Raw genomic sequence first — 70226 nt, forward strand, 5'->3', positions numbered from 1 at the left:
CCTGCCTTTAGATTTGCTCTTGGGCTGGAACTTAAACCATTGGCTTCTCTGGGCGTCCAGCTTGCTGAGATTTTGGAGCTACTCAGTCTTTGTAAACGCATGAGCCATTTCCTTGTAATAAACCGATCTTTCTGTCTCTCTGTTTCTCTTTCTTGCTCACTGTATAAGTAGCGCACACACACACCATATTTTATATATATATATATATATAGTATCTATCATTTATATATATATATATATCAAGGTTCTCTGGAGAACCCTGACTGATACAGCATTTATTCTTTGTTCTTTATTTCTTCTTTTATGATATCATCTTATTTCCTTTGTTGGCTTATTAGCTACAACTCTTTGTTTTGTTAATTTGGTTGTTGCTGTAGGGATTTATATATATGTATTTAACTGATCGCAGTCTACATAGACACTACACATATGACATAAGAACCTCACAATATTATACTTGCATTTCTCATTTCACTCCTTTGTGTTCTTTATGCTCACTTTAGTGAACGTATACACACACACACACACACTATTAATCTCATACTATATTTTTATTTTTGCCAGAACAATTATACTTCTAGGAGATTTAAATAATAGTTACCTATATAATTACATTTCCGTTGCTCTTTATTTCTTTGTGATATTTGTTTCCAGGTTTCTTTCCTTTTTTCTTTATTTTTCTTAAAAGTAAATTTATTGAAAGTTTTTTAATTGACAAAACTTTTGTATATTTATTGTGTACATGATGTCATTTTGAAATATGTGCACATTATGGACTGGCTAAATCTAGCTAATCAACATATGTACTACCCTCACATTTTTTTTGTCATGAGAACACTTAAAATTTATTCATTAGCAATTTTCAAGAACACAAAGCATTGTTATTAAATATAGTCTCCATGATATTCAATAGATATCTTGAACTTATTCCTCCTGTCTAATTGAAAGTTTAAATTTTTTGACTAACATCTCCCCAACTCCTCTGCTCCTAACCTCTGGTAACCAACATTCTACCCTCTACTTCTATGAGATCAACTTTTTTAGATTCCACATATAAGTGAGATCATTCTGTATTTTTCTTTCTATGTCTGTCTTATTTCACTTAATATAATGTCCTCTAGGTTTATCCACGTTGTCTCAAATGGCAGAATTTTCTTCTTTTTTAAGGTTGAAGAGTATTCCCTTGTGTATATGGACTACATTTTCTTTTTCCATTTATTCACTGGTACATGTTCCCCTTTCTCTGTTCCCATGTAATCTCGAACTTCTCCTTTGTAAAACTTGCAGCTGCCTGACAGAAAAACTAATTAGGATGTAGGCCATATCTTTTGCTCAACAATAGTGTTCTCAGGGCCAGGCACAGTATTGGAAGCATACTCAGAAGGTACTCAGTAAATATTTGTTGAATGAAGGAAGGAGAAGAGTTCCATGCTAGCATTGTAAACAGTAGGCAAAGTCTTGATGAAGGCTGACATTGCTGAGGTCCTGTACGGTGAGACTTGATAGTGTGTCATTCCTTCATGGAAAAAAAAAAAAAAGAGTAGGAATTAGTTACTTTTATCTCTTTCCTCGTGCTTCTAAATTCTTCAGATCGCTAGTCATGGTGCTTTTTGTCTGATCTTTCAATAGAACTTTTTGATATAAGATCTTTCTTAATCCTTGGGTTCCCGATTTGATAAAGAAAGATTTTCTTGTCCATTCATTTTTTCTTAATCTTCTCTGTCTGTTATTTTGATTTACCACCAGTGACACCTGAGCAGATGATTGTTAATCAGTGCTGCTTCCTCGGGCCTTCGCATATAAATGTGAGTATCAGAAAAGATAAAGAATTGCTCCTTCTTTTAGATAAGGGAGCGATCATTGTAAAAATCCATTTCAATGAATTTCTTTCCATACAGGAAGCAAAAATACTGTGCTTCAACTACCCTGAAATATTGGACATGTCACTTGAGCTGGAACGAATAACATATCTAGCTTTTTGTTAACCCCTGGGATATTAGCCTGTATCTATACTCCCTCAGTCCACAGTTTCAAAGGACTGCTCTGTGTTAGCTAGGCACAAACTTGAACTTACCTAAATCATTTTAAGCTCTAGGTAAGAATTACTCTGAATCTTACTGCCCCATAACAAATTATCTGATACATAAATTAGTCTGAACTTTAAGTTTTATCGTAGCTAACTATTTTGAAATTTTTACTATTTTTGCTCCTTTCTCTGCCTGGAAGTTTCATATCCCAAATATCTTTCACGCTTGCCCTTTCACTTTCCTTACATTCTGCTCCAATATCTCTTTTATAGTGAGTCCTCCCTGGCCACTTTTAATAAAACAATGACTCTCTACCATCAGCCCAGCCTCTGGCATTTTGTATTCTCTTCCTTGTGCTCTATTTTTCCCCATTATACTATGACCATTTTATTTTTTATATATTTATTTGTTCATTTGTTCATTCTGAGTGCCAGGTACATTGCAGGTGCTATTATGGTTTGAATGTTGAACTCCAGACTCATGTTGAAATGGAATTACCATTGTGACAGTATTAAGAGGTGGGGCCTTAAAGGGGTGATTAGGCTGTGAGAAGTATCATTGTGGAAATGGATTAGTTATCATGAAAGTTCGATTATCTCTTTTTCTCTGTCTTGCACGCTCTTGCCCTCTCTTGCCCTTCCTTGTTATGTGATACCTTCTGCCATGTAATGACAAAACAAGAAGGCCCTTTCCAGATGTGACTCCTTGATGTTCTACTTACTCGATTTGAGAACTGTGAGCCAAATACACTTCTATTGTTCAAAAATCACTCAGTCTGTAGTATTCTGTCATAGCAGCAGAAAAGGACTAAGAAAAGTGCTTAATAAATTTTGTTGAATGAATGCATGCATTAATAAATGGTTCACTTGATATACATTTAATAACATGACTCAACAATCATTAACGTGTTGCATGGTATTTAGACATAAATGATAAGTAGTTGCAAAAAAGTACAACAATTAGTATTACTTCTAAGTGGATGAATAAAACATCATGGGAGAGAGGCTAATGGAGGAGAGGGAGGCTGAATTTAGTGAAGCAATAACTGGCTTTGAAGCCTTTCTAAAGATACTTAGATCCTTAACAAGGAGGTTTCCTCATTCCCTGTGTTTGGACAGTCAGGGTAAGCACCCAGGACTAGAGTCTGGGGCTGGTGTGACTCACTGCAGGAAGTTTTGCACAGTTGGGTGAGATGTATTTCTCTTTTACTAAGGATGAGAAATGGAGCACCTAGCTCAGTCTCTGCAAGGAAAGCTGATGTGCAAAATAAATTAGGAGAATGACAAATCCTTTCCTTTTGCAGAAGAGATAACTGAGGGCCTTGGCCTATTGTCCATCTTTAAAATAGGGATTTGCTGCCACTACATTTGGAGACAGTTTTATTTTCTGTGAGTGGCTTATTGGTACATACTTTCCTTAATTGTAGCTAAATGAATTTTATGTTTGTCTTTTTACTGTTGTATCCTCAGCACCCAGCAGATTTTCTGGCTCATAGTGGATACGCTGATTTCTTTCCATTTTTTCTTTTTTTTTTTTTGAGACAGGATCTTGCTCTGTCACCCAGGCTTGAGTACAGTGGCAGGTGAACAGGGCTCACTGCAGACTTGACCTCCCAGGCTCAGGCAATCCTCCCACCTCAGCCTCCCAAGTAGCCAAGATTATAGGTGTGTGCCACTACACCAAGCTAATATATATATAAATTTGGTAGAGATGAGGTTTTGCCATGTTGCCCAGGATGTTCTTGAATTCCTGGGCTCAAGCCATCCACCGGTCTTGGCCTTCCAAAGTGCTGGGATTCCAGGCATAAGCCACCATGCTCGGCCTACTGATTTCTTTTAGGTAGATAATATAACCTTCTCAGTCATATGGACACCACTAAACTGCATTGAAGATGCCATATCTTCCAGACTGTTAGAGTCTCCCTTCTCAGAATCCCAGTGCTTGGGTCCCTGCTTGAACGTAACCCTGACTTTCTATGGCCATTAGTTTTCTTTTCATACAGATTGCAAGTGCCATGAAAGCAAAAATTTCCAGCACTTAAGATAATGTCCAGTTCAAGCTGAGGGCTCAAAAAGGTTTGTTGAGAAAGGGCCATATTATTTTGAATTGGCAATTGGTAACATCTATAAACTCTCTTTTCCCTTCCCACATCAAAGCTACCTCACAGATCTGGTTTCAGAACCAGATATTTCAGAAAAACATGTCTGGGATAGCCAGACAGTATTGTTGTCTAAATTTATGACAGAAACCTGTTTTGTAGAGACTCTGCTCCATAGAGTGTACGCTGAAATGTTGCAGGAGAGAAGTTGAAGGACTGAATTCTTGATATGGCTTGGATTTGTGTCCCCACCCAAATCTTATGTTGAATTGTAATCCCCAGTGTTTTCAGAGGGGCCTGGTAGGAGGCGACTGAATCATGGGGGCAGACATCCGCCTTGCTGTTCTCATGACAGTGAGTGATCTGGTTGTTTAAAAATGTGTGGCATTTCCCCCTTTGTCCTCTCTCTCCTGCTTTGCCATATGAAGATGTGCCTGCTTCCCCTTTCCCTTCTGCCATGTGTGTAAATTTCCTGAGGCCTTCCCAGCCATGCTTCCTGTAGAACTTTCAGAACTGTGAGTCAATTAAACTTCTTTTCTTTATGAATTATCCAGTCTCAGGTAGTTCTTTATAGCAATGTGAGAACAGACGAATACAATTCTCAAGCTGGGTTTTGCAGGGCAGGTCTAGCAAGAAATTAAGGATATCAGAAATTTGTGAAGCTTGTTGAGTGACTAATGCAATAGACTTTGAGGTTCTAAGATATTAATATATAAAGAGGGCAAGCAAATTGAAGATAAAACGAGGTGATCAATTAAGATACAATAGAGATTCAGGCATGAGAGCACTTGGGTGTCATGGAAGAATAGGACATTGTGGCCAGTGGGTGTGATAATTAGAATTTAGTGTTTCATAGGTGGAACAGTACAAGGTTATGTATAAGACTAGGGTATGACCATAGAAGTGAATTGTTGAAATAAAGTTCACTGGAGTTGAAAAGGTCAATGACCTTGGGGTAAAATTATTTACTTAGTAAGTAGTATAATTAATCCTGGCACTTGGGTCTGCTAAATCCACAGTCAGAGACAAAATTTTATGGCAAGCACACATTCATACACAGGCCTGGCTAGACATTAGTAGAGAATCCACATGCAAATTAAGGAAGGCAATGTTCTTTGCTCTATTTCGTCCTGACTCCATTCACTACCCCGATTATTTAAGCATCTTTTACTTTTCTCTTTTAAGCATCTTTTTTGGGAGAACAATTATTTTTGACCTTTTTTTTTAGAAAAGAAATCATATAACTATCAAGAAACATAAATCTGTTCTTCAGATTGAGGCTTTTGAAAGCACATTATCTTATTTCTATTATAGTTGGACAGTAAGTGAATGAATGGGAGATGAGCTGAGGTATGACCTATAGTGAGACTTTAAACTGTGGGATCATGTGATCTGAAAAGCACAATTCTACTGTTGGTGGGATAGGACATTTAAAACTGAGATTATATTGGAAAAGCTAGGAATATTTCTTGTGAGGGCTGTTCTGAAATAATCCTATCTTTTAGGAGGCTTTCCTAAAGTGATTGTGTTTATTGGCCCTTTACATTTTTTCTCTAACATACATATAATGTCTCCTCTTTTCTCCATGAAAAACATTATTTGAAGCAATGCTATGTGTTGGTTAAAGTCTTATTCATTGATGTAGTCAACAAATATATAATGAAACAGCACTAGGAGCTAAATAGCATGACCTTGTGCAAGCTAACTTAACCTCTCTAAATCTAATAGAAGTGTATATGCATTTCTGTTTGACAGTCAACCTCACCTGATCACTAGTTTTCTTTGTGGTTGCAAACATTTATAACACAAATAAATAATACGTGTTTGAGACGACAGATATGTTAATTTCCCTGATCTGATCACTCTACATTATATGTATTGAAACATCACTAAGTGCCCCTAGAAATGTACAATTATTAGGTGTCAGTTAAAAAACCGGCAATAATAACAGTAACTTTCTTCACAGCGTTATTGTTGTGAAGCTAAAATGAAACAATGCATGTGAAACCCTAAGCACAGTGCCAGTGACAAAGGTTCAATGTCATTCCCTGCTAGACATGACAGCGTGTGGCTTTGGCTTAATACCAAAGAACAAAAACCGCATTTTCAATCCTGACAAACCTTTAGGGTTGTAAACCAGGCTAGGACAAGTGTTAACTTTTATGTGTAAAAAATGATGTGTGAGTTTCCCTTTTTCTATTTGAGTTGTATTTCTTAAGCAGTTATATTAGGTAAGTAAAGATAGTATGTTTTGATTAAAAAATAGCTTAACACCAGAAATATATAATAAAGGTTTTAGAATTTAATTCTAAATTATTTAATGATTAATTTGAGACTTTTAAATCTGAAAAGAAAAAAATCAAGCATATAGTGTCTTACAGTACAGTCAGCGGACAGCATTATTCTTGTTTCTGATCAATATGAGGGCCAAATAGCTGCTGCTGGTTTTTTAATCACCGATAAGTGAAGCTTCCAAAAATTGCATCTCTCCTCATAATTCAATAAGATGAGATTGCTTTTTCCAAAGATACGATTGGTCCTTTTGCCAAAGGGGTGGAGAGAGCAAGGAAGTCTGGAAAATGAATACCTTTCACTATATTTTGTGAACATTATATATTCAAAATCAGCTGAAGCACAAAGTAACTAGAGTATTGCTCTGGAAGGAACCAATAGGAAGACATTGCAAGACCCAAGCAAACCCAGCCAGAAGCCCAGGGAAAGAAACTTCCCCTGGCAGGCTCTTAAATCGGTGAGTTTTAACAAGGGGCTAAACCAACTAAGAAACGAAAATTTCTAAGATTGCTTGTCTGGAAAATAGGACTTGGAATTGAATGGTCATTTACAAGGAATTATGAGGATAGCCTATGCATGATTCACGAGGCAAATGAACAATGATTCTTAATTCATTTTCAGGGAATTTATTCCTCTCTTTTTCTTTGCAGTTGTGAGAACTAAGAGCAAGTTAAAGCTATTCTGTCTGAGCCTTTATTCTGAAAACCACTGTAATTAATGAAGTTAATTGGATTTTTTTCCTTCCTGTTGGGTTTAGGCCCAATCTGTCAACTAACGCATATAAAAAACATCTCAGAAGCAGAGTTTCACGTCAGGAATAAAATAAAGAATGCACCCAGCAGTAAAATAGTGGGAATCTGTAAAATTGCAATTTCTGATCTTTTCTGAAGCAATCTGAGTTTCTCTGCCCAGGTGTTTAGCCAATTTGTTCCTCACAGTTTTTTTGTCAACTTGTATATTTCCTTTTGATGAGGAATAAACAGATCCTATTGCTGAAAATTCTGCATGTGTTTCATGTTGACTATTATTACTAAGGGCAACTTGATAATTGTAAATCATAGCTAACATGATCTGTATGTATATAGGAGATTGGAGCTGGAGTATTTGAATTTGAAATGTAAATTAAGGGATTTATAGCCCTTTTTTCAAAGTTATTATTATTATTGTCCAAGTTTCTTTTTACATTCTTGAGGGCTGAGGAGGAGATAAAATGTCTACAATAACTGCAGTGTCCAAAGATGCTTCCAGATTGAGAAGGATTTGCAGGTCTGGTATTCCTTGGTGACGCGGTGGGGAATTCTGTGGTTCTGGTTTCATCTCTGGGGTTTATGGTTTCCTGCATGTTCTCAGGCCAGTGTTTAGATCAGGTGGCCCCTTTCATTATCAGCAGATGATTCGGTTACTTGATTGCTTTGCTAAGACGGACTTTTGGATGTAGGCAAGGCCCCCTGGGAGATAAATAGAAGAATGGACACCATGCCAGGAGGTGGGCAACCTTGTCTAGTACTTGAGTAGGAAGCGCCTCTTGTTATGAGAAAGAGAAATATTGAGGCCTGGAAATTACAATAGTAATTGTTATATGAAATTTACACCTTATCCCTTTTGCTTTAGAAAAGTGGGTTGGAGAGAGTGTGGGCATAAACTAATTTGAAACTTACTATTCAGAAGCTGGATAAAATAGTAGTCATTACATGACAGTTGACACTTAAAATATTATCAATCTAAGAAAGTATTAGAGCAGGTCTGTCTATTTCTCATAATTCTCCTATTACCTTAGATTTGTCAATTTGTTTCAAGCTGAACTGGTTAGGAATAAATTGGCATGGAGGTTATTACTCTCAACAGACAACTCTGCCCGCTTTTTACATGGCTTAGAAAATATTGAATTGAATTGATTGCTCTTTTGCTGGCTTGGTTCTGTAGAGAAAAAGATTCTTGCCTTCCTACTTCCCTTCCTTTCTCCCACCCTTCTTTTCCATGTTTTCTGCCCTATTTTTAGTTAAGTTTCATGTGGAAAAAAATACTACTCTTTTATTTTCTTCTCTAGTATTGTATTGAACCATGGCAGAAAAAGCCCGAAAGGTGTATGCGCATTTCTGTTTGACAGAAAACCTCAGCTAATTACTAGTTTTCTTTGTGGCTGTGAACATTTCCCCTGTAGAGAAGGCAAGGATCTCATTAGCACTCGCTAATAGGTAAAGGTTACCCCTCTGGAGACCTGGATTGGGGTATTTGAGACCCCAAACTATTGATTTTATTTCTTGATTGCTATTTTGCATGCCAAGGTGCTTTCAGGTTTTTCTTTTCGTGTATAAAAGAAAAACACTCTATCCTTATATAGTAGATGCAAAAATAATCCAAATCTTTTCACTGGAATATAGAATTGATCTATGACATATCAGTATTGGTATCATTATGGCTTATTGCATGTTAAGCATGTGTAGATGCTGACACAGAAAAAAATAATTATGAAGAGCATGGCTTAAATATATTGAATTTATAGAACACTTCGTGAGCAAGAACAGACACAATTACTAGGAAGAAAATCCTTAAGCTGTGACCTCTGGCTGACAAACATCCAAGGCAGTGCTAGCACGTGCTTAGAGCACAGATGTGAGCTGCTTACCTATGTGGGGAGATTTCAGGGCTGTGAGTAGGTCTTTCGCAGAAAAACCTTCAATTTCAGCTTCTGTAAGCCATCTCATTAATGGCAAACTTCCAAGGGAAGTAATTTATAGAGTGAGTAGGGGCCTGCACATAATCTATGGTAAATAAATATATGAATGAATAAATGGATGGGTGTAGCAATTTCACTAATGTTATAATTTGTAATAAATCTTTATTAAAAATAAAGACAATATTGCAAAAGTAATATGCCATTTTTAAACAATTTCAAAAGTGCCTTTATTACCAAGTATCCTCACTCTCCAAATGAAAAGTAAAGAAAGAATTACTCCTAACATCATTATACATCATAACCATGCTAACACTATACATAATAAAAATATATTTTAACCCTTTGGCATATATATTTCTAGGTATCTTCCTCTATGGTTTTTCTCGCTTAAAAATGCTTCATAACTCTTTGATAATTAGTGCTTTTCCGCAAAGTGTATTATGAATATCGTACCATGTCAATGAGATTTATCAATTCCATTTTTTAAGAGAACAGTTTGATGGGAAAGGGAAGGTGAGATGCTTGAAACCACTGTGGTGCTCAAATGGGGAGGTCAAATCTTAAGGTCGATAGAGACAGAAGAGAGGCTAGCATGCAGAAGGAGTCAGAGGAAAACTGACTGGTCTTCAGTGTGGTCATCCCTGCACACAATCATGGCCCATGCCAGCTGACTCACTGGGGTTGAGTGAAAGAAGCTTAGTCCTCAATAGTTGGTCCTTATCATCAGACACCAGCCTAGGGGCTGGCGCAAATTTCTGAAGTTGGTATAAAAATGAATCTGACCACAAACTCTTTTTCCTGTAGGTTTATTGTGTGTAATCCTTTTAGACAGTAGTGGAAATGAACAATCACCCACTTGATAAAGACCTATGTAAACCAGCTAAAGCATTTCTCAATGTTTAGTAAATTATGTTTCCTTACTTACATTTTATCAGGCTTAACACTGAGCACATTTTACCTCTAGATACTGAATATTAACTGTTTATCTTTCTTGGACATCTTTTCTCTAGTTTGTGGTTGATTCTTTGTTAGCTTCCTGGACATTTCCTGGTCTTTGATGTTTGTTTCCAACTGACTCCTCTGCACCATCTCACACCTATTTTGAGGTCTGTTGGCTTCTACTAGGTTTCAAGTAACTAATGTCAGAAACTATGTTGAAGTTTTCATGGATTCTGGTGGGTTCAGATTTCATGTTCTCAGATTATATATCCCTAGAAAGAAATTTCTTGGTGATAATGCTTCAGGCAAAAAATGGCAAAAGTTTCAGAAGCCAGAGCAGACCAGCGGGGAAGACCATTTTGGGCAGGATGCTTTCAGATACTTTACATAAGTGGCTCTCCACACTGTCCATGCTTTTTGGTCTTGCCTGCATTAAACCAGGGAAAATTTAGCAGGTCAATGAGAAATTTGTTGCCAAATATTTTTTGAAGATAATTTTAAGACTAGATAGAGTCTAACAGAATTGGACTCTGTTTCTTGTATTTATTGGACAAACTTGTATTTATTTCCTGTTAGGAGGGGAACCTGTGCCATTCTCTTTTCCATATCTGCTTATACCTATTTTGTAAGTCCCTTCAGTTTGGACATGAGGACTTCTGGCTACATCTAAAGATATTCTTTAATTTTTTTATTGTGGAATAATAGAGGATTTTAAAAGGCTGATTCTAGTAACTCAAAAGATATGAAAAACTTTTATGGGTGATGAAGAGTGGGGATATTTTCAGCTTTTTCTGTAATAAGCTGTTATGAGAACAGTCTTAGGAAGCTTTATTCATGGTCCAAAAGACCATTGATTAGCAGATGTGAGAGCAGTGGAGTATATTTTATGGCTTAAAGGATTATGCTAACATGAATAATCACATACAACTTACTCCAAGAAATTTCATTTATATCTTTCACAGAATCGTAAATTCAGCAGAAATTTTGACAAGTCATTTAGTTTCTCCTCCACTTTTAAACAGGATACTTTCCTCCAACCCCCATATGTTGTTTCCCCAACAATAGTGCCATGAAATATTGTGCAAGAAAGGAAAGCTTCCATGGTTACAAAATTCGACAAACTGAGTACTATTTGATCCTCTTGGAAATGATATCATAGACTCTGGAAGTTGTACTCAGACTACAGTACCTAAAGAGTAGCTACAATACAAAATACAACAATAACAATATACAAAAAATAAAAAATAAGTACATAAGAGATTCAGATATGCAGCTGATTTGGAACCATTGCTTTGATCATAGGATGCCATCCCAGGGAACTGGGGGATGTGGTGTTGAGGGTCCTGACCACCTGGGAAGGCAGATAGGACAGCATCTATCTACTGAGAGCGGTAGGCAATCTTCAAATACAGGAGGTAAAAGAGGGAAGGAATTGACAAATGACTCTATTTTATTTACACAATGAGGTAATTCAGGCACATTCAATACAGATAAATGTAATTCAGGCACATTCAACACTGAGAAAGAAATTCTCTAAAACATATCTCTGAACAAATACAGTCATGACTATGTGTTGCATTTATTATTTTAAGTAGTACAGTTAGTGTTCTGCAAAAATATTTATGATGGCTACATTGCTATAGCCTGTTTTCAGCGAAAAGTGTAATTCTGTATCAATGATGAAATAGCTCCTCAACAAAATAATGATAATGATCCCATACTATGCACTGGTACTTCTAATTTCTTTTTTTTTTTTTTTTTTTTTTTGAGACGGAGTCTCGCTCTGTCGCCCAGGCTGGAGTGCAGTGGCCGGATCTCAGCTCACTGCAAGCTCCGCCTCCCGGGTTCCCGCCATTCTCCTGCCTCAGCCTCCCGAGTAGCTGGGACTACAGGCGCCCGCCACCTCGTGATCCGCCCGTCTCGGCCTCCCAAAGTGCTGGGATTACAGGCTTGAGCCACCGCGCCCGGCCTGGTACTTCTAATTTCTTTATGAACTGAAAGTTATTTTACTCATGTGTAGGTAAACCAGAGGAAGAATTAAGGAAATTAAGCAGGATTAATTTCTCCTAGTTGTATTTTAGTAGCGATTGAAGGAGCCAGTTTTATATTCTGAAGGATGTAGACTTTGGATAAAAGCTTGAAGGTCAAGTGGAATTTGGATAGACTGAGAAGAAAGGGAACACAAATTACATATAGGGGAAAATATGTGTAAAGTGTGAAGTTGCAAGTTGAGTTTGTAATGCACAAAGAAGAGTGGAAAAGAAAAGAATTCCCAAATAACCATGTATTTAGGATTCTCTGCCTCTCTCACTGTTCCTCAGGAAGAGTTGTGTCTAAGTTATGTCCTTGAAAAGAACTAGAAACACTCTCAAATACTATATTTCCAAACTTAAACAATAGCATTAATTTTGATCAGTGTCAGAAAAAAATAAGTCCACATATGATATGTCAAAAGCAACTCTTCTGCCAGGCAGGCAAGTTTCTACAGAGCAAGATCCCGATGGCTACCATTTCCCACCATCGTGAACTCTGTTCCCATGGAATGACTCTTCTTCCATCCCTCATACACTCTATGTTCATTTTTTCCTCCAAATCTTAGCTCATGTCATTTTCTTACTGAAAATATTCTCTACAGTTTTTGTTGCTTATTAAAGCCCCTTGGGGGCTCAAGTGAAGTTTTATGTTATCATTTTCATTATTAACATATCGAGTCTTAGGCTGTGCAAGGCCTGGATACTTTTAGATATAGGAAGGACAATTCTTGATATTATACACACAATCTAGTTAATTCCTCAGAAAACAGGATTATTTCCTTGCTTTAAAAATTATTGTCTAGGCCAGGTACAGTGGCTCATACTTGTAATCCCAGAACTTTGGGATGCCAAAGTGGGAGGAGCCCTTGAGCCCAGGACAGGAGTTTGAGAACAGCCTGGGCACCATAGAGAGATACCGTCTCTAAAACTAATAATAATAATAATAATAATAATAATAATCATCATCATCATCATCTAGGCGTTGTGGCATGCAACTGTGGTCCCAGCTAGTCGGGAGGCTAAGTTGGGAGGATCACCTGAGCCTAGGAGGTCGAGGATGTAGTGAGCACTGATCACATCACTGCACTCCAGCCTGGGCAACAGAGTGAGACCCTACCTCAAAAAAAATTGCCTAAAACCAAATAAAGCAGCATTTTATTGTTTTATGTTCTTGTATTATTATTATATTTTCTGACCACTGGTTGTATCTTTTCTCTGTCCAAAATGATAGATACCCTCCCTAAGTCTAGATAACATGGTAAGCCTCTGTTATCCTACCTCAAAATGCTGGGTTTATAGTAGATATTCAGTGAATACTTGGGTTAACACACAAGCACACATTGATTCGGCATGGGACCCTGAGGAAATCTGTTATACGAGAGCTATATCTTGATGGATGGGCAAGTTTGGGAACAGTAAGCATCTCAGCATATAATAAATAAACAGGACCCCCCATTCATAATGCGCTTTTGAATCCAATATCCTATTGCTCCTACAATAAGCCTGAGTGATGGGTAAGGAGACTGCCCATTTTACAGATGAAGTGGTTGCAGTTCAGAGAGTTTAAATAATTTGCTCAAGATCAGAGAGTGGGTATCAGAGTTGGACTCCAACCCTCCTCTTATGATTCTGAATCTAAGGTGGAGGACAGGACTGGACAGCCAGCTCGGCAGGGGGAATCTTTGGGGAGGAGAGAGTTTACCAGAAGAAGAGGCAGTCAAAGGGGAATCAGGAGTTTGAAAGGTAAAGACAAACTTTGACTTGGGGTAGGTCTTGGGATGTGGTGCAACTGGCAGCCAAAGATTTCTCCTATAGCTTTCTAACCATCTCAGGGAGAAAGATTTGGAATGAACATTAGCACATGACTGTCCTCAAATTGTGTGTAGGAGACAGTAGTTTTAGCTAACTGGCCACTGATAGGGTCACTAGCCTTCCTCTGTAAGCTGTAAATTGGCAGCTAGAAAGGGGTTAAATTCATGTCTTTTGCAAAGGTGAATAACATGGTTAGATATCTGCCGATCACCCTGTCACCACCTGTGAGGCACACAACTCTGTTCCACTTGCTGCCTGATATAACGCCCGAAATTGTTGCTTAGAGAGCTGAACAGTGACATCTACTGGTTCGATTTGAAATATGCAAGTTCAAAAGAGAAACAGCCACATTAGTATTTCTTCCCCTTTCAAAACAAATAGTAATAATCATGCCAAAGGAATGACTCTTCCAAAGGAGAAAATGAAGGTTTGGATAATCTGCCAACTGAATAATTGAGTAATGACATAATTGGATCATTGAAAAAAATGTTAACATTTTTACCAGTTATTAATTAGAGAATCATGCATGACCCTGGGGACTTGCTTTTTGTTTTAAAACAGGAGCCACGATTATGAAATGGTTCAAGCTGGCTTATTCATGTCTGTTGAGATCTCTTCTGGTCTGCTTTTCAGACTCCTCCTGGTTCGAGAACAGAATGGCGTTAAATCACACTGCCCTGCCTCAGGATGAGCGCCTGCCACATTACCTTCGAGATGGGGATCCCTTTGCTTCCAAACTTTCTTGGGAAGCGGATATAGTGGCTGGCTTTTACCTGACAATAATTGGTAAGCTTCCTTAATTCTTCTGTGCAAAGGCTGCATTTAGAAAATTCATGGGCTGATATGTTAATTTTGTCAAAGGATTCTGGTACTTAAGTGGATAGTTTAGAGGAGGCGAAGAGCGGGTAAGGGTAGAAGATGGAATGGCATTATGGCATTCAATAAATGTTTCCTAGAAATGACTCTTTATTATCATTATTACTGGGAATAAAATTCCATTGATAATCTGAGAACTCATAGCAAAATTATTTATCTTGAGATTGTATTTCATTTTGGTTACTTTGGGAGTAGATTTACTTTCTGAATACCACAATTAATGATAATGATATTTTATTTAAACAGAGTGCTTTTCTTTTATGTTTGTGATATAATCATAAGATTTTAGGTTGAGAATGGGCCTTAGAAATAATCTAGGTCAGTCTCCTGTTCTCACAACTGAGCAAACTCGATTGTGCTGTAGTAATGGTGGAAACACTGAGTTTACTTCACCTAAAAGTAAAGCTGCATCATGACAGCATAGCTAAGCCATTTTGGTGAGAGTTGAAAAATGTATTGGTGTTAAATGGAAGAAAGTCCAGGGTCAAAAGATTTTTGTGCATAATTGACGAAGGGGTGCACCTGCTTCTAGACCGCACAATCTCATTCATTCAGTAGCCACATGTGGCTTTTCCAAATTGAAAGGGACTGTAGTGTAAATACTTACCAGATACTGAAGGCTCAGTACAAGAAAGAGTGATATAAGATATCTCATTAATAATTTTTAAAAATTAAATACATGTTGAACCTACAACATTTTGGGTATGTTAAGCTCAGTAAAATACATTATTAAAATTAATTTACTGTAAATTTTTAATTTATAAATTAAATTTTTACTTGGTACATTTTTACTTTGTTTAATGTGGCTACCAGAAAATTTTAGTATCCATATGTGGCTCGCATTTCTGGCTTACATTGCATTTCTATTGGACAGCACTAGTCTAGACAATTAGGATTTAACCACCATACTGTTCTTAAATTTAAAATTGTTGTTTTAAATTTGGGTGACCAGTGTGAAGGTGGGTTATGTCTTTAGGTTTCTTTGCCTTTACTTTTTTCAGATGTTGGGTCAAACTTGCTCTCTTTCTCTTTTCTCTTTGTTTCTATCTTTTTCTTCCACCCTTCTTCCCTCCCTTCCTCCCTTTCTCTCTTTTTCTCCCTCTCTCATCTATTTATTACTGGCTAAGAATTTCATTTAACCTCCTGAAATTAGCAAAACTCATTAGAAAATACTTGATACCCCTCTATGGTCAGTGCTTGAGGCAAAAGGAACTCATGCGATTCAACCAAATTCTGCTGTAAAGTGATTCCCTGGATCCTTGTCTTTATTGTTGTTAGTGTTTTACTAGTTTACATTCTGTTTCTGATAAATGAGTCCCCATCTCTTTTCCACATAAATATATATTGAGCACCCACTCTTTGCCACTGTTTTAAGTTGCTGGGAATAGAGCAGCGAATAAAATGGGCAAACGTTCTGCTGGAACAGCGACTATCTTACCTCTGTAAAATCCACATTGCATTTTTATTAAACTTAAGTACTTTCAATTACCAGAAAAGGCAGAAAAATAAGCAACTTGATCGATTGAATTTAGCATAGCTCCATCACTTTCAAGGAATGAATTAAAAAGTAACATCAATAACCTGACAAATCTCTCCAGACAACACAAAATAGAGAGGCATGTCAGTCTATTCCCAATCTTTAGCAGGGAGGATTGCAGGAAAAGGCAACCGGGGTGGGGGAAAATCAGAAATTCCCACCTGACGCACATGGAGTTGGAAGGAAAATCCACAATCATATTCCAGTGGGTTTGCTGAGATGGAGCAAGAAAAACAGGTTCAAAAATAGTGCTTGGACATGGGGAGCTTCAGGAGGATCAGGGCACTGGGAGGTGCAGCCAATGGTATGTTAGAGAACAGTCATGCAGGGTGAGGAGAGGGGTCAGCTGGAGGGGTTTGGACTCACCTTAGATCCACTTCTTGGACTTGGCTGTGTGTCTGGTTTTCACTCTCCTAGAATAGGCTAGTGTAGATGTGAAAAGATTCCTTTTTTTTTTTTTTTCCGAGATAGAGTCTTACTCTGTCACCTAGGCTGGAGTGCAGTGGTACGATCTCAGCTCACTGTAACCCCCACCCCCCAAGTTCAAGTGATTCTCATGCCTCAGCCTCCTGAGTAGCTGGGGCTACAGGTGCGCACCGCCATGTTTGGCTAATTTTTGTATTTCTTTAATAGAGACAGGTTTTGCCATGTTGGCCAGGCTGGTCTCGAACTCCTGGCTTCAAGTGATCTGCCCCCCTCAGCTTCCCAAAATGTTGGGATTACAGGCATGAGCTACCGCGCCTAGCCAACATGTGTCTGTCCAGATTGCTTTTAAGGGGCCAGAGTGGAATAAACATTCTTGGTGGGCTTTGCTAAATACTAGAAGTCTTAAGAGACAATTGAAATATAACAATATAAATCTAAGTTTGAAATACAGGAGACAGAAATTACAAACCCATTTTCTACCGTCCACACTTTTACTATTATCGTAAATACTAAGTTTATTAATAGTTAATATATATGACATTTTTATATCCATAAATGAGATAGGATTTTATCATCTAAAAGTGTCCCTACTTGGGTCTTTGTCTTCTTAATCTGGTTGTCTTTTCACTAATATTAAGAATAAATTTGCTTTCTCCTGACACTTATCTATAACATACTGCTTGTCAGAATAATTTACATGTAATGAATAGAGAGGTGACTATTTTTTGATAATGCTTTGGGCACTGGGTAAAACCTTAGGACGCAAGGTCAGTAAAGAAAATGTAAGGAAGGAAAAGTAAGAAAACAAATACTTTCAAAAGAGAGGTAGACAGATAAAAGGTGTTTCAATGAGCCTTGGGTATCAAATGAAAATGGATACTTGTTTTCACTCTTTTTGGATACAAAGTAGGTGGCATTAAGTTTATAATTTTTCAGGCCACGTTTTCTCATTTTGCTTTCCTAGCTGGTTTCCTTGAGTGAGCCCTAAGTTTCATTATAGTTGGTTTGCTCTGGAACTCCGTAATCTCTTTTACTTTTCTCTTCTTCTGCTCTATGAAAGCTAAAGAGGTTTTAATGGACCATTAGGCAGTGCTGACTCCAGGGAGTCAGAATTTCCTAAGAGCACAATGCAGTTAGCTCCTGGTGGTTTCACACCATCAGCTGAATCACACATTTCTTTCTTTGCCCCCAAAATGAATGGTGGTGGAGAAGTAGAAATTAAAACAGCAAACTCTGGGTTTCTCCTGTTAATACTCTCCTTATTCCTTACTACTAAAGGCAGCTGTACCAGATTCTCATTTATACACAGCTACACTATGAAGCAAGAATTCCTGAAGAAAATCTACTCTACATGTTAAGCTATGGAAGTAGGTGTATTCTTTTCTTAAATAAAGTCAGTAGGGATTGGGTCTTTTTGGATTTAAACTGGGTGTGTAAGAACTTTCGAACAGTTTCATTGTAATGCCAAAGGCAATTAGTCATTAATAAAAGGATATGAAAAAAGTGGGAACACACTTCTGGCATTGTTGGTAGGTTCGGTGGGTTGAGGGTCACTTTCTCTCCCCTTGGTGGGAGGGACAGTGCCCAGGTTCTCGATTGTCACCCACTTACCCTTGATGTCTAGTCCAGTAGCAGCTGAAGGCTGTCCTATCTGCCAGACACTCAGTGTCCATGTCTCCCAAAGAGGCAAAAGTCCTGGGGCTTCTCTGGGAGATGTCCATTTTCTCGAAGGGAGTTACGCCAGCCATACCTGGCCTCTGCCTCTCCTGAACACTGGCGCTCCCTTAGGAGTTCACAGTGATGCTGAAGGCACCTTCTTTGGTTGGCTTCATCTTCAGAATTTATCAAGAGCTAAGGGTTTAACCCTACTGATCAGAGGGAGGGAGTTCTATAAAGCCAATAATCTATAAAAATGGCTGAGGAAAGTGCTCCACCCCTGGGGGCCAGGACAAGAACTGACCATTGGGACTCCCACACTTTCCTGAGCCTCGCGGGGAAGTTAGCGATGCCTTTTTCTGGGTAAGTTCAGTCTTATAATCCCTGACTCCTGCCCCATTGGCCTGTCACTCACAACTCATGCTTTTTATTTCATCTTCTTAATTTAGATTTTTTTATTTAGAGTCCTCTCACTACCCTCTAAATCTATGGTGTCCATTTTTGAAGTTGAGAAGTGTTTCATATCTGAGTGAACTCTAAATCCTAGTGTTAACGATGGGAATTTTTATTTTTCCTTGTAGGGATTCTGTCTACATTTGGAAATGGATATGTCCTTTATATGTCTTCTAGACGAAAGAAGAAGCTGAGACCCGCTGAAATAATGACTATCAATTTAGCTGTCTGTGATCTGGGGATTTCAGGTAACACAACCATGCTGTTTTTTCTTTGTGGGTTTAAACTATGCCCCATTCTAAAGTACTCACTGTCTCAGACGTCACCCCCTGACATCTCTTCCCTTCATATCTCCTTCCACTCTTTGCTTCACAAATCATCTTTCAGACTTTTGTGGTAAATCAATGGGGTGCTGTCCGGTTGACAAGATGATTCATTTAATATTTATTGAGTCTTTTCTGTGTGTCAGGCATGTTAGATGCTGAAGGCACAATTTGAAATAATACATGATACCTCAGATGTCTCAAACTGTAGTGGGCTAAATGATTCAGAAACCAGAAATCAGGAGGCAAGTCCTGGGTCAATATTTTAAGCTTCTTTACACCTCTTCAACCCTTATGGAAGTCTGATTAAAATAAACATCAACAGGAATCTTGAAGGGTAAATGACAGTTGAAGACAGCTGAGAGGTGAATATAAGAAGAGGAAAGAAGTGCCCTGCTGATGATATATGTAATCATGACTTAGTGACACATCTGAAGCATAGCAAGCTTCTGGTTCAGTGGTCCTCAAACGCAACTCACAAAATATCATCTGGGGAAGTTCTGAATTAGGTGGTTGAGAATGTTACCTGGGCATCAGGATATTTAAAATGAGAATCTACAGGTATGTTAATGTGTGGCTAAAATTGAGAACCACTGGCTTCTTTTTCACTTCTCTAATAACACGGCAAGGAGGAGTTGGAATAAAATTTCTCCTTCACCATAATTCACTTTTAAAAATACAAACCATTTTAAGTAAATCATTCTTCACCTTCTTCTATACAACTTCAGAGTTGCTTAGACGGACTCTAATCTGTCCTTGAATCCCAACACCTGCTTTTATCTTCTGGTTTTTAGGTCATTAGAGTCGGGTAATCTGTTTGAACAGTATACAGCAGCTCCTCTTACCATTAGAAACTTGTTAGTAGTTTCCCATCAAAAGCCTTCTTTAAAAAATGTTTTCTGGCTGGGCACAGTGGCTTGCACCTGTAATCCCAAAGCTTTGGGAGGCTGAGTTGGGTATCAAGTTTGAGGCTAGGAGTTCAAGATCAGCCTGGGCAATGTAGTGGGACTTCACCTCTACAAAACAAATTTATCCTTGAAGTCTGGGTATTGGGTAAAACTACAGAAAACAAATGAACAAAAAATAGCTGGGACTTGATGAAGTTCAGGAGTTCAAGGCTGCAGTGAGTTATGATAGTACCACTGCACTCCAGCCTGGGTGAAAAAGCGAGACCTTAATTTAAAAAAAGAGTTTTCTGATATTTGTTTTTCTCTTCATAAATGGATTTTTCTGCCAATCTCTAAAAACAAGGCTCAATACTAATCCTCCGTGTTCTGAGTCACAGTTTAGCACATAGCAGATGTGTGCTCACTCAGAGTTTCGATGGTCTGGGTTATCTGGGAAGGCTTTACTGAGTATGGACCTGCATAAACATTATGAACCCTTATGATGAATGCACATGCACATTAAGAAGAACACGACATGCCTGGTGCTGTGAAAACAATCAGGACGAACCCCAGGGGATTTGTGAGGCTGCAGAATGGCTGCCATTTTCACCCGTTGCCACGCGATGGCGGTGTCGCAACAGGAACGGTAGCTTTCCCGGCCAGCTCGCCGCGCGGGCCCCTCAGGTGCTCTACCTGGTATTGAGTTTAACATGCCTGAATGAAACCTGTCATTCCAGCCACCTCCTTCATCGGTGAATAATAGCAGGCTCATTGCTGAATTAGACTAGGCTTGAATAAAAATGTCCTTAATTGGCCTGATGCATTGAAACATGCTTTCAGCCAAGCAAGTCGGCTCTGGAATGGCACAAACCACCTCATTACTCTGCTTATGTCTTCAGAGTAATTCACCAGAAACCATTTTCTTTCATATAACAGCTTTCTCTAACCCAGATCATTTTTTCAACTTCTGAGCATCTATAATACATTTTCCCTTCCAATAAACCTTAAAACTTTGCCTGCTTTATTTTTTTCTTGCTCAGCTATATTCCATTATAAGCACCTCCTAGAGGCCAGATGTATGGCATCTATGCAACTAATACTTGTTGACTAAATATCAAGGGCTCCCAGTCGTGCATATTATATACACGTGTTATATTAGGCTAACCTCTTAGGAGAAAGTCGTGTTATATTAGGATAACCTGGGCGGGGGGAGGTGTTAAAATGCCTGAACTCGCTCCAGATAAGTGACAATATTGGGAGATTTGTGGGGAGGGATGGAACCCTGGATGCTGATATTTCAAAGCAAAGCAAAACAACCCCTCCAGCAATGCTAATGTGCAACTGGGTTCCGGAAACATTCTATTAAGCGGAAGAGAGAGAGAGACATTCTAGATGACACCCCAAAGGTTAATCCAAAGCTCTACTGAAGAAGGAAGCCTGAAATCGCTTTTGCTAATCAGGATCCCAGGCATAACATGTAATTTTACTCCATTCTGTCATGTTCACTTGCCTTTTTGCTGCCTTTAGCACCCACCTGGCTGACACCCACCTCAAGCCTTTTAGTTTGCTGTTTCCTCTGCCTCTAATCCTTTCCCTCCAGAAGTTTGTTTGACTTCTTTCCCACCGATTTAGATATCTACCTAAATGTCACATCTCAGAGAAGTCTTCCCTAATGTCTCTACGTAAAACAACGATTTCCGTCTACCTGCCTTCTCTGCTTTATTTTCCTTCGCTGTACTAATCACTACCTATCGTTCTGTCATACCACGTCTTATATTACAATTTTAGGTTTTTTTGAGTGTGTCTGCTTTTCCTGTTAGAAAATAAACTTGTCAGTCTTGATGTCCACTTTGTCCTCTAGCACCTTGCTCTGTGTTTCTTAAACACTAGGCATTGAAAAATTAGTTGTTGAACGGGAAAAAACCCCACAAACCCAAATAGTTATTTTACACTCCATTTCCTTGTGGACTTACTGGAATTAGGAGGCTCTCATATGAGGGCACCCAGTCTCGCAAGCTGAAAGGTGGCACTAGCCGTCTAGACAACTAGAGGAGATGTGTGTCCAGCTTGCAGAAGGCACTCGGTACATATGTGTTGATTGACTGAACTAACAGGAACTCCTGAAAACTTTTGTATACCATAGAGTAATACACCTGGGAGGGCTGGGCGCTAGCACCTGGAGGCTGTGAATATCAGTTACTTAGCTTTCCTAAAGCATTGAGGTTAGGGAACCTTCTTTTGTGATGTAGTTCAGTTAGAGGTTTGAAGAGCTTCCTCAGCACATTTTATTTTTTTTTATTTGGGGGACCGAATACAATAACTGAATACGGAGGGCTACAGGGTATTATGTAAAAGTAGAAGAATGCTTTCTAGAAAGTAAAAAAAAAAAAAAAAAAAAAAAAAATTCTAATGGAGGCCCGAGGAATAAATAATTTAAATCTTAGAAATCTGGATCTGGTTGTAAACAGCTTGGACCTCACATTTACTGAAATAGCTATACCATATTTGAATAAGACATAACTTAACAGAAGAAGAAAGAAAGAAAGAATTGAAACAGAAGGAAATGTGGAAATCTGGTTCTAACCTCAACAAAAAGGATTTTTAAATAAAATTTCTAAACAATTTTTTTAAAACAGTGAATTTTTTTCTTTGAAAAAGATGACTTAGAAGCTGAATATATAAAACGGGTGAAAAAATTATCTTTCCTGATTGACAGAAGGTGGAGCATGGAGCCTTGGCTGCTTAATATTTCTTTCCCTAAATGACCTACCTACTTCCCCTTCAGGGTACTGTCCACTCTCTCTCTCTCTTTCTCCCTCTCTCACTCTCTTGTAGAAGAGCTTCATGAATCCTCTGGGGTCTAGGCAGGCATACACATGAAAATTGCTGGGCTATATAATTATTCTCCCTACTTCACCTCCCCGCATCCTATTGCTTCCCTGTGAATATTCAACTTTCTGGGGTTTCTTAAGCACTCTTTATTCATTGATAATAACTAGGAAATAGCAAAAGACTAAATATGTTCTATTTTTTAAATAAATAAAAGGACAAATTCACATTTCAGAGAAAGTTGTCCATATCATTCTTTAAAATGTGTCTGGAACTCACACCTTCTTTCTCCAGTGCTCTTTAGAATCTTTATTCTCCAGAGTGCTGTTAAACCTCCCCCTTTTCTATATTCACAGCAGTTAGTTCCCTGCTTCTCTAATTAAGGCTTTCTCTGATAGAGAACCTCTCTCTTTCCTCTCCCAAACCCCATTCACAGACACTTAACTCCTAAAGTACAAGGTTATCTTGGGGTGTTAGAAACCATATTCCTGCTAGAAGGATGCAGCTGCCAAAAGAAAACAGAAACCAAATTCCCCTTTGCATTATAAGGAATCTCATGCTTTGTACTGGTTCTAAAATATCCCACTTGGAGGAAGATGAGGTGGATGTAAATCACCATTTTGCATATTTTTTTGTCTTTTTCCTCTTTTTCTTCATTTTCTCTTTCTCCATCTCTTCTTTCCTCTATTCATTGAGACAATTTTCTGGGAGTTTTATTATTAAGAAAAGTTGCATTGGTCCCAGGAACGTAAGTATGTTTCAAAAACAAATCTATTAGTAACCAGCATTAACCGATTCAATGAGAAAAAAAGTTATGATCACCTCAGTAGATGCAGAAAAAGCATTTAATAAAACTTAACGTCTATTTCTGGTAAAAAGAAAAAATCTGAACAGACTAGTGTGAGAAAGAACTTCTGTAGAATAGACAAGTTGTGCTTGAAGAGGGTATTTTCTCTCAGAGGTTTTATATGTTGCCCCTTTCTCTATGCCTTTCGAATGAAGGACTGCAATAAAATGTTAAAAGTGACAAGATTGTTGTCCCTGGCTACTAGTATCATGTCTGTAACTCCTGAAACCAGGTCTCTTTGAGACAGTTTTTTCAAAAGTAATACTTACTTAAACGTTTTCCTTCTATATCCTTTCACTGTCTTTGGCTATTGGGATGACTGAAAGTCCTCTCTGGGTAGCTCCAAACTGAGTTTATTCATAGATAACTGCTGGACTTTTATTAATCTAGGAACGGGTGTGTGTGTGTGTTCACATGCGTCCTGTGCTTTAGGGGAGGAGGTTCAGGTGAGTTGAGGTAGGCGGGGAAATAGTAACCAGAGGAACCTCTGTTGACAAGTCACCTGGTGCTCTAGTTGTAGGCAAGCCGTTCACCATCATCTCTTGCTTCTGCCACCGCTGGGTGTTTGGCTGGATTGGCTGCCGCTGGTATGGATGGGCTGGATTTTTCTTTGGCTGTGGAAGCCTTATCACCATGACTGCTGTCAGCCTGGATCGATATTTGAAAATCTGCTATTTATCTTATGGTAAGTTGGCAGGTTTCTCATTCCCTGACAGTTAAAGCTAGGTGGATTGAGTGTTAGAACTGTACATGTTTTATGCAGGTAATAAACAAAGATTATGAACAACCTCAGAGATCAAGAATATTTCTATTTATAGCCTATCATCTTGTTCTGACATGTTTAAGGATTTTAACCGATGTCAAAGTAGACTTCTTTTAATACGTATTTTATAGTAATGTCTGGTGTTTGGTTACAATGCTTTAAAAAAGTATCATTTTCTTGTAGAGCGTGTAAGCTTCTATCATGTTTTCCATGCAAACAAAAGAAATAAAGTGCATCGAAAGGGTGTTAAGTCCAAGAGGTTTAGCTCATTCCCCACCTAGTAAGTGTAATTGTAAGAAAAGCTGTTTAAGATTCTCCCTTAGGACTCACGCTCCCTGTAATTTCAGAGATAAGGAATTCCAGAAAGTTCACCTTCAAGTTAGAGTCATGTAGCTGTTTCTGCATGCAAGGACACACATGTAGAAATATCCCTCAACATATTTTTTTTTTTGTGGCGTTGGTTGGTAGAAAGATGAGTGATTACAAGAATTGGTGAATCAGCAGAATATAAGTTTCCAGGGCCTAAATATATGTTTTTTAATGATTAGACCATTCTACAGGTTAAAAATAATTTCTAATACTTTTGTTTCTTGGAGCTCTCGGAATTTATTAAACCTGAGAGAACTGCATTTGGGCCTTTAAGTTTAATATTGAGAACCAGGCACAAACCAAGGAATAGTACAGGCTTCCTCTGGATAAAGCTGCTTTGATTGTCAATCTGTCGATTAGAGTGGTTGTGACGGGCGACAGACTGTGGTGTCAGAGCAGGGCCTGGAGACTGAGATGGGAAAAATCAAGTTGACCCGACACTGTCAATGTAGTAGAATTTCCCTTTATATTGTTATAGATTACATTCCCCAAACTCCAAAGAATCCCTTCTTGGGTGGGTGGGAGGTGGGAGCTTGTGAGCCATCTTCTTCATCATCCAGCACTACTTTTTTTTTTTTTTTAATTTACATCTCCTTTTTTAAACATTTAAAACTTCCAATAGAAATAGCTTGAATCAAAATTTCCAGTAGGATATAAAATATACAACTATACATATTCTGTGTGACGTCAACCTCTAATTCTTTCTATAGACTTATTTTTGCTCATACCAAAGAGATTTTAGATTTAACTGTCAATTTTATAGATAAGAAGGCAAAATAGTTAAACTTCCTGAGAGTGTTTGAGGAATACTAAACCCTGATACCTCTGTTTTTAAATATTTTCTTGAGTTTAGGCTTTGTCAATTAAAGAGATGATGCCGCCCACTCCCAGGATCATTGCAGGCCGTAACTCCATATGTGGGAACTGTGTATGTTTTCCAGCTTCTTCTAAGGTTGAACCTCAGTAGTGTGGTTTCATCATTTAATCTGATGCACTATTAAACCCTCCACACAGCGTCCCAGAATGTTGGAATTAGAAGGTCGCTTGGGGACGTGTAGACTTTTCTCCCATGTAACGTGGTAAACTGTTTTAAGGCATCCCTGAGAGACGACCACTTGGCCTCTTCTCGAATAATTCCAGTGACCAGTGACGGGGAGCTTACTACTGCACAAGGCAGCCCATTCTCTGATTGGTCTGCTCTCATTGTTACAATGTTATTCCTTATATTAAGACAAAACTGCCTCCCAGTAACCTCCACCCATTGGTCCTAGTTCTGACTTCTGGAGCAACACAGAACCAATCTACTAATCTACTCCCTCCTGTACTTGACAGCCTTTCACCATACTGGAATGTAAGTATAAAACACCTCACAAGTAACCCTAACCATAAATGCTTATACGTATGCCTATGCACATTCCCATGAATATATGTGATTACCTGTGCCAATGTTTCATTGGTTTTAGTGGAGAAGCAAGAGCTGAGTTATAATGTGGCTACATGATTGCTACCCCTATCTGGTTGGGCATGAAATTTGCATTTCATGACACAAAATGCCACATATTTGAAAAAAAATGGAGACAACAGAGTATAGAAACAATGTGTTATATTTCTTGTTAGCGCTAAATGAGATATACTTACACAGGAGTAAAACTTTCACGTTAACGTAGCACCTTCTAGTCTGCAAAGCAGGCCCCTTACATTATTTTATTTAACCCATATGCAACATAGTCTTGCATGCACAAGGTCAGTCAAAGACTAGACACAGAAGAATTAGGCCTTACTGACTTTCCAAACCCCACATTGCACTAAGCAGAGGCAGGCTCTCAGTCTATATTGAAGTAAGCATTTAGCTTTTATTGAATATATTTTGATATTTCTTCTCTGCTGACACAAAACCTAGGCAGTAAAGAGTCACTTTCCCGGCCCTCTTCGTTTGAGGTGATGAGTGAGGTGTGAAGGTAATTTCTTGTGGAGGCTGCTGCACTTAATCAGGCCGATCTGTCTTTGGTGGTTGTGTTGAACTCTGAAAATGATCACTAGTGCTTTACAGCTTTTCTTAGATGACTGCACTATTTCCTCCGCTTGGAATTCTCTTTTGGTTAACAGAAACTAGTGCTGAAAAACGGAGCTCATTTTTTGTCTTCCTGAAAATATCTTCACAGAATTACTTTGCAGAACATGATGCAACCTACCTAGATTCTCTGCCTCTCCCGCTGTGGCTGTGTGAGTGCGATTGTTGTGTGAATGATGTTTGAAGATTCCAAACCTGCTCCACAAATTACTAAACACAGTCAAGCACTTTAATCTCAAACCATTTGTGTAATGATCACGAGCCACCAAGCCCCTTCCACAAGTTCTTAGGAAGCCAGATGAGACTAGCAACACAAAAGCTGTTAGGAGGAAGGGCATTTTAAAGACACAAGCCATGTTCTGTGATTCCTCACCTCCCAGAAGGATTTTCCCTGGATGATCCACTAACACACCCTTTCCGAGATGTTTTCTCAAGGGCCTCCATTGTCTTCAGCATCCTCTCATCTCTTTCCTGTCCCTTTTCCCAGCTGTTGTCACTTCTCCCTCCCAAAGCTCCCAGATGCCTAGAGAAAACCTTCCAATTGTGTTCTCCTGGAGAAAGGCCCAAGCTCTGGAACTTTTTTCCGTTTACTCCACTCTCCCTCAGGCTTCAGTTATCTGCCCAGGTCTCCCAGAAATCAATGGAATAAATCTTTGGAGGTGGAATTTGACATATCGAGGGGAGGTATCTGGGTGTAGGGCAGATTACATCCGGGTAATGCTTTTCTTCCGCCTCCAGGGGTTTGGCTGAAAAGAAAGCACGCCTACATCTGCCTGGCAGCCATCTGGGCCTATGCTTCCTTCTGGACCACCATGCCCTTGGTAGGTCTGGGGGACTACGCACCTGAGCCCTTCGGAACCTCGTGCACCCTGGACTGGTGGCTGGCTCAGGCCTCGGTAGGGGGCCAGGTTTTCATCCTGAACATCCTCTTCTTCTGCCTCTTGCTCCCAACGGCTGTGATCGTGTTCTCCTACGTAAAGATCATTGCCAAGGTTAAGTCCTCTTCCAAAGAAGTAGCTCATTTCGACAGTCGGATCCACAGCAGTCATGTTCTGGAAATGAAACTGACAAAGGTAACTGCACTAATATTTTACACACGTGTTTTCTGACCACTTACAACTTCATAGGGTAAAAAGGGTAGGGAACAGGCCGGGCGCGGTGGCTCACGCCTGTAATCCCAGCACTTTGGGAGGCCGAGGCTGGCGGATCACGAGGTCAGGCGATCGAGACCATCCTGGCTAACACGGTGAAACCCCGTCTCTACTAAAAATACAAAAAACTAGCTGGGTGAGGGGGCGGGCGCCTGTAGTCCCAGCTACTCAGGAGGCTGAGGCAGGAGAATGGCGTGAACCCAGGAGGCGGAGCTTGTAGTGAGCCGAGATCGTGCCACTCACTCCAGCCTGGGCGACAGAGTGAGACTCCGTCAAAAAAAAAAAAAGAAAAAAAAAGAAAAAAAAAAAAAGAAAAAAAAATGGATAGGGAACGTTGGAGACTGAGAGAACTTAGAATCTCTATTCTTTACATAATTCTGAACTTTGTTGATGATTGGCTAAGCCTTTCTTTGTGGTATCTCTCTCCTCTTTCTGTCTCTATTTCCCCACTTCTCTCTTCTCTCTCTCTCTCTCTCTCTCTCTCTCTCATACACACACACACACACACACACACATTTTTAATATCTACCAAATTTGTATAACCCATCCATTGAGGGCTTATCTTCTCTACTAAATAGGGTACTCTGGATTCATATTCATTATTTCAGTAATAAGGATAACTTTTATGAGTCATATAATGCCTCACAGTATTTACTGTGTTGCATGGACTTTGGGACATCATTAGGGACATTCTACCTCCTGAATTATTTATAGTGTAAGAATTTACCACATGTGCTTTACCATGGGAAGCTTTTGTTAAGAACACGAGCAGTTTCTGCAGGCTTGAGTACCTTGGTAAATGATAGTTTCAGAGGCGGCAGTTCTTTAGATATTGTGGAGTAAGGAAAAGAACAAGACTAGAGTTTAATCCCATCACCAGTACCTGCCAGGTTTGTGACCTAGAGCTAGATATTTAGCTTTCTTGAATCTCTATTTCCTCACTTCTGTAACAGGAATAGTGATATCTGTCTCATTGGGTTAAGGTGGGAATTCAAAGAGATAAAGCATATTATTCTGTCATCTGGTGCATAGAAGGTGTTAAAGCAACCGTGGTTTCTCCTTTTTCCTTATGACTGTAAGGTATTACTGGTAAAGTCTAAAGCAGTGGTCCTCACATGTTCATGATTTTTTGCCCCTATACTGAAAAAATATTTTCCAACACATGCCCTCAATATTAAATGACATACAGGTAATACCATCAAGCTTTGTATTAGTTATTAACACCCTCTTATTTAACCCCCACATTTTTGTCTTCTATTTTAAAGATAAAAATAAAGGTAGATTGAAGTTATAATTACTTCTTCCTGTATCTCAATCAATGATGTTGATTGCTGTCCTACCTTCAAGTGTTCTCACGTTCACTTTGGAGACCACTGGTCTCAGGGACCCAGAGAAACACAGTTCCCTCCAGATAAGAGATGGCTTTTTAGTAAGTCAGAGCCTTGGTTCTAGTAATATGCCTCTCTCCAAATTGCAGAATTTTTGGAGTTATGCAAAGATCTCTTGGTTGCATATTGCATTAGTCTGCTCTCACACTGCTAATAAAGATGTACCTAAGATGGGGTAATTTATAAAGGAAAGAGGTTTAATTGACTCACAGTTCCACATGGCTGGGGAGGCCTAGCAAACATGGCAGAAGACAAATGAAGAGCAAAGTCATGTCTTACACGGTGGCAGACAAGAGAGCATGTGCAGGGGAACTCCCCTTTATAGAACCATCACATCTGGTGAGACTTATTCACCATCATGAGAACAGTATGGGAAAGTCCTGCCCCTATGATTCAATTACCTCTCACTAGGTCCCTCCCATGACACATGAGAATTATGGGAGCTACAATTCAAGATGAGATTTGGGTGGGAGGACAGCCAAACCATATTACATATTGTGAGCTAGATTCCTGATGGCTCCAGTTGACTGTTATGCTCAAAGTCTATGTGCCGAGTAGAGGAAGCTTTGAGGGACGTTTTCATCACTCTAAATCTGTACTGATAGCTTAATAATAGAACAGTTCTTGGACAAAAATGCAGATTCAGAAAGCATGATCTTCTTCTGTCTTATAATTGGCTATAAAGTAGGAAAATATTTTCACAAAATGAAGCATTATGAGTTAGGTTCTTCATTTCTGGCTCTCCCTTTAGCTCTTATCTGCAACTTTCAAAAAAGAAATTTAAATAAATCAATCCCAGTTAAAGTTGAATTAGGTTTAATGCAAATCCTACTTTGTATCAGGTACTATTTTGGAAACTGGGCAATTGTACCAATGATGAAAATTTTGCTTTTCAATAGTTTATGGAAGTGTGCCCAGGAAACGATGTGTGGACATTCATCACACTGGTATGTGACATTGAAGTTTACTTTGTTGCCCTGTAGTTTGACGTAGCATACAGTTGCTGCATTGTCTGAGAATGTGCTTTCTTTTTGCCATCCCACTCACCTCTCTGTTTGCCATCCACTATTATGTCATTGGCCTTGACACTTTGTTGACCTTGCTCAATAAATCATCTCTCCTGTCAGTTGAACTGCTCAACTTGACCCTCTCACATTCTAGCATCTTGTTCTCTTGTGTATTCTTGAGGAGTGAGCAGTTTGTCTAGTCAATGCTTCCGGAGCTCATTCTACATATGAGGTATAGCTCAGCATATACATTTAATTTGATTTGTTATTATTCTGCTTGACTTGGACTGGGTAGATAAAATAGGCTCGCCCTAGACCAGGTTAAACGAAATGTTAAACAAAGTGTAGGAATACATATGTGTAATTTTGTTATATATATATGTATATTCTTTTAATTTATATACTAAGTGATATTATAGCACATAATAGGTAATACTATATTAAGAATGTGTCTATATTTTGTTTATATAAACCTGTATTAAAATAAGCTAAATACAAAACATCTCTAATTATTAATATTTGTGCAGAAAATTTAAGCTAAAATTCAACCCATATTGAAAAATGAACCTAGTCAATGTTTAGACCAGTCAGTGCTTCTAGAACTCATTATACATATGAGTCAATGTTTTTGGAACTCATTATACATATGAGGTATAGCTCAGCACGTATGCCATTTAATTTGATTTATTGTGTTATTCTGCTTGACTTGGACTGGGTAGATCAAATAGTTAGGCTCACTCTAGACAAGGTTAACCAAAGAAATGTTAAATGAAGTGTAGGAATTCATATGTATAATTTTGTTATGTATATATGTATATTCTTTTAATTTATATACTTAATGACATATCACATAATATGTAATATATTAATAATGTGTCTATATTTCATTTATTTATGTACACATTATATAAACCTATCTTAAAATAACATAAACACAAAATGTTTCTAATTATTAATATTTGTACACAAAATATAAGACAAAATTTAACCCATATTGAGAAACAAACATAACTACTGTGACATCTTCTGTGCTAAATTTAAACTATTTTTAACTACTACTCAATTTTGACCTTGATTTTTCCTACTGAGTAAAAAAAATAAGTAGAAACCACCTTATACTGGACCCTTCCATAGCCTTAGCAACCTTTTTGCTCATTTAGCTACTGCTCAGGATTGTCAATTTGCTTGCTCACTTGGTGCTTCTGATCTTCAGAACAGCCTGTTCTAAAAGCTGATTACTTAAAGGTTACCTTCCGGGATTCTGAGATCAAAATCAGTTACTTTTCTGTGTACTCTAATTATTTCTAGCTGGGTTATTACTGGGGCCAGTATTCTGAGGGTCTGATCTCGTGAAGCTAAAAGTTGGCATTCTCTCTGCAAGCCTTTCTCTACTTTGTAGCTTTCTTCTAATTAATTTTAAAAATCAATGGTTTTGCTAGACTTTTGTAGCAGCCTGAAATTTCACAGGCTACAAACAGAGGTGTGACATATATATATATATATATATATATATATATATATATATATATATATACACACACACACACACACACATATACATACACAGATAGATATAGATATGATTATCTTTATATTTCGATGACTCAGCATAATCTCATTTCTATGCCTGCATTTGACCTTGTAAAACTGATTTCTTATTGGACAATCAATATAAATTCTGTCAAATCAGTAATTTCTCTCCTCTTCCCAGGATTACCTAAAAGTTTCAGGAAGGTTTTCACAATGTCGGTGCTAATGGGTAGGTGACTCCTGGTCTGGGTGTTGTCATTCATTGACTCTGACATTGCTGTGATATTTAGGGTTCCTTGTGGTCTTAGTTACAGTTTTCATGGGTCACTTTGCATCTTCGTTGTTCCAACTATAAGGCATCTTTAGGCTCATCAACACTGTAAGCTACTTCCCCACCCTTCCGCTGAAACCCCTCAGGTGCGTCTTGGGTCTTGGCTGGGACCTTGGGAAGTGAGACACATGTTTTCTGCTTTCACATCCCTGAGAATTCTGTTGTTCTTCCATCCCCATCCCCGACCCTTGGCTATTGTTCTTCCAGCCCCAATCCCAGCCCTTGGTGTTCAGCTCCGTGGGGTAGGTTCAGGACACCTTCTCCGGGTTGGTTACCAACTCCTCTGATGTCCCCACTTGCGTTTGGGGTGTAGGCCCTGTACCTATTTGGGAGTGGAAAAACTGGCTCTTATTTCCATGTACATCCTCTAAATTTTTCACACAGTAATCTTAATGCCCTGAGTCCTTTAAGCCTCTGATTGTGGATACTTAAAGTCACTTTTTTTCCCTACACTCAAAACCCTTTTTCTCAATTATTTTTTCTCCTGTGAGTTTCAAATTTCTATTTTAAAACTCAGAAGCTGAGAAATGAAGGTTTTACTTCTTTGGGTACTTTTGCTTATAAAAATCTTCACACAATGCAGTGAACACTCTTGCTGCTGATTAAATAAGGGGAATGGTAGAGTCACTGCCTGAGGGGTTCTTCCTACCTGCTGCACAAAGAAAGACCACGGCATTGCAATAAAGAGTTTAATAGACATTAGGCCAGTCATGCCAGATGGGAAATGGAGTTAGTACCCAAATCAATCTCATCCAAAGCTTGTAAGTGAGGGGTATCTCAAAGGCTGTTTGGGTGAAGGGGTGGGGATTGCTCTGCAATGGGTGCTTGTTGCTGACTGGTTGGGTTGGGGATGAAATTATAGGGGGTCAAAGCTGTCCTCTTGAGCTGAGTCTGCCCAGGTGGGGCCACAGGAACCTTGGGGTCCAGGTGTAGCTATGAGTGTCAGACATGCAAAAAACCTGAAAAGATATCTCAAAAGGCCATAGGTTCTACAATAGTGATGTTATTTGCAGGAATAATTGGGGAAGTTGCATATCTTATAACCTCCAGACTAAGGGCTGACAATCATTTATGTCTGCACTTTAGCAGAACTCAGTCTCCTCTCATTTCCACCAGTTTGATAGTCTCCCATTAGCTTTTCAAAAGTGCTTGAGTTTGGGGAAAGGCCTGTTATCATTTAAACTTGAGCCTAAATGTCCCTCAAAGTCAGCCTGGCCCCAATCCCAGGAATAATTAAGGGAAAGTCAAGATGGGGGTGTTAGAACAGTTCAGTTCACTGTTACAATTTTTCTTACTGATAAAATTTTTGCAAAGACAGTTTCAGTACAATGACAGGAAGACAATCCCAGAAGCATGAATTAGTTTTTCCAAATATTATTATGCCATATGTGTTGGTACTTCATAGTAATTCATTTAACACACATCCATCATTTACAATGTTACAGGTCTACAGTTATTATACAGATCCCCTGGGCACCTGAATTTTTCTTAGTGCCCCTTATTTATACCAGGAAGCCCTCCTGATTCTCCCTGGCTGGTTAAAGTCCACCTGCTATGTATGAGCCATCAGAGCAGTTGGCATGTTATCTTTGGTGACACTGGTCATATTTTACTGAATCACATGTTTATAGCTCTCTTTTGTAAGATAGTAAGTGAGGCAAAGGAAAGTGCTGGGGTTCCTGTTTGCCACTGGACCCTATAGCCTGGCACCTGCTAGCTGTTTAATCAGGATCGCTTGAATAAATACATAATTGAATAAACGAAGTTAATCTAATTACCTTGATGAATGTTAAGAGGTCCCTTGAACCCTGGCTTGAGTGCCTCTGTTTCTTTTATACCTGACAGGGCATTTTTCTTCACTGTGCTCTTTTACATTGACTGTGAAATCCTTCTAAAACTCTTAAAGCTCCATTTCCCTTAAACAACTCCTCCCTTTTCTAGCTCGTCAAATGCTATTTATCATTGAAGGGTCAGATTCAGAAGACCCCGTGTGGACTCTAAGGCAGTTTGTGGGAAAGTTGAACTATATTGCTTTAAAGAAAACCCAAACCAATTAATTAATTACATCCCTCTGTTCTTAGCTTAAATGTCACTTCCCAGAGAAGCATTTCCAAAAGCTGAATTCAGATCCTCCTATTAAAATGTTTCGTTGCAGCCTTTACATTGTCTTCTTGGCACATGTCACAATTTTTAATTAATTTACAATTTCATACTTATTTGGGGATTATTCCTTCATTTCCTTTTTTTTTTTTTCCTTTGTTACCACTACTTGATGAGCCCTGAGTGGATAACAGCCATGTTTTTTTGTTCTCTTTGTGTCCCCAGGACCTAATACAATGACCTGAAGGAAGGAAGGATTAGTTCAGAGCAATATAATCATGAAAAAGGTTTAAACTAGGGGTCAATCCCAATTTTGCCACTAGCTCCTTGAGAGGTGTTACATAGTCAATGTGTGTTTTTTGTTTTGTCTGCCAGAGGCTGAAAGACTTCTGTATCTGAGGAATTTCCAACATGTTGTTCCTTGCTTAGAGTGGGAGGAGAAGCATTGTGCCTCTTAATTTAAAAGATGCTGAAAAGATCAGCCACTCATTTCCCAGAATTCCCCTACAGCTATGGACTTGGGCACCAGCCCTCAGTGTGTCCCAGGAAGTAATGATATGGCCTCTAGGGGCAGGGAATTCTTTCCTGAGGCCATGGCCACAGCAGCAGTGGTTTCTGCATCAGAACCAGTTCTGTCACAGCTTTGGGTAGCATTTCTCTCTGCTTGATCTCAGTAGAAACTGCAGTTTCCCAGTGTTACTTTATGTTAACCAGTATCATTTAAATAAATGTATTTTCTGCCTCACTCACCCATAGTCAATTTCTGTTGCTTGCAACTCAGCGTCTTGATGAACTAAACCTAGAGCAAATCATTTAATCTTCCTGGGCCTTAGTTTTCTCATCTGTGAAAGAAAGTAGAGAAAGAGAATGAAATGATATCTCAGTTACCTTCTAAACTCCATGTGTCTATGAAAATGACTAGATTTGTTCAATTGTTTAAAGGTCTTTGGCAATAGCTATTGTTACTAAAACCACATGGCCTTCCAACCTGAGTATTTGTTCCTCTCCAAGACGCATATCCTCACTTCAAGGGTTTTGGGCCATCTATAACCAATAGTGAAGTCTCTCCTGTTTTGTTGAACCAGATACTTGTAAGTTATTTTCTGTTCTTTAAGTCAGCCACTGCCTAGTCAGGAAATATTGTGTTCAGTTTTGGACCAAAACCCCAAAACACAGATGCATAGAGTGACATGACCTAATTTGCCGCCTCTCTTTTCAGTTGCAGTTTTTGCTTGTTTATAGAGTAGTGGTATTTTAAGATTCGAGAAAATTGCAATTGGGAAGTGTGAAATTCTTGTTTTTCTGTTCTTGATTTTTTTTGAAGTATGAATTCATGTTTATTGCTTAGATCACAACCAGGATTCACAGATGGAAGGTACACCAAAGATGTCAGAAATTTTTTCTTTACAAGTTTATGGAGGAAGGTTTAGGATGGTTGACCTTCATTATCATTCTGTGGATAAAATAGAAAGAAGGAAGAAATTCCAACTAGACACACTCAAAGCTGTCAAATTACTTAATTTCTTAAAAGGTAATGTGAAAGCTAAGTAAGTGTCACCACTCTTATTTGTGTGTGTTTGAGAAGGAACCAAAGAAGGTAGGTCACAGTTGTCAAGATCCCTCCCTTCCTGCTTGTCACTGGTAGAGTCACTCAGTGACAGGTGGCTCTTATACAGGGAAGGTAGTAGTCCCATAATGGGAATTACTGTCTTTTAATATTATTTTCTTACTGGTTGGAATCAAATCCATATACTTGCTAGCTAGACCCAAGCTAGAAAAACAAAATCTTGTCACCCGCATGCTCCCGTCAATTGCGCTGTCTCCTGAAGCAGACAGGATGCACATTCTTCCTGTTCTCTAATGCATAGAGGTGATCTCTCCTGGGAACATTATCTCACTCTAGCCACTGAAATATCTTTGCTATCCCCAGTCTAATTGGTTCTGTAATGCAATTCAATCTTGTTATTGACGGGGAACTTATTTCATCTCTTTGGCCCTCTTTTTCAACCTTACTTTCACATCAATTCTATATCTTCCTCTCATCTATTTTATTATTCCAGGTAGTATGCAGCTTCAAGTGTTAGCTGAAGTCTTATTTGCATCTGATCAAAGGAGCCTGGAGAGAGGAGCTGGGCACCCCCTCTGAAATAGTTGTTCCTAGAAAATCAGCGATTCTGCCCCACTCACGCTGGTCAGTGGGGCCGAACCACGACTAGTATCACGGAGTTACTCAGAGTATCTCCATGCCAATGACTCTTCCCACTATTCCACACTGCCTCAGCACATTGAAAGGAGGGAAACTCCTTCTTAGAAACCTCACCTGCTGGAATGCTTCAGATGTATTAGACCCAGAGGCATAGCCTTGGAGAATTTACTTTCAACCACATTATTCTATTATTGCTTTAATTGGTTAATTAATTGGAATTGAGCAATTACGGACAACACTGCTTTTGTGACACAATGCCAGCTTGAATTGGTGCTAGAAACTGGCTACATCCCTTGGTCCTCTACAGCATGATGTACTTAAAATGAACTGGGTTGCAGATGTGTGATTCTTTTGTAGAAGCTAAACACGTACCCTGTGAATTTCCGCCCACAAAAATTGTCTAATTTAGGATTTGAAGTCTTACTGCTTTTCCAGTGACCCAAAAAGGCAGTGATAAAAGTGAAGTAATTAAAAAAAATAAACAACTTAGAAAAAGTTGATGGGTACAGGAGCCTGTGTTAGAACTGGCTTAAGAATATCTGGAGTAGAGATTTTAGAAAATAAAAATTAAGACACATTTAGAATTGAGGAAAGTCAAAAACAGACTGATGAAAAGATTAAATGTATTCCCAGCTGAGTAGAAAGTGTTGACAAAAATGGAGTGTAACATGAAAGTTTTGAAAACTTTCGTGGCCTATATCTTAAAATAGTTTTTACATTTAAATGTTTAATATTTTGTGGAGTATATTTTAAAATGAAAAGGTTATAGAAAGTGAATGTCCCTTATATTAACTTTGTATTCACTTCAGAAACATAAATAACATTGCGTAGTACTTTTTAGATCTAGCCTTTTATCCCTCTTTCGGCTTTAAACTCAATTTCTAAGTCTTTCAATTTAAAGTATTTAGATTTATTCTAATCCCAGAAAAACCACAGTGATTCATTTGCTATGTGTTTGTAAAACTGCAGTATATTTAATTCTTCTATGTCCTTTTAAGAAGGATAACATAATGCAAATGTTTTAAGTCTTTCCTGTTCCCCAATTGCACACTCTTCTAAAAGTAGAAAACACGTAAAATGTAGAAAATATTATGGACTAAGTGCTAATCTATTTTTTGTCAATGACTTTGGCAGCAACACAGAAAACAGCTTTTGGGATACTGTGAACTCATCATATGACTCACCAAAGAAGCAAAGATGGAGCTATGTTAAGTCCCTAGACATCTGCTAAAGCAAGCTTTATTTCTATAGTCAGTGTTTATTTGGGGATTTAGAAAAAGAAGGCCCTCACTGTGAGCCTTGAGGCATCCATTCCATTTACAAGCAAAAGTCACACAGACATAACTAAATAAAAATTTCTCCTGGGTAAGCTTTGTAGAAAGATAGAAAAGCAAGTCCAATGGGAGAGCTGCATGTGTACACTGGAACTTGACAGGTAAACTGTTAAGCACAGGTGACAGTTTGGCCAAGAACTGAAAGCAAGGTTGCAGGTCATGCAGGAGATCTGGGCTCACTTGATTCATTTCCTGGGGATTCAGATTCTCTATTTGCAAAATGGAGCAAAATCGATATTATTAAGGGTTTTTGTGTGTGCATGCTGCAGTTAATGTTCAGAGATAAGTTCTGAAATTCTTGGGTGGAACTTTAGAACCTGAGACTTTAGGGCAGATTTTCCATGTTTCATTCTTATACACCCCACAGAGGTGGGTTTCCAGGGCAAACACACCCCATAGACAGGCTGTTTCACAGGCCAAGTAGACCGGAGGCTGTGGAGCATTTCTTGCTTACCACTAAAGCGTACTGAGATGCACGTGCACACATATGACCTTGTTATGGGAAAAACACATCCAGTCAACCGTCTAAAACAAAAAAGGCATTCACAAATAGTGTTGCTTTAATTATTACTAATAAAACATTGTATGTCTCACTCCTTATCATTGGTTCTCTAGAACTTGTCATGACCCTGATGTTGGGAATTGTTATTTTGCTTCTTAAAGTGGGGGATGGGAGTAAAAGGAAGTGATACCTGGCATAGCTGCATCCTTACTCAGAGATTATAGGAAAGTCCAATTTTCCTGGAACTTTATAAAATCCCCAAGGTGGGTTTGATCAAGATCTTTTGAGTCATGTGCTGCTCTCTATTCCTATTATCGTAGCCAGGAATGTGTAGTCCTCTGCTTGGTCAGACTTGGGTCATGTGATGCCCATGATGTCAGCTTCATAAAGCAGCCTAGCAGGTTGAGGGGTGCTGGTGATGCTAAGGTAGAAGAGATACACTGGGAAGGTGGAAACAAAGGTAAAACAAACAAACAAACAACCCCCCGCCCCAAACAAATAGATGTCAACTGTGCAGAAGACTGATTTGAATGTAGATTTCAAATTTATTTTACGGAAGGAATATCCTAGTAGATAACAGTGTGTAAGGATACTTTGAAGTTAGTGTACGCTTTTTTAATTAGGGCCTGAAATAGCACAAGTTTTAAATAAAAACCAAAGTTTTGATTGCATTTGTTAGTCTCAATACTCTAATTTCTGATTTCTTCTTTAGACTCTTGCCCAGTCAAACCTGCCAAGAGTAGAAATTCTACATGGGCAGGGATGTGTCTGCTTTGTTTATTGCTTTATCCTTCACACAAAGCATGTAGAAGCTTGTTGATTGAATGAATAAACAATGATCTTTCTACCTTCTATTTTTTTCTGTGCCATTTTCCTCTACAGGCTAATCCTCCTAAGCAGAGCTCTCATCATATTTCCTGCTCAAAAACCTACTAGTGTCTCAAATAATATAGAATTAAGTGCAAGCTCAGTAATGCCATACAAAACCCTGAATCTTTCTTTCCTGCCTCATTTCCCTTTGTTGCTTTCTCATACCACAGTGAATAGCTCACTGGTTCCTATACTGACCTCCCACATTCCTGTCTATGCCTTTACTTTGTTTCACCACTATTTCTTTATTTCTACTTGTCAAGGTGCATGTCCTCTTTGAAACTTTCCTCGATAGGCTGGGCGCAATGGCTCATGCCTGTAATCCCAGCACTTTGGGAGGCTGAGGTGGGTGGATCACCTAAGGTCAGGAGTTCGAGACCACCCTGGCCAACATGGTGAAACCCTAGCTCTACAAAAATAGAAAAATTAACCAGGCATGGTGGTGCACAACTGTAATCACAGCTACTCATGAGGCTGAGGCAGGAGAATCTCTTGAACCTGGCAGGCAGAGGTTGCAGTGAGCGAAGATCACAACACTGCACTCCAACCTGGGCAACAAGAGTGAAACTTCGTCTCAAAAAACAAACTCCCCAGTTTGCCCAATAGGATGTACATGTGTCTTCCTCTGAGCTTCCACTTAAATCATATTCAGCCTTGTACTGTAGTTATTTGTATTCTAGAGGGTTACAACTCAGGCTCTAGGTTTTACTGGTATTACCCCACTGCACTAGGCATAGTGTCTTACACAAAGACTTGTTGAAAAGAGTTTGTTGAAGTGAGATGATGTATAGGGGTCAGGTAGGTAGTTACACAGCACTAATTAGGACCACATTATTAAAGGGACTGAATTGCAGATGGTGAGAGACTTGTGAGGGTGTTTTAAACCCTATCACTAATTATTCTTTAATTAGTGAAAATAAAGAGGTCCTGAAGGTGATTATAATTTTGTGAGAGTGAAAAGTGTTTTCTGGAAAAGTATTGTTCTATAAAACTGTGCCACTTTGGCTGAATCTCAATGACTTATTTTACATTATGTACCTAGTGATTTCCACTATCTGAGCCTCAAACCTGAGAAAAATTTGAGTCAAAAGAAATAACATTTAATAGAAATTTCTGAAAATGCAAATTAGAATTTCAAACTAGGGCAGAGTTTCTGTTTCCTGAGGTGAATATGGATGATGATTTAAAATTTCATCAAGGTTGGCCGGGTGCAGTGGCTCAAGCCTCTAATACCAGCACTTTGGGAGGCCGAGACTGGAGGATCACGAGGTCAGGAGATCGAGACCATCCTGGCTAACATGGTGAAACCCTATCTCTACTAAAAAATACAAAAAACTAGCCGGGCGTGGTGGCGGGCCCCTGTAGTCCCAGCTACTCAGGAGGCTGAGGCAGGAGAATGGCGTTAACCCGGGAGGCGGAGCTTGCAGTGAGCTGAGATCCGGCCACTGCACTCCAGCCTGGGCGACAGAGCGAGACTCCATCTCAAAAAAAAAAAAAAAAAAAAAAATTTCATCAAGGTGAATATATTTTCCATCGAGTTTTTAAGTGAATGTGGGTTGAGAAGTCCAGAAATATGATTTCCTGCCACATGGAGGCATAATCTGACAGCTATTTGAGGGTTATATTTTGGGTCTTTGGGTACATTCAAATTCTAGAGTGGAAACTAGATAGGATGTGGTAAATGGGATAAAAAATTGTAATCACTTCTTTTGGCTGAACTTCGCAGAAGTCCATATGAAATGATTGATATAGACAAAGTAAATGAAAACAATGACAGACTTTCTTGGGTGTGAGAGGTGACCTGATCCTTCTCCATACCCATAGTTTCAGACTCATGTCCTTTACCAGCTGTCTTGATTCTTTTCTCTGTTGCTTTCCCTCATCAGGTAGCGATGTTGATTTGTGCTGGATTCCTGATTGCCTGGATTCCTTATGCAGTGGTGTCTGTGTGGTCAGCTTTTGGAAGGCCAGACTCCATTCCCATACAGCTCTCTGTGGTGCCAACCCTACTTGCAAAATCTGCAGCGATGTACAATCCCATCATCTACCAAGTTATTGATTACAAATTTGCCTGTTGCCAAACTGGTGGTTTGAAAGCAACCAAGAAGAAGTCTCTGGAAGGCTTCAGGTAAAACTTCAGAAGCTGGAAATGAATTACACTCTCTTTGTTTCAAAATCTGGCAGGGTTCAAGCTCCTCAGATGTGCTGTCTTCTCAGGGTTAAAGCTCATCTCCTAGGAGTAGTGTAGGAAGGACTTTATTTTCTGTTTATCAAAGATCCTGAAATCAAGTGATCAGCTATGTAGAGGTTATATGACATGGATAGATAGTGAGAAGTGATTCTGTTTTCAATTCTGGAGCAACTAAGATACAGAGATGTGTCCATCTGAGCAACAACCACTGTTTATCCATGGCTCGTAAGTTGCATATCTGGGACCAAATCCATTTTATTCTAAGAGTACTATTTCACATGGCTTTGATCTCACAATAGAATGATTCTCTTGTTTGGCACATAACTACCACTAACTAAGGGCATAAAAGTTGGGCAGGCAGAGGAAGGAAGGGGAGAAGGGAGATGACATTTCTGCTGTGTGCCAGGTTTCTTTTATTTTATTTTCACAAGAGCCTTGGGTTATTCTCTTTCTTTGTCAGAAGAAGAAATTGAGGTTCAAGTAAGGTTAGAGTTAAGCAAGCTGCCCATGTTTAAACAGCCAGAAAGTAGCAGAGGAGGAATTCAAATTCAAGACTGCTGGGTTTCAAAATGTATGCTCCTTGGTTGATACTGTTTGTGCTACACAATGAAAAGAGTTTGGGAATCCAGCACCATTTTTCCTAAAGGCCCAAAAAGCTCAGGGTGAGTACAGACTTAGGGGTTATTGGTGGTCTTCTGTGTCCACTCAGGGCCAGTATTAGCAGTAAAAAGTGGAACAGGCACCTGAATTCATGGTCTGAGGTGAGGGGTGTTGATAGGGCCCCTGGTTTCAGTGCTTTTTGTTCTTATTTACTTGATTTTTAGATATTTTTCAATACTTTTTCCCTTGAGTAAGTAAGGGACAGTGGAAAAAAAGTAGAACTAGCTATGAGAAGATGTGGGTTTTGTCTTGTTCTTTCATTGTGCCTGAGCAAGTGACATATATTTTGGACCTTAGGTTCCTCACAACGGATCAAACGCAAAGATGACAAAAAGGCACAAATAAAAGGTAGCATTATCATTATTGCTGTGGTACAGGGGAAGAGACGCACAATTTGAAGATAGAAGACCAGTATTTAATGTTCGGCTGTTTACAATATGTTTACAATAGCTCTATATCGTTGAACAAATTAACAACATAGAGCCAGAACTGAAATAAACAGTAATAATACCCATCTCCTGAAGTTGTAAGAATTAAGCAAAACTGATGTGTGGAAAGATCTAAGGGATAATTGTTAGTAGTGCTTTCATATTTTTTGGTGGTTGCTGCCTTTGCTGTTGAATTGAACAGTTAAAACCAAGTGCTAAAACGCATCTCTTTCTGAAGTAATAACACTATGTCCTCATCAGCTATTGATATTTTGTTACAAATGCAGATGGAGAGAATAATTTTAATAGAGCAGTTGTGGGAGAAAGTAATGGCACACTTCTTCATCTGAAGGAGATGGGAGTTTGACAGGCATGACTGCAAGCAAATTTCACGTACCTCATCATTTTGCCTCAGACTGCCTCTGTGTTCTGTACATTCACTCACAACCGTGAGCAACCCATAAATATTCAATACTCAACTTTGGGAAGAGGGAAATTTATGTGGGAGAAAGTGACTTAGGGCCACAGACCTTTGGGAAAATCAGTCAGGCAAGAGACAGCTCGGTTCACTGGTTCCTATTAGCTGTTTATACGAAATACATCAATTACTCTGCTAGAGAAGGACAGGGCTATTTCTTTTATCTAGAAGGTCAGCTTTCAGGGGAAAAAGCAGGTGGTAGAGTCGAAGCAGTGAAGAGCCCTTAGGTGCTAGAGGTTGAAGCCTCTTTGTGGAAGGAATGCTGAAGAGATATTGAGTCGCAGATTTTAGAAGGGGCAGCTTCAGAGAAGAGCAGAAGGGTGGATGGTAGCCACCAGACGTTTCTTTATATCTTTATAAAGAAGCCAGAAAGAAACCTTGTTTCTCTTTGTTGTTATTAAGAAGCTATGGAAGTGAGTAATGTGCGGGTCTGCAGAGCAATGTTAAGTGATGTGAAGCTAGTTTAGAATTATTGCACATACCAAAACAAGTGAATTAAACTGGATTAATCAATATCCTTGTTCTTTTCTTTTCTGAGCCCTGAAATGTTTTTGCTTATAAGGGGACGCCCTCTTGGGAAATATTTTGAAATCAAATAATAAAGCTAATGTATTGAATATGGGATTGTGGAAATAAATTTTGGGTAATTTTAACAGTCTATTACAAGCTAAACTCATTTTTTCCTCCTGAATTGAATCCCCTGAGATTTTGGTAGAAGTTGGTGAACCAAAGGAAACAAATGTGGCCAAGAACTCTTTCTGGAATGTTATTCTTTTATCCAGATGTAGTCTCCCATATTTTGTAAACAGCGCTTCTCCACCCTGGCTGTGTAATGGAGACACCTGGGGAACTTTGAAAAATGACTGCTCCCTGGGCCCCATCTGTCGAGATTTGGCTTTGTCTGGATTGGTCCTGAGCTTCCATTGTTTAATTGTTTACCTCTCCCAGATGATTATCTTGTACATTGTTGAAAGCTAACGAACCAGAGGCTAAGAAAGGAAGACACTGGCAGTACAGCTCATGGAATCATAGGCCTTTGCCAACACAGAGACAAGTGAGGGCACCTATGGTCAGTGACAGGGGAAAGAGGCTTCAGATGCTAGGCCTATCTCAGATGGAGAAGAAATGTTCAAAAGGCACTGGGGGTTCAAACATTTGATTGGGGGTGTGCAGTGAAGGATGGGGTCATTTACATTCCTGGTATTGAGTGAAGATAACAAGGGAGAACAAAGCCGCAAACTGGCGTTGCTATCATAATCAAACCTCCCCTGACCACCTTGGCTTGCAATGCTGTCTTATAAAGAACATTCCTTCAGTGAGTGAATCACAAGGCCTAGTTGAGTGCAGTTTGGTGTACAATTAATTGTGTTCTAGAAAACAGGAAACTCATGATGGCACAGGAAATGTGCCATAAATGAGTGGCTTGTTTTTGGAAAACTCTGATCAAATAATTCCTTGACTTTGAATATTCCAAATTGAATTATTATTTTTTATCTGTTGCTAATTCAAGATTTCTGCACGTAATCCTCATGGTAGTCGAGTTTGACATATACATAGGTATGTCTATGTACATATGTATTTGTGTGTGTGTGTATGTATATATTAAATTGCGTTTTTCTTCTCCTGTATCTAGGCTGCACACCGTAACCACAGTCAGGAAGTCCTCTGCTGTGCTGGAGATTCATGAAGAGGTATGAAGATGGATACAGCATCAGTATGGACACACTATTCACTTATTTGCCTCTTCTCTGCTGTAAACATTTGATTGTGGCCACACTTTTGTCTTTATATTATATTTTTATATTTTGCATAGTTTTCCTCAAGCCAGGGGTTGCTGGGAAATTCCAATGGCTAAATGGAAACTAGATTACAGGATACTAATTTAAGGAATATTATCAGGATGAGCGTCCCTGGAACTTTCTTTTCATGTACTTTAAAACCTGTTGTCATGCCAAACAGAATTGAGTGTGAGATAGTGAGGAAAATATTGAGAAATTTTATTTATTAGGGGGTTATTTAATTTTATTATATCATTGTCATTATTATTTCTTAATGTCGGGTTAGGGAGGCAGTGTCTGGGGCTCATTTAGGTGGACGATCATATATGTTGGGCCATGGCTGTTTGGTAGGTACTTTGGTTCTCACAGCCATTTTTCATGCTGGGGGAGGTTCACACTCTGATGGCAGTCATTCCACAAAGGAGTCCTCTGGGGAAATCAGTTTTGCCTTAAATCACTAATGGAAAACTCTCCTGTATCTCCAAATTTAAAGACAACAGTAATTTCCGCTGATGATAATTTTACCCACGTGGGTTTTCTCATTAAGTTCTACTTACTAAAATCATGGATGTAACAGGGCATTATGAGTTGTAATTGCTTAAGTAGTGAATTTAGTGAAGATAGCTATTTGGAAGTGTTATTTCTTCTCTTTGTTTTTTGTTAGCTTGTTATTTCTTTTGTTCATTCTTTTTTTTAAACAAACACCTTTTGAGGCAGATAGGTAAAGAGATGTAGATATGAATGAGATGGAGTGATTTCAAAGACAGATTCCTGCCCTTTAAAAACTACTGAAAGGAGAAGGCATGTAGATACTATGTCCAAATAGGTTTTCTACTCGTTGTCTATTATCTTTTCTCCTAATCTGATAAGCAGGGCCATCTACATTGCAGTTCTTTTAATTAAATGACTAGACAGGTGTTCTCTATGCTTCTCTATTCCACCCACCTCCCCTTCTGCTATGAACTTAAGCCTTGCTCATCAATTGTGATTCTGCCTTTCTGGTAGCTGCCAGCAAGAACAGTGAAAAGGGGAAGAGGGTGGCCCCTCTCATGCCATTGATAACCTCTCCACTCCTTCCACTTGAAGGTTTATAGAGAATCATACCCTCCTCCAAGGCTCAACCTCAATACATGGCACCTTTAGTTCCTTTGTCTTTGTTCTTCGTCAGTCAAGGGTGTGGGATGAGGAATGACTTGATAGGTGTCATTGGTTTAAGATACATGCCAAATAAATGTTGGAAAAACATGCTCTATGATCAAAACAACAACAACAACAACAACAACAACAACAACAAGCAACAACTCTGCTTGGGGCTTATGACTGCATATCAAAGTCTGGAGAAAAGAAGAGGCAGAATTGTCATTAGACTAGAAAGGCAAGGAACTTTTCAGCAAATGTGTAAATTATAGAGGTGTGAGAGTGTGTGGCACTTCAGATGGAGGTGGACACAGCTGTAAAGCACAGTCAGGTTTGCACTCCTCCTCTGTGCCCTTTGGCAAGTTTGAAAGATGAGGATAATAACAATAGTATCACAGGGTCATTGTGAGACTTATGAAATAGTATCCACATAAGTCACTTAGCACTATGCGGGTGACAGAGAAGCATCCCTGTGTACTAACAACTGCTCTTATTATTATTAAGGCGAGTGGTGGTGGTCAGAAGTGGAGCTGGGAGTGGCAGTCTGGCAGGAGCCAAATCAGACTCCAAAGGCCTTGTTGTTTATGCTGTAATATGGATTTTATCATGATGGTGATAGGGAGACCATTCGTGATTTCAGGCTGGGGAAGAAAGACCAGTCTGGTGCCAATGTGGAAGGTGGATTGTCTGCATAAGAGTGGGGAATCAAGAGTAGAGGTCAATAGACCAGTTAAGAGGCTTTATAAAAAAAATCACAACTTATGAGAACCTGAATTAAAAAATGGCACTAAAAATGAAGATGAAAATTTAGGTTTAAAATATTTTGAAAAGTGACAAAAAAGTGGTAATTGATTACATGGATGAATAAGAGTTGAAGATAACTTGGGGCCATCTGTTTAGGAAATAATGTAGATAATGGTGTTTACAGAGAGGAAAAATACAGGAGAGCGAGTGGGATGGGGGAGAGAGTGAATTATATTTAGAACATGTTGAACGTGGAGCATTTGCAACGTAGGTAAAGATATTCAAAATAGGTAGTTAAAAATAATCTAAAGTCATACTGAATGATATATAGATTATATCATTATATCATTATAATGATATAATTATAGATTATAGAGTTGCAGAGTGAAGCAGGTAGGACAAGAATGCTAAAAGAGAAATTGCTGGTTTTAAATGACCTGAAGAAAATGAAGTGAAGGAGATTTTTTCCTTCTTCTTCTTTTTTGTGGGGGGATGATTATGGAAGTGGATGATGGATGGTGGTGCAGGTAAGAAAAGGAGAAAAGAACACTCAGGTTGGTGTAGATTTGTCTAGAAGGTGGAATTTAACATTAACATTGTACAAACGTTCCTGAAAACAGGTACTTTAACTGTTTAGCTAGAATATGGTCTTTAACATGGCTTTATAAATGCATGTATAAGAAAAATTGGCATAGTGAAAAGGAAAAAAAAAGAGTTTAAATTGTAGGAGCTTTGGAGGAGATCCTAGAGTTAATGTCTGCTATCAATTTGAAAAATATGATTTAAGTCCTCCATGCTTTGGTACTACATTGTTTTGGGTAATACTCTGAGAGCTGGGAGGCACCAGAATTGATAGAGATGTGGTTCTTGGGGTAGAATGGAGGAAGAAAAAGCAAGGAGTCTTTGAAGTTTGGCTCATGTACACCTGACTGTCAGTGGATAATTTCCTGAGTGGGTTTTATTTCCCCAGTGGCTTCCAATGATTGGAGAAAGCTCTGTACAGTCCTCAAACACATCTGCAAATTCAATTTTAGCTTAAAAAAAGATATATTGCATTTTATGTCTGGGAGCATTATGAGAAAGACTGCAAAATCCTTGAGCTTGTAGCTATTCCTGTTCTCCTTTGGGTTTTCATAACTGGTCTAGTGCCTGATGCATAAAGGACACTTGGAAAGTTAATGGTTGAAATCAAACAAGTAATGACTTGGGGGAGATATGGAAACATGGGCTAGAATATTAAATCAAGAATGTAAAATCCTGGATCCCTGGACTTTCATTTAAACATGGCCTATCTTGTTAACAAATAAATGAGTAAATAAATTTGTAAAATGGAAATTGAGAGTAGAAATGCCCTACTAACTTGAAAAGTTGGATTTCAAGAATCATAATAAAATATAAATATATTTTAAGTTCCTCCAAGTAGAATGAAGCAATAAGAATATATTTCACACTAAAATCCAAGTTTTTGACTTTTAGAAATGTAATTGTCTTGAGAATCAAGCATTATGCTTATTTAGAACTGAAATGGTAACTACCGAAATCTGTCTCATTTAATTTCCCACCACTGCCTTTAATGACCTTTAGCAACATGAGCCACAAGTCTACGAATAGAAATGCTTCTCCATTAAGTTAGTGCAAATGAGGGAGAAAAGACAAGGAAAGGAGGGGGAAAGAGGAAGAGTCAGAGCTAGCTGATGAGTAGGCTGCTGCGGGGATCAATGATGCCGGCATAATGAAATGTCTTGAAGGCTGCCAAAACGTCAGAGAACATTATATATAGAATGAAAATATATGTCATTAAAGAAAAAAGGTTAGCAGAGATAGCATCAGTCTTTGATTCAATAACTAATTTTGTAGAGAGGGAGCCAGACCTCATTGTCCAGGAGGTCAAAGGGTTGACCATTCTGTTATCATGGGGCAAAAGGCAATAAATATAAGACCCCACAGGGGATTTGCTAAGAAAACACATTTAAGGGCATGCCCTCAGTCAGTACAGACTTTGCTCAAAGCCTCATGCTATTGGTGGATGCCGTATTGTAAAATCCCTGGTCACCACTGTGACCCTCAATGATTTTTAAATGATTTAACCTTCAACATATTTGTTCATCAGGTTATGGGACTACGTGGGATATATTCTAAAAATACTTTAAGAAATTTGAATCAAACCATTATCATTTAAACTGATTTTCTCAATTCCTTTGAACCTTCTTTCCTTAGCCTGACAAATATACCCTCACATGCACCACGAGGTCTGGAATGGACAGACAACTATTACTTAAAACATATGTGAGAGAAAAAATTCTTACAGGTATACATGGGCTTTGTTAGTTTTGTTTTAGTTTGGTTTTAATATTGGCCAAATCTACATAGGCAAATACTGCATTCACTCATTCAGCTTTGCATTCAGGCACTTCTAAGCACCTGAAGTATACACTGTCCTGAATGTTTGGAAGATACAAAAGAAGGGGACAATGTGTTTTTAGTTCCTTAGGGATTTGAGGGTTTTGGCAAAGTTTTGACCTTTCTATATATTGTAAATACCTTTAAGTGTGGTAGTTTTTAGATGAAGACCTATAGGTTTACTTTGATGACAGAAACTGCAAAATATCAGGAGAAGTCCTGGGAATTGATTTGCATATGTCTCTGTTCCCCTGATGAAAGAGAGAACTATGGGGCTTTTGCAAGGTCTTCTAGGGCAGAATTCAATCATTGCCAGGCCAATGTTCTCCTGTTATCTCTGGGTATTTGAATGTTTGGTTCAAGCAAGGGAAAATTTCTTGAGTCAGTTTTCTTCAGGATACAGCAAAATGGAGCTGGCCAAGTGATTTGGGGCAGTGTGGATTAGAACATTTTCTTCTAAACAGTACCTAGAGCATTGGAGGCACAGCGTAGAAGTTCAGAGTACAGTTTCAGAATTAGCAGATCTGATCTCAAACTCAGGTGCTGTCATTTACCAGCTGTGTAGGCATATTACTTGATCTCTCAGTGTCCTTGGTTGTCCTCATTGTGGAATAGGGGCAGTCTCATCTCATTAGGATTTGTTGTGATTCATGTATCATCTGTAAGATTCTCAGGACAGTTCTGGCCCATTGAAAATATAAGATAAAAGGAAACTATTGTTATCATCACTATTAGAGGAAATAGGTAATTATTCCAAGTGGGTTTTGTAGTGATAGGAGTGAATCCTGTTCTTGAGGAGGTAGGAGGACATTTCTTAATATGTCTGGTCACCATAGATCTGGGAGATGTTCAATCTGTTTGAGAAAGTGAGAAACACACCAAATTTCTGTGGAAATAGCAACTGGTAGCTCTGCCACAGGAAACTTGTAGTGTTAGGAACTGATGCTATGAGAGATATTTGCCCTTTTGAGCCACGATTGGAGGTGCCAGGTAGTGCATGAGACCAAGGAGAATAGAGATTTACTCCACTCCGGTGGGAGTCATCATGGAGACATACTGGCAATGGAGAAGGGGGCCAGAGCACCTTGCCTATTTAGCTTTCACGAAAGGGTCGAGATATTTAGCCTTCCACTAGACAGTTTGCTGAGATGGGAACACAACTCCTTACCATAGATTTTTTCTGGAATGCAGGCAGAAACAGAAATTCTCACTGAGCTTCATGCCAGTTACAGAAATTCTCAATTATCGAGACCTCTAATTCTGACTTTAAATACATAAAAGTGTATTGAAAGCAGAGAAGATTCCATTTTGGAGGCCCATCTGGGATTTAAACTCATTAATATCTGCGTATGATGTTGTTGTATATAGAGTGGTTTAAATCGTTGTTACCCAAAATGTAGTCTGCAGACCCAGAGCTTGGGTATCTCCTGAGAGCTCATTAGAAAGAAGGAACTTCAGCCCCATGCCTGACCCACTACTGAATCAGAATCTGTAATTTAACAAGGTGACTTTCCTGCCCATTGAATTTGATTAAGTCAATGATTCTGTTAAGACTAATGTGTTTTTAAGTCTTTTTTCCATTGGATGTGGTCACAGTCAGAGGTGTCCTGAGAAATGGTACCATAATCAGTGGGCAGCTGTATAAGAGCAAGGACTTGGAGTCTTGAAAGTATCCCTGGATACTGGGGATTTGTGAGCAGGACACTCTCTAAGGTATGTTTCACCCTCAGGACAAAGGGAGATTATGGCATCAGCTGTCTTGCAGGGAGAATTCTGAGATGACAGCCTCCAGTGGAACACTAGGGACAAAGGCCCATTGACCTTTTCAAGAAACCAGGGAAGGGGAAAATGAAGCTCTTGGGTGAGTCAGCATTTCTTCGCATACAGCTATGTTAGGATTGACTACTTAGAGCTAATTTGTTCAGAAAGAAGGATATTTTCCTTAATACCAAGAGTTACACTTATCTAAGTATTTTCTACTTTGAAAGTGGCATTCACTTCCAATAGCCACCCGATCCACATATATATACACCCAAAGAATAAAATCTAATTTGTTAGAGGGGGAAAAAGCACCTAATACATTTGAAAAATGAGCCAAATTCGTCAGCAAGCATGTGGGATTTATTCAAACTGCTCAGAATAGATCTGAATCTACACAGTCTGACATTCCATCCATGTAGAAGCAAAGCCATGTGTGAGACCAGGCTGATAAAATGACTTAAATGATTGGAAGTGAAGAAGAATAATAGCATTGAAGCAGCAAGTTACTCACGACATTTCCAGAGAGTGGAGAATCAGGCACTCTTCTCTAAATATAGGACTGGGCCTGAACATTGTACAAACACTTCCAAGCTAGCGTTTTGTAGAAACTCACTGCCAGTGGGGATTTGGCAGGGCATTCATCCAGAGGATAATCTCAATCTGCAGTTGAGCCTGTGTGTGGGGCACAGATGAGGCTCTTAGCTCAGGATGGCGATGAAACCACACACTCCACAAAGATGATGTCTCTCCAAAGCATGGGAAAGTGTGCCAAGGTGAGAGATGACCCTATCCACCTCTTTTGAGCTATTTTCGGTATTGTTAGATGAGGTACCTGGGCAGGCATGGAAAATCAGCAGTCAGGTCAGCTGGGAGCTGGGATATTATGTAGACTTCACTGTAAGAAATGACTGGCTCAAAGGTGTTCATGACAAAGGTTTAAAGCAACTGGAGTGTATTGAGGCTGAGCAAATATGGTGGAAAGGAGAGGGAGAGTGGAGGCAATGTGAGTGTCTGAGACCGTTAATAAGCAAGAGAATTTCCTGTCTCATTCTGGGTTGCAGCAGCTGCTGCTGGTCCAAGCCCTGCAAAAGAAGACAGGCATTTAGAAGATCTAATAAGCTGAGGACTGAGGACTGTGTGGGCAGAGGAGAGCAACAACTTCTTCTAGACAAATCCTGCTAAAAAAATATGCTTGCAAAAGTTGGTACAAAAAGGAGGCAGGTGTGGCTTCTTTAAATTTTTTTTTTTTAATTATTTTTAGCTCCTGGAGCAAATATCAGAAGTGGTTAAGTAACTGTACTTGTAATTTAGCAGCACAATAAGAATCACAAGAAGAATATGTGACTGTGTACTCACCCCAGGACACCCTAAATTTCCTGAGTAGTGGCATCAATGCCCTGACTTGCTGGTCAGAAATCTCTAAGTAATTCTGAAAATTAGGAATATTATATATATATTACAGTATAATTAGAAATATATATACACATTACAATATAGGTAGAAATGTGATACTGGAGAGGAGAAAGGGAGTAATTTATTCCACATTCAGTAGTTTAGTGCCTTGGTTTCATTCAGTGTTAGCAGAATTTAATTTAATTTAGTTTAATACAATTATTAATTAACAGTTCATCATTCAATATAAATGATTTTCAAATGAACGAAACCATTTGCATTAGTCAGGCTGCTGCTGTTGCTGGCATGTTTCCCATTATAGTGTCTTATAGGTTTCTCAAATTAAGTTCTGTGCTTCAGAATGGTTGAAATTATAGGGGAAGTGATATTATTCCAGAAAATACCCTGCTGGTTTTATTTCTAATGCAAACATAAGTGAGGAGTGGGAGGAAATATTCTGAGGTAGTGAGTCTTAGATGTCAGCTCATTATACAGAATGAGCTGTATAATACATGATTCAATAAAGCATGTATCAATACAGGATTCCAATTAATACAAATAGGTAAAATGTGTTCTCATTATAGTGAGAACATGATTAAAGTTGGAAACTTGAGTTATTTTCTGGGAAGCAAATTCCTTCAAGCAAAATAATAAAAGCTACAATATTAAGTTTAACATATGCCAAGCATTGGTTTTATGTAAGAGTTAGCATACTACAGCCCTGTGGCCAAATCTGGCCCACTGCCTGTTTTTGTAAATAAAGTTTTAATGGAACACAACCATGCCCACTTGTTTACATATTGTCTATAGCCGCTTCTCCTTTCGAGTAGAGAGAGAGAGAGAGAGAGGGAGAGAGAGAGAGACAGAGAGAGAGACTGTTTTGCAAAACCTAAAATAGGACCTTTCTGGCCTTTATGGGAAAACTTTGCTGAAGTCTGCTCTACTTTTTTACTTGTTTTAACAGCCCTAGGGATTATTCTTTGTCCCCTATCAGGAAACTGAGGCACAGAGAATTTATGCAGCCTGCTCAAAATTACACAGCCTGTCAATGGAAGAGCTGGGATTCCAGCTTTCTCAGTCCGCCTCTGAAGCCTGTGACTCTGAGTACTTTGCTATATGGTTGACCGATTTATTCTGTATTTAGATTTCTTCTTTCATCTCGCTTGATTTAAACTCCCACTCTAGGTCTCTTACAATAATTCTATTTCCTTGCTTGATTTACACTTGAGATGAGAAATTAGAGCTGATTTCTATTCCTCTTAAGGGAGTCAGGAGGTCCTAGACCAAGCGCACCAAATCCTAACTTGGTTTATGGGATAAGGGAACCAGTTGTATGGGGGTATGATAGCATCTGAGGATAAATTCCAATAGACATTATTTATTGAGTGTTTCCTATATAGGATGCAAGGCAAAAAATAAGGCATGCTCCTTATATGAAAATAGATCACGGTGTGGTGGAAAAACAAAGAAGAAAGTACAGTTGACTCTTGAACAATGTGGGGGTTAGGGGCACTGATCAGCCATGCAGTTGAAAACCTGCCTATAACTCTGGACTCTCCCAAAACTTAACTATTAATGGCCTACTGTTGACCAGAGGCCTTACCAAGAACAGAAACAGTCGATTAACACATATTTTTTATGTTATATGTATTATATACTGTATTCTTACAATACAATAAGCTAGAGAAAATATTAAGAAAATCATAGAAAAGAGAAAATATATTTATTGTTCATTAAATGGAAGTGAATCATCATAAAGCTTTTACCCATATTGTCCTCACATTGAGTAGGCCGAGGAGGTAGAGGAGGAGTTGGTCTCGCTGCATCAGGTATGGCAGAGGCAGAAGTGGTGGAGGAAGTGGAAGGGGAGGCAGGCGAGGCAGGCACACTTGGTTTAACTTTTGTTTCTTTAAAAATCCACATATATAAGTGAACCTGTGCAATTCAAACCAGTGTTGTTCAAGGGTCAGCTGTAGATGGTCTCATTACCTTGTGGAGAATGCTATGACAGAAGCTGCACAGGGAGGGCTCTCCTAAGCCACACGGGTGTGGGAGGGGATGGAACCCAGGGACATTGCTGAAAGACGCAATCCCCGATGGAAGTTGGTCAGAAAAAAATTCTAGGAGGGTCTTCAAAACCAGAGAGAGCTTTGTGAGGAAGAGCACACTGAATGTCTTGGCACAGTATTATTCTGGAGGCTCTGAGAAGTTGGGTACGAGACAGAAAGGAGTCAATTCACTAAGGTCTTTGAACACTGATATCATCACGGTCAATAATTTTCACTGTTTCCAGTTGACTGTGGGAAAAATATGTGAGCAATTTTAGCACATGTAAATTGTTTTAAGATTTTTATTTTAAATCCTATAGTTTCAGGCCAATGTTGTCCTTGTTCTCATCAAAATGTAGCATTCGAAGTACCTATATTAGGGTTGCATGGGATGCTGGTTAAAATGTAAATCATTGGGCCCCACTCACACCTCATACATCTGACTGTCTGTGGAATAGTGGCTACAAATCTGCATTTAAGAAATGCAGGTGTGGCCGGGCATGGTGGCTTACACCTGTAATCCCAGCACTTTGGGAGGCCAAGGTGGGCAGATCACGTGGTCAGGAGTTCAAGGGCAGCCTCGTCAGTACGGCAAAACCCCGTCTCTACTAAAAATATAAAAATTAGTTGGGTGTGGTGGCACGCACCTGTAGTCCCACCTACTTGGGAGGCTGAGGCAGGAGAATCGCTTGAACCTAGAGGCAGAGGTTGCAGCAAGCTGAGATCACGCCACTACCCTCCAGCCTGGGTGACAGTGAGACTCCGTCTCAAAAAAAAAAAGCAGGTGATTCTTATTCCAGGTGACTCTTATACACTCCACAATTTGAGAAACATTGAAGGATAGTTTTAAGAAGAAATCGGGGGAAAATACATCCATACAAGGTCTGTTAAATGTCTGAATGCTGGTACCTGGGCTGCAGAGAGAGGGTAATTAGATTTTGGAAGTACTTTGGAAATAAACATGGACAAGAGTTTGTTATTAATTGAGTGTGGATGGTGGCTAGCAAGAAGAAAGGAAATGCCTTTCCTTATTGAAAAAAATATGACTTAGGCTATTGACACGAGATAGAGAATATTTTCCTCACACCCAAAACTGTACTCTTCCTATCTTTTCTCCTAGATTAATTTAGATTCTTGCTCAATAAATTCCCCAGTTTTTACTCTGAAATGAAACATGCCAGCCATTTTGGAAATGGATGCCCAGTTTAGTTCCATAGAAACTCAAAGGCATGTCCAGAGTAGTAGGTTGGAATTTGTATTTCTTGAGAGGAAGAGGCTGGTATGTAACAGGGTGTGTTTGAAATTGTCTTGCCAAATGAGAGTGCTGTGGAGTCTGGCAAGAAGGGCAGTGTAGTTCTATTACAGAGTCTGTTCTGTAGGCAGATTGGCCATGAGAGATAATAAAAATTTGTTCATGAATGAACATCATTAGAGTATTTTTTTATATTGTAAAAAAATGTTATTTGGTTGATTGTTTTTATCCTGCCACACTTATGTTGTTCAAATCCTCCAAACGACATCTTCCGTCTTCAAGCTCCACAAGCTAATCTGTTCTAGATAATCCAAAAGTAGGATAAGACGTTCCTCTCCTGTTTTCGAAGGACACACCTTTGAGGAGGATACAGTTTGCCTTGGTTGCTCTGAATAACACAAGAAAATAGCATAAAATCCTGCTGTGATCCCAGCAAAGCTCCAAGCCACATACTTGTTGAAAGGAACATAACTAAGACAGTCATCAGAACTGAATTCTGACTCTGGTTAGTTATGTGGCCTTGACCCAATGTGTGACTGCATATTGATGTAGACTGAGACACAAATTTAAACCTCAGGAAGCTTATACTTAAACAGAAAAGACAGAGTCAGGGGTTGGAGAGATAGTCTGGCTTCAACAAGGAAGCACTATTTGGGCAAAAACTTAAAGAACAGATTAAGTTTTCAGGCATAGAAGGAGGCAGAGGGACATAACTGGAAGCCCTAGCAGAGTCATACCTGGAAGACAGACAAAAGTTTATATTGGATGGATTGAAGGGTGTGTAAGGAGAAGACACCTACCTGTCAGGGGAGACACCACGATTCCTAAGATTGCTTTCCCAGGGCAAGGCTTATCCATTGCAAGTTGGATGTACTGACCCCTGAGACACCTCCAAATATGGGAAACTCTACTGCAGAATTTGTGGTAGTGTGGGACTGTGTTCATGCTCTCCTCTGGTAAAAAAAAAAAAAAAAATCTTAAAAAATGAAAAAGAAGGGTATATGGGAGAAAATTAGGCAGTATAGGTGAGTAGGGAGAAGATCCTGCAAGGCCTTACAGGTTAGTCTTTGGAGGTTGCATTTCATTCTAGGCAATGCTTAGGAGTAGAAGACAAGGACATGTATTGGGAGACTTTGGAGATTCTATAGGTAAGAAAGGACCCTGAACTAGAATTGCAGCCATTAGAACATCCAGGAAGGGAACAGGGCAGGATGCACCTGGAAAGAGGACTCTGCATGTTCTGGGAGAAGCCATCTCAGTGACAATGTCCATTGCAATCCCGGTTCTTTTGGTGTGTGTATGGTATGTTTAGGCTCTGAATTTAGTTTTGGACTTTCTCCACTTACTGGCTGTGTGCCTCACCCTAAAACTCAATTTTTTCTTCTCTACAGTGGGAATAACAAATGTTCTGGTTGTGAAGAGTGCATCTGAAGTGCTTACACAGCGTCTGGCACATGCAGAGAAATTAGCTTACAAATGTTATGTTTCTGACTTCTCGCCTCCACTCCACTCACCCTGTCAGGAAAAAATAATTCACAAGGAATATCAAAACAATGATGCACCCTAGGAGTATCCAAGTATCTTAGCTGAGTTATCTCACTCTAGTATAGTGGCAGAGTTACAACTAGAGAGTGCTAGAAACCCACGCTTTCAGCATCCTGCAGTGCACACCTCAGTCTAGTCAGTAAGGACCTCACTTTCTTCTGAACTGGGGCTTGTGAACGCTAGCCTGGAAAGCCTGATTCAAGGAGATCAGGCTGTGTCTCTAACTGGAGCAGCTACACTCCACATCTGTAATTTGATTTGTTCTATTGCAGATGATGTACTGGGCAGAGGTGAGTGTGGATTGGTGAAAATCTGTTTTTATGACTGGCAAAGCAGTGCAGGGGGTCTTTTACTGATAAGAAGCATCATCAGTAGAGTTTGTCCCTGATGCCTTTACCACAGCATCTGAGCCGCTCTCAAGTTTTTCCAGGCCAGCTCCAGTTTCAGTGAGGATAGTGTGGGCTTTCTATGCCCCGAATATTCTTACTACAGTTAATATGTAGGTTACTGCCCCAGCCCAGCTGCAAGTTCCCAGATGTGAATTCCATGTAGGCAGAAACTGTACGGTTCTTGAAATTGAATTATTTCGTTGTTTTTGTTTTTGTTTTTGTTTTTTTTTCCTGCTTAAAGCTCCTTGGGATGCTTCCTCTTAAACTCTTAAAAGTCTTTGAAGAATAAGAGGTTAAGCTAGGACAATTTGAATCTATTATTTGGTTTTTTTTTGTAAAAATGAGATCAAAATTATCCCCATAATTCCATAAATTAGCTTTTTACCTTCTTTCTTTTTACTTTGCTGGAAACTATACAACAGAAACAAAGTAAGAAGACTCTACCTTAATTTTAAAGGTAACTCTTACGTAAAAAAGAAAGTCATTATGTCAGGCCAAGGGGAGAGCGGAAAGGGGAACTTTAGAGAATGGAAACAAACTTAAGCATCTTGTAAATTTTGAGTGAATTGTGAACACATAATGAATGAATGAGAAGGGCCGGCCAGGAGTCTGTGAAATGGTCCAGCTGGGAGATGCCTAATGCATAAACACAAATCTTGGTGACAGGTAGGTTAGCTATCTGTGAACTTTCTAAAGGTTAAATAAACAACAATAGGATTTTGTTAATGTGCCAAAGTGAGTTTAAACCATGAAAGACATGATGCAAATATGCAAGTACCTTTAATTGGGCATAATAAAAAGTAATGAGGTATGGTTAAAATAATTACATTTAGAACAAGAGAGAAGTTAGGGAGAATTTTTGTCTAAAAAGCCAAAAAGTGACAGTTGATTTTGTTGTTATCAGGAGAGAGAATTTTCTTAATGTAATAAATTAGGTCCTTTGGCAAGTGAAATGGGTTCTAGGCCAATTGCAAGTCCCTTTGGGTTCCCTGGCAGCTAGAAACCTTGGCATTCCCAAAAGACAGCTTCAGTTAAAATGACAGATGAACCCGAGTCTTCAAGTCAAAACTACTGTTGTACCACATCTATTGAATGTTTGGTGATTCAAGTCTCTGTTATTCAGGAACTGATTCTGTTTTTCCTCCTGTCAAAACCTTCGGTTGATTTTGACTGTAGTAGCACATCTGGCAGGAATATGAGAGAAAAAAATTAAGTTAAAAATATAATTTCTATTCCATTATTATTATTTTTTTTTCTGTAAAAGCCTTTATGGGGAAGAAGGGAAGAAAGTTGAGATTATGAGTAGAGATGATACTCGCCTTTGGATGACCCGGCTGGGTTCGCCTTTGACTGCCATAACCACAGGTGACCTCATTAGGCTCCGAAGTGTGAGAAGAGCTTCACTGCCAAGTTAGTGAAAGAAACAGATAATTTACTTTTGCTTGAGTGGGTCTGTAGACCTTGGGAGATTAGCCATTTCTCTTAGAGTTTGGTGTATGTATTAAGACACAGCATGTATGCAGGTATATATATATATATTTCTGGTTTGTTTAATATCTTTTTAAAAATTTTAATGGAATTTTTCAAACATGTACAAAAGAGAAAGAATCCTATGATGAACTCCCATGTACCCATCATCCAGCTTCAACAGTGATCCTATTGTGGTTCATGTTGACACTCATCCACTTCTTTCTCTTCCCATCTCTCCCCATTATTTTGAGACAAATGAGATCCTGGGATTTCATGAAAATATTATGAATATCTGATTTGTGAGAACAAGATTTCCCAAAGCATGATCCCCAGAAACCTAGTCCTGCAAAGCCACTACAAAAATAAAGTGTTCTAATCTCCAAACATTTTAGGCAATTGTTAGATATCATCTCTCTTTTTTGAAGAGTTGTCCCATGTGTGAATACATTAATGGTTCTTCACCTAAGAATGCATTTAAAGCAGTGTCTTCCAAACTTAATTGAGTCTGGAATTCTTTATTTCCAGGAGAGTCTATTTACATTGTGAGGAAGAAATGTTAAGAGACAGTATTTACCACATTGGCCAGGCACTCACTATGTGTCAGGTTTGCTGTTAAATGCTTTTTATGGGCATTACTTCATTTAATCCTTATAACAATCTTGTGAGGTGAGATTGACAGATGAATATATTACCCCGTTTTCAGATGAATAAATTGAAGCTCAGAAATAGAAAATAACTTGGCAAAGGTCACATCAGGGGCAAGATTTTCTCCAAGGTCTGAATGACCCTTGAACCTGAGTTCCCAACCCTCATGCTATGCAGTTGGAGAAGGGATATTAACAATATCTGATGACATGAGCATCCTCTGTGGCTTTAAGGTATTCCACTTTCTGATTTGAAAGGCACTGAGAAGTTTATATAAGACAATAGAGGTGAGAATAATCTAAAAGGTACAAAACAACCTTTGTACATTCTATCATCTAAAAGGTACAAAACAATTTTTTTCTATGGAAGTAGAAAATATTATGAATCAATAATGTTGTACTCCTATTTTCTTATTCTAACAAGGGAAACAATAACACCACAGAGCATACATGATCAGAGTCATTAGGCTAAGAACTTTGTTTAGTAATATTTTCTATTTCCATAGGAAAATTGTTTTGTGCTTTGTAGATTATTTTCACCTCTATTGGCTTAAACTTCCCAATGCCTTTCAAAAAAATTAGGGTAAGCATTTTTTTTTTTTAATTCAGCAAATAAGACACAGAAAAGATATATATCTTGCCAGAGGTCTGAAGTTCATTACAGAGCTGGAACCAGAATAGATATTTATGTCCAGGGCAATTTTTTTGGCTGCACCATGAATATTGCATTGACAAATAGGATATGCCCCCAACTCCCGGCTTGTTCTGGTTGGTGTAAACCGGGGAACCAAAGAACTGGGAGGGAAGGGAGACTGCGTTAATCCGGAGTTACTTGATAGTGGAGAGTCCATTGGTGTTAATACTGTTTTCAGGATTTTTCGGAGGCAAGGTCTAGTGCTTCTCTTAGCATTTATATCACGTTTTACATATTTTCAGGTAGGAAAGGAAAATCTAAAGATTCAGTTTTCTTAGGACAAAACTGAACTACTATCATAGTCCATTGCTTCTTTACACTGTGGAAAACCCTGCCAGTGCTCATTTTGATATGCACTTATCCCCAGGCTGTTTTGGAAGCTCTGGTTCATGGCCCAGCAGTGATGGGAGGGGCTCTGTGGAACCACTCAGGGATTCCTCAGTGGAGGTATCCATGATATAGCTGGGAAGAGGACCAAATGGTGAGGTGGAAGAGTGGTTATTTACCATCTATCTCACGTTCCTTGTCAAGGTCAATGTCTTATTTTCTAGATGACATGTTTGGTATATTATTCCCTGAGTCAAAAAATGCAAAAATTAAAATGTAGATGCAATTATTTTTAAAGATATTATGGGAAGAAGGATAGTTGTGTAATAACTACAGAGAATTAAGCACAAGCATTATTAGCAAGGCAAACTAAACACCTCTGATTAACTGGGCATTTATTCTGGCTGAGACAAACTTTCATGGAGATAGGGAACATTTGGATGTATAGCTGCAAATAATGAGTGTTATCACTTCATTAAAGTAGGTCAAGGTAAGTAAATGTGATAGTTTTTTTCCACATGCTATAATTACCAAAGGCAATTCAGTAATAGGTTTTAGACCTGGACCATAAAATTATATAATAAGCAGTCATTCATTGTAGATAATTAAAAATAAATGTCTCCAGACAGATTAAAAGAGGAGAGACACAGAGTAAAGCACCATGATCCCACTGTTTATTATATCTACTCTCATAATTAAGGGAGGTAAAAATTTAAAATGTATTATTAAATATGTGGAGGCACCATGATATAGCAAAAAGAGAGCTGGTCCTGGAATCAGACCACCGGGGTTAAGGAATCACTTTTTATACCTTTGACAACATGGCCTCAGGAAACCAATTTGATCTCTTTGAGCCTTGGTTTGCTTATTTGAAAATGGAAATTAACAATAAATTCTTAAAATATTTTCTGGTGGTCAAATAATAGATGAATCTGCAAAGTTCTAGGCAAATGACTATTAATAATATGGTTAAAAAATATGAGCAATAAAGTCAGAGCAGAAAGGCAGTACCAAATGACAACAGAGCCTCTGCAGGAGTTGACATATCTAGGTGTGCAAGCACAAGACCTGCTCTTCTGAAACAGTCTTACTGATGAGAAGAAGGTCAGCCGGTCCTAGAGCAGTGAGCCAGGACAAAACACAAGAGTCAATCACAACCTAAGTATCAACCTAAGAGATGTACTGATATTGGCTTTGGAATCCATGACTCTAGGAAGAAGGAAAGGTGATTTTTTTTTTCTTCATCTGGCCACTTGGTTCCTTGTTCCAAGTATGCATATTAGTAGGCAGTGGTCATTGTGATATAAGAGTTATTAATTTTTTTTTTCTGGGAGGTTTAATTAGGTTGAGATAATCCAGAGTGAAAAATGCTCATTCTGTGCTCCCAGGGAACTCCTGCTAACACCAAAATTTGAAATCAGTTAATGTCCAAAGCACTCATGTGCCACAGGAAGGTCAGTCAGCCTATCCATGCTTCATTCCTGGAGGTGTTGAGACTCAAAGAGCCCGCTGTCATCCAAAGACATCCCAGGTAGCACAAAAAGTAAGTAATAGAGCTACAGTAGACTTCATGGTTCAGGGCTTTTCCACCTGCTTTATCTACTGGAGGTTAATTGGATGTTTTGCAAAATATCCCAAGCATGGTTGTTACTCCTCACAGATAATATTATTACGGAAAAAGGAGGCTTTAGAGTATAGCATGGGTAGGAAGAAGTGTCTGAAATTTGCTTATTTGAGGGTAACTCTCCAAGGGATTTGTGGAGATCTGGTAAAAGTCAGTACTTACTTGCTCAATAGGAAGGTATGGTATATATTATTTCCAAAGTGAAAAAGATGCCTGACTGCAAGTCTCAGGGCCACATGAAGTTAGCAGTGAAAGAACGCAGCATGTAATTTGTTGGAGAGGTGGAGAGGATAAATCAGTGAAAGATGAGTTAAGTTAGGGTGGAAAGGAAGGGGTGGGAATTCTTTCTGGCTTTAGAACAGGCTCTGGCAGTTCTGTTGTCAGTAACTGTCACCATACTATTCAGGGAAAATTTGACAATTTCCGTTGCTAAATCCCCAAAAGTAACAGCTTCAGTTATTTTTCAGAGCAAGCCTCATATAGATTGCAAATATTTTGAGTGGCAAGTTGATTTATTGGTGGGAAAATTTTCCCCACATAATTAAGTTTGCCTCTTATGTTATAATGTAAAAATGAGAGAAAATGTAGACATAGTTTAGTTCACCCTAAAGAGACTAGAGGTACTACAAAAATACTAAGAAGACTTCTAAAAGTTCTTATTTGATTTTTGCAAATTAAAATAGTGATACAATCTCATGGAAACAATTAGAACAATATTGCACAAAGATGTACAAAGGCAAACATAATCTATAACTTTCCCTCCAATATAATATTAGTGTTCGCAGCATGACATGAGTCTTTCCACAGAACTCCTTATTCACACATATGAAAAAAAAATGCTTAAAACAAAACCAGAGAATCTCAAAGTGCTTGAGATTTTTCAGCAGAATCAGAGAAAACCGTAACTATTCTCTTTGGCTTCAATCTTAATACAGAAAAATCTAGGCTAAAGCATTGGGGCTAGAGTGATGTGGAGGTCAAAAAAGAGCACCAAGAGAAGTATACCTAGAAGCATTTATTTCTAGAAAATTAGTTCTCTGAAGAATACTAAATGCTAGGCCATGGGACTTCTCTCAACCTTCCTCCTTCATTTTGCTTATAGAGAGAGGTACATGGTGACATGTCAACAGCGACTTATGTATCCTTAGGGAAGCTGTAATCATCAAGGTATATTCAATATACATCTTGGTGAGCATGTGGTTGTATGGTGCAAAGATTAGGAAATCAAACTAAAGAGATACGGCCCTAACTTCCAGGGCATAGAAAGAGAAAATCAAGGACCCAGAGGCAGATGAACAAGCAAAATAAGTAGCAGAATGAACCAGGGATTTAATATATTTAAATATATTTGCAATGTGTCTGGTTTGTATTCTGTGGAATGATGAAGAAGGAACCTCTGGAACAGGTACACGTTTGGACAAGATGAGCCTAGGCAGGAATAGCTGTCTCACTTCCAGACATGCTGCTACCTCTGTCTAGTGAATATAACACAGGGAAGGGCTGAAATGAAAGATAAGTTTCACATGCAGAGATGAAACTGCAGTCTAAATCCACCGGGATATAATCCCACTATGCCGAGGGTTACTTATTCAAAAAATATTTTGGGGGGTTTTGACAGGTAGTATGCTATCCAAATTATAAAATAACAAACACCATTATAGCTACATTGTATATTTGACCACTCCATGGAAGAATTTGGGTCAAAAATCTTTTCTCATTCTCCTTCCTTCCTTCCTTCCTTCCTTCCTTCCTTCCTTCCTTCCTTCCCTCCCTCCCTCTCACTCTCTCCTCTTCTTTCTTTCTTTTTTCTTTCTCTTTCTTTCTTTGTTTCTCTTTCTTTCTTTCTTTTTCTTTCTTCCTTCCTTCTTTCTTCCTTTCTTTTTCTTTCTTTCTTTCTTTCTCTTTCTTTCTCTCTCTCTCTTTCTTTCTCCTTCCTTCCTTCTTTCTCTTTCTTTTTTCTTCGTTCATTCATTTATATAACATATATATGTATGTATGTATATCTTTACGTACACATGTGTATGCATAGATACAATACCAAACAAATTTGAAACACATGTGGTGAGTTGTTGCATTATTTTTGGAGTTCTCTCAAATGGGAAAATTAGGTATTTCTTTCTCTTGTGATAATCAGTTTTATTTACAGAAAGGTCAGAAGTAAACTGCTTTTATCATTTCCTAGTAGGGTATGTTACAGTGAGCAATTCTCATTACAAGTTCAACAGGGTTTGGATACTACTCCTGGAACTCTTTCCTTCCCATTGGGCTTCCATCTCTAAGATCCAACTGAAGTTCCCTAAAGCAAGCATTCAACTTGCTGCTTGGTAAAACATAGAACAACCCCCCATCCCCACCCCAGTATTGGTAAATAAATAGACAGATGAATCTGGCCTCAGAGAGTATGGTTCAGAGTTTATAGAGTATGTAGAGTATCTACATTGTTCTGCTCTCTATGAATGGGTATAAAAACCTGTTGAATAGATGCTAAAAATCAGTGGATATGTTGCACCTCAAAAATGTTGTTCTTTTAAAGAGGGCAGGAACAAATCTGCTAGTCCCAATAATCTGGATGCAGACAGTCATAGTAATGATGGTGACTGTGGCAAGAAATATGAACCTATATTCTGAGGCCAAGAAACCTCTTACCTGTTCATCAGGGCTTCAGAAATGAATGGCAAACTCCAATATCTTTTTTGAAATGCAGAAAAGAATTTAGTGTATTATTTGTATTTGTCTTTTAAACTTGAGAAAATACATAGCCAATGCCAACTGAAGTGCTGTCGAAGTTTAATCATGAGTATGTAACGTACATCAGCTACTCCCTCTTCAGTCTTCATAGATTTGTGTAAAATAGTGACCCAAGATGGAAAGGACATTCTAAGCAATGGGAAGGCAAAGAATCGCTTAAGCTTTTCATTCATTGTGATAGCAACTGAACTTCTTGATGTATTTATTGTTGTAAAAATGTCCTTGAAACCACCAATTATTTCTTCCTGTAGATGGTTAGAACTTTTAATATTGTCTGGGAAACTTCTAGAAGCATAAACTGTCAAGTCAACCTGTACACAGCATTTGTAAGTACTCTCTATGAGAACACTCAGAAAATGTTACAGTTTCTGACTCATTCTCTCTAGCCCAGTTGTGTGTTAAACTGAAGGACACATTTGACTACTGCACTAGGAAAAAATGGGTTAGGTTCTTTTTATCTCTGTCAGTTTCTCTTTATCCACACATTTAAAATAATTTCTCTCTTTTCTTTTTGAGTCACAGCTGTGTTATTCAAGTGCACTTTTTTTTCAATAAAGAAAATATACTGCATTGACATTCTGAGTCATTCTGGTTTTGTTGGCATTGTTTATTTTAAATTTAAAGATTCAGCAACACAGTGGGTAATAAATGAGAGGCTTTGACAGAACTAAAATAAGGGTACCTTACGTTAAAGGGATCAGCCAAATTACACAATTCAGTAATTCTCCATTTGCCCATAACTGTGATTTGTGTGGACTTTTCTAAAACCACAAGGTTTAGGTAAAAATGCTCAGTGGTTGGGAATATTTCTAAACATTTGGCAGCACTGGGAGCTATCCAAGAAACTCAGGATATCTCTATGAAGCATGTTACTTATTTCCTTGTCTAAGCAAAAGGAAATATCTCAATTTCACTCTCTAAAAACTGGAATAACGAATAAATATTCTATTGTTATGCCTTCATCTTAGGAGGTAACATTTTCTAGTTAGAAGAGCTAGTTTTCCCCACTGGCTCTAAGTATTTAAGGCAATCTGTGCATGTTGCAACAAAGGCCTCAGAAATTTAGAGGGACACACTGTCCTATAAATCCAGCACCATAGCAAACATCTCAATCCCATATTATGGCCATTTGAGAAAGAAACAATACAAAACAGAAAACATGGAAGAGAGTTACTCATGAGAGTATGAGTGTCTCTTCACTCTCATGAGGTGAAAACATTTGAAACCTTTTAACATTTTGTTACTGACAAGTAGCGCTATTTCACAAAGGTATGTAAAACAAAGGCTCTGCTCTGCTCTACCAATACCATCAATCAATCAAATGAAAAACTCCAAGTCAACCCCTAATCTGTGTTGCTTCAAGATTTATTACTAGAGGTGCTTCCCAGCACTTTGGAGGGCCAAGGCCAGAGGATCATTTGAACCTGGGAATTCAAGACAAGCCTGGGCAACATAGCAAGACCTCATCTCTACCGGCAAAAAAAAAAAAAAAAAAAAAGTTTATTGCTTGCTTGCATCGCAATCCAATGCCAGTGGGCAGAGGGACTCTGTGCACGCAATCCTACAGGGTTGGGCTCCTTCCATTTTGTGACATCTTCATCTTCTGCATGCAATCTCCAAGATTGCTATGAAGGGGAAGTGACAATGGAGACTCAAGCAGTGAGATTTTGTAAGTCATACCGGAATGTTTTATCTGTCACTTCCACCCACTCTCCATTGGACAGAACTGCCATACATCCCAGCCCAACCATACCAAGGTATGGAAAAATGAGTCTTCCTGTGTGGCCAAGTGGAAAATGAGGTGGTTTTGTTGAACACATAACACAGTGATTGTTCTTTTGTTTATTTTATTTGTTGGCACCCGTGAGAATATTAACTCTTAATACTAGTGCAAGACTTTTTAAGTCGTTGTTAAAATATAATGAGGGGGATAAATAATATCTGTTATTTATTAAGTTCTTAGTACATGCTAGAAGTGCGACAATACTTATTTAATCCAATCTTTACAGACCCTATGTGTATGAAGTAGATACTATTGTTATCACTCATTTTATAGATGAAAAAAATGAGATTTAATTAAGAACTTGTTTTGTAATTGACAGAGCTGGGTTTCCATCCAGCCATTTGCTGTCAGAGCCTGGATTTTACTCACTGAGTCATATTGTTTCACCAAACACTGAGTCCCATATGTGTTTGTTTGGGTTCACTCTTGGTCTTGATTCAGAACTAAGTGCTCCACCCTTCCATGCCTGATCTTCATAATCTACAAAGGAAGGACAAAAATACCTCCTACTCCCTTGGTATTTCAAACCAAATGGGGTAATCACTGTGAAGTACATTAAATTCCATCCAATACAGGCTGCACAATATCCTTATGATTTAAATGTGATTTACTTTTTGAATAGGTAATATATTCACATGGTTGAGATTTCCCAAAGCTACCTCAGGATCTAGAGTGAAAACTCTCCCAGCCACTTCTGTCCCTTCTCCACTCATTTTCCCAGCACAAAGGCAATCCATATTACTAGACTGATAGGTATAATTCATTTATATAATTTGTTTACCCTTTGGTAAATAGATTAAATTTCTAAAACAACTCTCGCTTTTTTTTTTTTTTTTGCAATTAACATTTTAGCCTGGTAATTATATTCATACATACAATATCCTCATTCTTTCTATCCATTGTATAGTTGTTAATTATAAGAATATATTATAATTTGTTCAACCAGTGTATTAGTCCATTTTCACACTGCTATAAAGAAATTTCTCGAAATTGGCTATTTCTTTGTAAAGAACTCAGAGGTTTAATTGACTCACAGTTCTGCCTGGCTGGTAGAGGGGGTCTCAGGAAACTTACAGTCATGGCAGAAGGGGAAGCAAATACATCCTTCTTCACAAACAGGCAGGAGAGAGAAGTACAGAGTGAAGGGAGAAGAGCCCCTTATAAAACCATCAGATCTTGTGAGAACTCGCTGACTATCACGAGAACAGTGGCATGGAGGTAACTGCCTCTATGACTCAATTATCTCCACCTGGTCCCACCCATCACACATGGGGATTACAATTCAGATAATCATTCAAGGTCAATTCAAGGTGAGATTTGGGTGGGGACACAGAGCCAGACTATATAAACTAGTTTATTATTGATGGACATTTAAGTTGTTTATAATGTTTTTGCAGTTTTTCATATGTGACTATTTGTATGACAAATTTTCAGAAGTGATGCCATAAGAAGTTAAAGCTAACATTTAAATTAATATCATTGCATTTAATGATTGAATTTGGTATTAGTCATTGTAGTGTACAACTGCAAATATCACAGTAAAGGTAAAAAGTATCTAATGTCTTCTTGACCATCTCAGGATGAAGCTGCCATTAGAAGAAATGAGGTTGTGATCAGTAGCACTAAATTCTAAAAATTCCGATTGTAGGTCCATCATTATTTAGTGTTTGGCTTGTTCTTTTTCCACTTTCTTGATCTACATATCTAAATAATGACTGTATTTCTACTTGTTTTAACACTGTTAGAAGGGGCCATGACTCTAAATAAAAAGTTTATGGATCCAGTTTACATGATATTTTGGAACTCAATCATATTGTAGTTTTTGCTATTTTGCTTAACTCTTAATTATAAACCAACATCACAGGCCTGCAGGTATAGTCATCAACTCGTTTCACAATCCCCTCACAATATATAAAATAGAAACTGCAAATAATAGTGGTTGAAATAAGTCAGAAGTTTATTTCCCTGGTAAGTGGTCTAGTGCTATCATGATGAATGTATTCACTCATCAGGGATCCAGGCTCTTTCCACCTGTTGCTCTGCCATTGTCAATGTGTGGCATCCGTCTCAATGATCAAGGTGGTTTTCTCCAGCTCCTCCCATTATTTCCACAATCCAGAGAGCAGGAGGGTGGAAAGGAGAAAAAGCATATCCGTTCTAAGGACACAACTTGGAGGTCTCATTGTCTCATGTATCATTTTATTTCACAGTTCTATAGCTAGAACTTAGTCACATGGCCACATCTAATTATGACAAAGATTAAGAAAAGTTGTCTTTATTCTGTTGAGGGGCATGTTACCCCATGGTGAAAACATGAAATTTAATTATTATGAGAGAGAAGGAGAGAACGAGAGACATATAGCGGCCTCTGCCATGGCTTATCTCTCTTCCTGCCAAATACCTACGTGCACCCTTCTTCTCACTGATAGAACATACTTCATCACCTGCTCCATTCCCATCAAGAAAGACAACTACGAAGTCCCATCAGGTAAATTGCATTGGGAGGGCCCAGAAGTTCAGGGTGATGTGAGTCATTTCTATCAGATTTGGGTGAGTCATCCTATGGTCTATTACCCCTCATCCCCAACTCCACACAATAGACAATGGTGAGGGTAGGAACTGGGTAATTACTATAAAGACTTTCCCTCAGAAAAGTGCAGAAAGGGACGTACTGAATCACAGAGAGCTATGGCATCTAGCAAATCCAACTCAGCAGGTGTTTTGATACTTCCCAACTCAAGCAGTGAAGTAAATTCCTTAATCAGCTCCATCTGGTATCAGCTCCAAATGGAAGGAATCCCTTATCATTTAGCTTCTTTGGCCTCCAGTGGTGTCTTTTAAGAAATCCTTTTTGGCTCTTTATTGTCTACTACTAAATCTGAAGTAGTCACTGGAGAGAGTGCACTTCCTGAAAGCTGCAGAGGGTCCTCAGTTGGCTTTCTGATGGTGCAGGTTTGGAAGTTCAGGGTTTATTTTAGGGATCGAAATCACATCATTTGAAGATGAGACTTGCATGTGTTGCCCCACACCTGTGATTCGAGAGAAAGTGGGGGTAGAGACAGAAGGCACTGAAACTGGAGTTAAAATTGTCATTGCCACAAACGTGTGACTAGGACAAGTCCCCCTCTCAACGTTGATTTCCTCATCTACAAAATGAGTGCTTTGAACTCTGGTCTCTGAGGGCCCCGACCAGTTCAGTCCTGACAGCCGGCTTTTGAGGTGAGTAAGCAGTTGCCATTTCTAGGAATGTTTGAATTTCCATCAGCCTTGAAGTCTTTTTTAAATCTCTTGTTGGTGAAATGTAGTTTATTAAAATAGAAAGAGCATATAATCGCTTGCATTCTTACTATTTTCCAAGGTAGTTTGTGCCATTTTAGTTCACTGCGCTCTTTATCCCCA

At 38.8% G+C, this 70226-nt stretch overlaps 1 protein-coding gene and 1 non-coding gene across 2 annotated transcripts; both read left to right on the plus strand.

Annotated features, from left to right (window-relative positions):
* Positions 1-14512: 14512 nt before the first annotated feature.
* Positions 14513-59391, plus strand: OPN5 (opsin 5). The gene is made up of 7 exons (XM_025383608.1): positions 14513-14664; positions 18955-19074; positions 24227-24397; positions 27654-27988; positions 41221-41462; positions 44725-44782; positions 56995-59391. The coding sequence occupies exons 1-7, from the start codon at positions 14535-14537 to the stop codon at positions 57001-57003; spliced, it is 1065 nt and encodes a 354-aa protein (XP_025239393.1). The 5' UTR covers positions 14513-14534; the 3' UTR covers positions 57004-59391.
* On the plus strand, positions 56396-56559 carry LOC112624031. The gene has a single exon (XR_003119349.1). It is a non-coding gene; the product is annotated as a U1 spliceosomal RNA (small nuclear RNA).
* Positions 59392-70226: the final 10835 nt, after the last annotated feature.

Source organism: Theropithecus gelada, chromosome 4, assembly GCF_003255815.1.
Source record: "Theropithecus gelada isolate Dixy chromosome 4, Tgel_1.0, whole genome shotgun sequence".
NCBI lineage: Eukaryota > Metazoa > Chordata > Mammalia > Primates > Cercopithecidae > Theropithecus > Theropithecus gelada.

Coding starts and splice junctions, on each gene's coding strand:
- OPN5 (XM_025383608.1), top strand. CDS start 14,535: ATGGCGTTAAATCACACTGCCCTGCCTCAGGATGAGCGCCTGCCACAT. Junction 14,665..18,954: donor CTTTTACCTGACAATAATTG/GTAAGCTTCCTT, acceptor TTTTCCTTGTAG/GGATTCTGTCTACATTTGGA. Junction 41,463..44,724: donor AAGTCTCTGGAAGGCTTCAG/GTAAAACTTCAG, acceptor TCCTGTATCTAG/GCTGCACACCGTAACCACAG.